Source organism: Vombatus ursinus, unplaced genomic scaffold, assembly GCF_900497805.2.
Source record: "Vombatus ursinus unplaced genomic scaffold, bare-nosed wombat genome assembly UNPS02006779.1, whole genome shotgun sequence".
NCBI lineage: Eukaryota > Metazoa > Chordata > Mammalia > Diprotodontia > Vombatidae > Vombatus > Vombatus ursinus.
The window spans coordinates 17917201-17989289 of NW_020946557.1; the positions used below are offsets into that span (position 1 = coordinate 17917201).

Sequence of the window (72089 nt, forward strand, 5' to 3'; positions counted from 1 at the left end):
CTCTATAACCTACCACCTCTTGCTCTGCAACCTTAGCAGAAGCCTTCCCTTGTTTTTTTTTTTTTTTTGGTGAGGCGATTGGGATTAAGTGACTTGCCCCAAGTCACACAGCTAGTAAGTGTTATGTTTCTGATTCCAGGGCCGGTGCTTTATCCACAGTGCCAACTACCTGCCCCATGAAGCGTTCCCTTGTAATAAATATATCCATATATATTTGTATGTATATATGTATATATACATATACATAATACATATACACACATATCTGTATCTATATAATCCAGAAAAACAAGCAACATGCTATGTCTGAGAATGCATAACTTGCTCTCTATCTCTAGTTCATCGTCTCTTTGTCAATAGGTTGGAGTTATGTTTCATTTGACAACAATAATATAGATGAAATATTTTGCCTTACATTTTTACACAGACCCATAGGTCCACTTGATAATTTGCAATATTATAAAATTATATAAAGTTAAGATATAGTAAATACTCTAGTTCAGCTACCTCATTTTATAAATGAGAAAATGAGAGTTAAATCCATCTGTATTATGGGTAAATGGCTGCCACTCAAGCAGCCTCTATTTTTATTCAGGGCCCACAGGCTAAAAAACTTCCGAAACACCAATGTAAAAATCATAGAGATAACTATCTACTTATAGATTCTGCTTATTCAGTAAGATACACTTACTGAATATTGCTTCTAAGGAGACATAAAACACACTAACTTTATATACATATATACATAAAATATCCATTTCATCAAAACCTTCTATGACTATAAGAAATATCTACTTGTTGAAGATCAATTATTCATATTTTCTAAATTAAAGATTCATGAAGCTCTAGCCTGATTGAAGAAAGTGAAAACAGGCAGTGTAGAGTAAATAAGAGTCATAAATGCTTTGATCTACTTCCTTTACCTCTCTCTTTAGGAATAAATAATGTCGAAGTAGTTCAGGAATTTTGGAAGACTTGGAGGATTTTAAAAAAGTGAGGAAAGGAAAATGATCCTCAGTGATTTTTTTTTGCTTTATAATATCACTGATTTGTATGAATTTTAGAGTATGTATTAACATTTTGATTTGTAAATTATTACACCAATGTATTTACTCATGTGAAAGTCTAAAATGAATAGATTTATGTCATGACCAAGAGTGTGAGTTTGGGGAACTCACAATCCAGTGTATATAAAATCAGTCAATAAATCAATCAACAAGTATTTATTAAGTGCCTACTTGCCAAGTATTTTACTTGGTGCCGGAGATACAAAGACAGAAAATGAAACAATACTTGCTCTCAAACAATGACTTATCTAGGGTCACGTGCTTTGTGTATGTTAGGCCGAAGATTGAAGCCACATCTTCCTAGCTGCAAGGCCAGTGAGGGAGACAGCATATACAAATATAAAATAATGTATGGAGTAAATACAAAGTGGTTAGCGAGTTGGGGGAATTAGCAATTGGGGAGATCAGCAAAGTCTTTGTGTTGAAGGTTGTTGTTGTCACTGTTGTTCTGCCTTAGTTTTCCAAAAGAACAAATGAGACGAGGGTCGACGTCTTGACTTGGTGTGAATTGGATGTGAGGCAGAGTTGCGCAAACTTGTCAGCCTCACTCTCTCTTCCAGAGTCATTGAAGTCAAGTGGCAATGTCCTAGGATTCAGTGGATGACCTTGCATTTTCAATGTCTGACCAAACTCTCAAGTGCTACACAGTACCTGCTTCAGCCTTCTTCCTGACCATTGGAACAAATTGTTCTCATCTGCCCATTCTGGTGGGGGAAGTCTTCGCAGGCTTGGAGTAGACATCCCCCTAACTCACCGATGGGTTTGAAGCCTGTCAGTTACTCTCAACCTGGTTTAGCCCATCTGCCTCTGATGGTTTTAATGGGATGCTCATGCTACAACTTCTTGGAGCCACAGGTGAGAGTTGGGTGACAAATGGACACAAAAGTGGATAAGCAGCCTTGAAAAATGTTCTGCAAGCTTTCACACCAGAGGTCCTAGGCCTCGATGAACACTCCATACACTTCTGTGTATAAGGCAGTGCTTTAGGAAAATCTTGAAGTGAAGAATTCTATGAAATTGAGGTGGGGAGTTTCTTCCTTCATCAGAAGTAGACCGAGCAGCTCCTAGAGTCAGCAATCAAGAATTGATGACCACTGAAGGTTGGCGTAATCCATGTCACCAAAAGGCAGCTTTCAGGGCAGTTACTAATCCAACTTGGAAGAGGTCATTCTGGGAACCTCATCATACTGGAAGCCTGTCCAGAAAGGAAACCAGGGGGGGCATCTAGGTGGTGCAGTGGTTAGAGCACCAACCCTGGAGTCAGGAGGACCTGAGTTCAAATCTGGCCTCAGACACATGTACACCAATGTATTTAGACATGTGAAAGTCTAAAATGAATAAATTTATGTCATGGCCAAGGGTATGAGTTTGGGGAATTCATAGCTCAGGCTATAACACAATCCAGTGTACATAAAATCAGTCAACAAATCAATCAACAAGTATTTCTTAAGTGCCTACTATGTGCTCAGTATTTTACTTGGTGCTGGAGATAAAAAGACAGAAAATGAAACAATACTTGCTCTCAAGTGTGTGACTCTGGGCAAGTCACTTCACCCCAATTGCCTCACCACTAATGAAAAAACAAAAAAACAAAAAAACAAAAAAACAAAAAACCCAGAAAGGAAACTAGTGGAAGAATAGGTATCCATTAAAGGAGATCTAAAAGTGTGATGAGAAATCAGAACCAAAAATCTAGACAAAGGAAGAGGCAAAGGATAGATGGTTGGGGATGGGTAAGCAGATCAGTGTGTCTAACAAGGAGAATCAAATAAGTGAGAGATGGGAATTCTTTTTTTACCCTTGATTCAGATCTGTGATTTCATTGGTGTAAAGAACTGGTGAGGAAAATCCTTCTACCAACACAGGTGAGAAATGTTTTTGCTATCAGTTGCCAGGGGTGTTAAAAGGTTATGTGACCTGCTTCAGGTCATATGGTAAACATATGTCAGAGAGGAAACTTGAGCCCATGTCTTCTTAAACCCAAGGTCAATTCTCTACCCACTAAGCCTCTCTTCCTCTTTGGAAAGAAAGCAAAAGAGGAACAGAAGCTAAGAAATAAAAATGCGGTTGAATCACTGAACAGCATTTGCTGCCAGTTACCTAATTTACATATCTAGTGATTTCTCAGCTGCTGAGTCTTGTGTGCAAATGCTACCTCCTCTCAGCTGAAGAAGATTCTTCCTTCATGCTAGCAGTGGACCCCAGACAAGAACAATTTATTAAGTAGCTATGTTGTATTATAAAACATATAAAAAGTATAAACCACAAAGCAGTCTTTGACTTGAAGGAAATTAGAGTCTAGTTGGAGTCATAAAAAAGAAGATAAACAACAATGAGATCATAGGAGAACAGATTTAAAATATGAAGGGAATTTAGAAATCATTTAGTACAGTCCCCTAATTTTATAGATGAGAAAATTGGAGCTCAGAGACATTAATCCAAGACTAAGTTCCAAAGGAGTACAGACAGTAACTGATATAGGAATTCACTACGCTTAGCACAATGCCTATCACTTAATAAATGCTTCTTGACTTGACTTGATTTGATTTGACTTAATTACTTTTGAGCAGGTTTTCCAACAGAGTTGGGGTTTGTTCTGGACCTGGAAATATGAACACTTTTTAAAAAATTTCCCTCTGTTACATGTGAAAACAATTTTAAACATTCATTAAATTGTTTTTTGGATTCCAAACTCTCTCCCTCCCTTCCACCCCTCCCTACATGTGCAGTCATGCAAAACATATTTCCATACTAGTCACATTGTAAAAAGAAAACACAGACAAGCCCCCCCCCCCAAAAAAGTAAAAAAAAAGTATGCTTCAATCTGCATTCAGATTCCATCAGTTCTTTCTCTGGAGGTGGATAGTGTTTTTCATCGTAAGTCTTTTGGAATTGTCTTGGATCATTGAATTGCTGAGAATAGCTAAGTCATTCATAATTGATTATCTTGCTGTTAATGTGTACAATGTTCTTCTGGTTCTGCTTATTTTGCTTTGCATCAATTCATGTAAGTCTTTCCTTGTTTTTCTGAAATCATCCTGCTCATCCTTTCTTATAGTACAATAATATGCCATCACAATCATGTACCATAATTTATCCAGCCATTCCCCAATTGATGAGCACCCTCTCAAGGTCCAATTCTTTGCCACCATCAAAAGACTGCTATAAATATTTTTTGTTATATAGGTTCTTTTCCTTTAAAAAATCTCTTTGGGATGCAGACCTGGTAGTGATATTGCTGGGACAAAAGGTATGCGTAGTTTTATAGCTATTGGAGCATAGTTCCAAATTGTTCTCTAGAATGGTTGAATCAGCTCACAACTCCACCAACTGTGTATTATTGTCTTAATTTTCCCACATCCTATCCAACATTTATCATTTCCCTTAAGTGTTGGGTGGTACCACAGAGTTTTAAAATTTGTTTTTCTCTTATCAGTAGTGATTTAAAGCATTTTTTTCATATGACTATTGATAGTTTTGATTTCTTCATCTGAAAACTGCCTGTTCATATTTTTGACCATTTTATCAATTAGGGAATGGTTTGTATTCTTATAAATTACTCAATTTTCTATCTTTGAGAAATGAGACTTTTATCAGAGAAACTTGCTGTAAATTTTTTCACAGTTATGATTACTAACTGTATCCCTCCATCTGATTTCCCCCATTTATTCCTCTCTCCTTTTACTCTGTCCATACTCAAAAGTGTTTTGCTTCTGATTACTACTTTGTTCTATCTGCTCTCTCTTCTATCAAACTTCACCCACCTCTTATTCCTTTCCCCTCCTATTTTTCTGTAGGTTAAGATAGATTTCTATACCCAACTAAGTGTGTATGCCACTCCCTTTTTGAGCCAATTCTGATGAGAGTAAAGTTCTTGTGTGCTTCCCTCCCTCCTTTCCCTCCCATGTAAAAGCTCTTATGTGCCTCTTTTATGTGAGACAATTTACCTTCATTCTATCTCTCCTTTTCCCCTTCTCCCAGTGAATTTGTCTTTTTCACTCCTTAATTTTATTTTTTTATTAATTTATTATTATTAACACATATTATTTATTATCCCATCATATTCAACTCACACCCATGCCCTCTGTCTATGTATACTTCTTCTAAATGACTTAATAATGAGAAAGTTCTTAGGAGTGACAAGTATCTTCCCATGTAGGCTTTAAACAGTTTAACTTTATCAAATCACTTATGATTTTTCTTTCCTGTTTACTTTTTTATGCTTTTCTTGAATCTTGTATTTGAAAGTCAGATTTCTATTCAGTTTTGGTCTTTTCATCAGAAATACTTGAAAGTCCTCTATTTCATTGAATATCCATTTTTCCTCTGGAGGATTATATTCAGTTTTGCTGGGTAGATGATCCTAGATCCTTTGCCCTCAGGAATATCGTATTTTAGGCCCTCTGATCCTTTAATAGAGAAGCTGCTAAATCTTGTGTTATCCTTACTGTGGCTCCATGATATTTCAATTGTTTCTTTCTGACTGCTTGCAATGTTTTCTCCTTGACCTGGGAGCTCTGAATTTAGCTACAATATTCCTGTGAGTTTTCATTTTGGGATTTCTTTCAGGAGGTGATTGGTGGATTCTTTCAATTTCTATTTTACCTTCTGGTTCTAGAATATCAGGACAATTTTCCTTGATGATTTCTTGAAAGATGATGTCTAGGCTCTTTTTTTGGTCATGGATTTCAGTTAGTCCAATAATTCTTAAATTATCTCTCTACAATCTACTTTCCAGGTCCACTGTTTTTCCAATGGGATATTTCACATTTTCTTTTAGTTTTTCATTCTTTTGATTTTATTTGATTGCTTCTTGACGTCTCATTAACTTCCACTTGCCAAATTCTAATTTTTAAGGAATTATTTTCTTCATTGAGCTTTTGTACTTCCTTTCCCATTTGGACAATTCTACTTTTTAAGGAATTGTTTTTGAGTGAATTTTTATACTTCTTTTTCCATATGGCCAATGGGCAATTCTGCTTTTTAAGGAATTCTTTTTTTCATTGGATTTTCGTACCTCATTTACTGTTTGACCTATTTGGTTTTTTAAGGTGTTATTTTCTTCAGGGTTTTTTTTGTTTTTTTTTTTTTTTGGTGTGCTTCATTTACCAAGCTATTGCCTCTTTTTTTTTTTTCATAATTTTTTTGCATCACTGTCATTTCTTTTCCTAATTTTTCCTCTACTTGTCTTACTTGACTTTCAAAATCCTTTTCGAACTCTTACAGGAATTCTTTTTTTGGGCCTGAGACCAATTCACATTTTTCTTTGAGGCTTTCAATATAGCAGTTTTGACTTTGTTGTCTTCTTCTAAGTCTGTGTTTTGATCTCCCCTGTCACCATAGTCACCATGGTCTAGATCTTTTTTTTTGTTGTTGTTAACTCATTTTCCTAGCCTGTTTCTTGACTTTTAACTTCTTACTAAAGTTTAACTCTACTTCTAGGGTAAAGAGGGCATTCTTCTAAGATTCATGTTTTTTGTGCAGCTAGTTCGGGGGGGGGGTGTCTTTAAACTTTCAGTTATTCCAAAGTAGTATGATCCAAGGACAGGTGTGTTTACTACTCTCCTGTTCTGTGCTCTGTTCTGTGACTGATCACAAGCATTCCTTTCTACCCTGGTACTGTAACCAGGGTCCCTACCCCTCTGGAGCCGCAAGCTCTGGTGTGCTAGTACTTCTCTTTGCTCTGGGACTGCCACCCTGGATTGCAACCTGGCTCTGAGTATGGGCTATGCAATATTCAGTGCCAGCAAAGGGATCCGTGTAATTTCCTTCTGTCTAGTTGTCTGACTCCCTCATCACCTGTGGGCTGAGACCTCCAGAAAAAGCTGCTGCTGCGATTGATTCAGTTGCTCCCACGCCCTGCTGCTAGTTTGCTGGGGTGTGGCCTGTTTGGGTGCAGCCTGCACTCCATTCTTATCCTGGTGCAATAGATCTTTCCTGTCAACCTTCTAAGTTATCTTGGGCTAGAAAATTGTTTTGCTCTGTCCTTTTGTGGGTTCTGTCACTCCAGAATTTGTCTTGAGGCATTATTTAAAATTGTTTGGAGGGGAATTTGGCATAGCTCAGATGTGCCCTCCTCTATTCTCCACCATCTTGGCTCTGTCCTAAGATGAACACTTTTGATGAGAAGAAATATGCAGGGAGGACTAGTGTTTTGATCACAAACTAAGGCATAAATGGACTTTTTTTTTTTTACTATGACAATAAAATGAAACCTTTAAATACCTACAAACTATATTATCAAGCCCTTTCAAATTGGGGACACTATCATGGTTCCAAAGTAACTTAAAGAGATGTTTAGCAGGGTGGACAGAGTGCTGAACTTGAAGTCAGGAAAACCTCGGTTCAAATCCTGGCTCTGACACATTAATTGTGAAACATTAAGTTCAGATGATGATCTGCATTGGCAGAAGTTATTTATATACTAACAAAATCATAGCTCTTTGATGAATTAATGTACTAGAGTGACTTGGAACTCTCAGAGACCTGTCATCAGTACTTTTAAAACTATCTTTGTACAGGAGTATACTTTGTTATGATTCAAAATACAGTTTTTCAGACTCACTTGCTCCCATCCCAATTCTCTAGGATTTCTGAAACCACTCTGACATTATAACAATAGGCAACAACATGTGATTGACTAGTTGTGTTTAAAGCCTTTTACAATCTACCTCTAACCTTTCTCTTCAGGCTGATTATACGTTCCACATTCTCCATTATTCATCCACATTGGCCTGCTTTTTATTCTCTATACACAAGATTGTATCTCTGGTTGGCACATAGAAGACAGTAATAAATGCTTGTTGAAAGAATGAATATTGAAGAGCTTCCAGTGGCTATCATAAATCCTTGTCTCCTAGGCAAGGATCCTTAGGCTTTGAATTAATTCCCTGTTGGAATTTATGATATTGTGCTTTTCATGAAATCTCTCTGAAAAAGGTTCAGCACCAAGAACTCTTGAACATAGATGAATATTTAGCTATGATATTCCCTGTTCTTTTTGTGTTCTCTACTTTTGTTGTGTGCCCTCTTCCATTGGAGTCTCCCTGCTAGGTATAAAGAGGTATAAAACGTCTCCTCCCTTTTCTAGTCAAATTCTTTGAAAAAGCTAATTATGTTTGCTTCCTCTATTGCATCTCCTCTCACTCCTGAACCCTTTGCAATCTGGTTTCTAACTTCATCATTCAACTCTAACTGCTCTCTCTAAAGTTACCAACGATATCTTAATTACCAATTCTAATTATCTTCTGGGTACAAAACTGTCCATCTATTGCTCAGGAAACCATTGCCAAGTCAACACTATAATTGATTCTGGGAAGGGTATGCCAATAAATTCACCAATGGCTCTATTCACTATCCCTGTGACTTTCTGGATGGAAATGCTTTTCTTTTTCTTTGCCTTCCCTCCACTATGTGTGTTGTCTGTGCTTATTAGAATGTAAGCTCCTTAAGGACAGGGATTGTTTTGTTTTTGAGTTTGTATTCCTAGTGGTTAGCATAATACTTAACACATGGTAAATGGTTAATAAAGGCTTTCATTCAATCATTCAGAATGTTATAGTCCATTTCCCGCTTTGGTTTCTTATAACTTCTCTCTCTCTCTCTCTCTCTCTCTCTGTATGTGTATATGTATCCTATTCTATTCTTATTGGTACTCCTTGGAATTTGAAGGCTCTTTTTTCTCTTTGCTACCTGAAAAATGTGTTCTTTATTGTTATAGTTCTAAAATTTGACTAAAATATATCTTGGTGAATTAAAATTGGGTTTTCTTTCTGGTAGTGTCCTGTGGATTTTTCTGATTTCCCTATTTAAGGCTCCCTGTATCCAATTATTTCTGGACCATATTTATTATGACTTTATGAAATGTGGTTCATATTTTCTTTTTTATAATGTTTTTCTGAAAGGTCTGTAATGATTAGATTATCTCTTTACATCTTGTCTTTAATTTAGTATTATTTGATAGTGCTATCATGTATTTTATATTCTTATAGAATTAAAATTAATCATTCCAGTACTTTTCCATTTGTTTCTGCATTTTTGCATTCTAATTCTGTTTCTTTTTATAGACTTTACTGTCATGGAAATTATGTCTGTACTTTATTTTAAAATGTATTTCTCTCTTTCTTTTTTTGCTAAACCCTCTTTCCAAATTTTTCTTCCATAGCTCTCATTTCTGTTCAGATTCTTTTCTCTATCGCTTTCATTTTATTTATGAAATAATTTTAATTATTTTCAAAATTCTTATTTTATTTCTTTTAGGAAATCTAACTGAACATGTCAAAAGCTGTGATTTTCTTTGAGGTATTGTTCATAGATATTTTGGAGTAATTTACCTCTTCCAGTTTTTTGCCTTGGGCATCTCTGTCACCATAATAGATTTTTATGGTGAGATTCTTTTTTATTTACTCATTTTTCCAGTCTTACTTTCCAACTTTTGAATTTGCATTAGAGACTGGATCTACACACTTCTGGAGGGAATGTCTAGCCCACATTTGGTCCTCAGGATATAACTTATTAAAATGAAATCAATAATAAAAACATATAATAATTTACAATATTTTGATGGTACAAAAGACTCAATATAATGGCAGATGATTTTTCATCATTTGTGAACACCCAGTAGAACATAATTCTGCTTCTCAGGGTACCAAATGAAGGCTCTCAAAAATCCTTTTCATATGATAAAGGTGATGATAGAATCCTCAGAAAAGTTCTCTCCATCTCCTTTCACTGAGTCTTACACAGTTCTCTCTAGGCATGGTGGCTTCTTTATCAAACTCAATTCTTATAAATTCTCATATATCAAAATGAAAAAGAACCCCATACACTTTGTCCTTTATGCCATAGGTTTAAATACTTCATAACAATTCCTTTTTTTTTCAACAGAAACTTCCAACTGTCTTTCCCACAACATTCCATTATAGAATTCCATTTGGCTTTTAAAGATACAGTAATAGTAATCCATAATCTCTATGAGAGAGCTTAGTGTAACAGGTTTTATATTGCTTTATAATGTAATCTAACATCTGGAAATGCTATTTATTGCTCCTTCATTCCTTGTTTTCTTTGGCTGTTAACCAATGTAAATCAAAAAACAAACAATAACTATGTGATGCCTGAGAATCATGAACTAGTTTTGGTTTCATTATTTAGTTTTTTGTCTTGTTAACTTGCCTTTCCTTGAAGAATTTTTTTTATTGAATTACCCATTCACTTCTTATTTCTCTTTAAAGGGATAACAATAATATCTCCCTTTCATTGAATGTCTGTTTTTTTTCTATTGAATTAAAAAAAAAGATCAGCTGTGTAAAACATATTTTCCCTAAGTCACATTCCAATCTCCTTTTCTTTCTTTCTTTTTTAAGGAATATGATATCCAAACCCTCTTTTATTTCTCACAGATGGGGTGCCATTCTAGGTTATTTGAATTGGTTTTCTTTCATAGATAAATATATTGCTCTTGACTGTCTTTAATATTTTGTTTGAATTGAAAATTACGTAATTTAATCACTATACTCATGGTGATTTAAGTTTAAGTTTCTTTCTGTTGTTGATTTCTGTGTTCTATCTATCAATACTTTACCTGGTGCTTCTCATATTTATGGGAAATTTCCTTGCATTACTTACTAAGTATGGTGTATAGCATTTCATTTCATCATGTCCTTCTGAAACACCTAAGAATCTGAAATTAGCTCTATAATCCTCTCCTCAAGGCCAGACTCTCTCTCTCTCTCTCTCTCTCTCTCTCTCTCTCTCTCTCTCTCTCTTTGGCTAGGCAATGGGGTTAAGTAACTTGCCCAGGGTCACACAGCTAGTAAGTGTCAGGTGTCTGAGGCTAGATTTGAACTCAAGTTCTCCTAACTCCAGGGCTGGTGCTCTCTCCACTGTACCACTTAGCTGCCCCCAAGGCCAGTTTCTTTAACTTATAAGAGCTCATGTATTCTTTGAATTCTGCTGTCTTTTAATTTTCTTTCACCAAATTTTCTTTGGAATATGTGCTTTTGAGTTCCACGTCTATTACTTTTTTTTGTCAGATTCTATTGTCCTGGAGAGATACTTCATTGTGTTTTCCAAATTGTGTATCCTCTCATTTGTCTTACTGATTTCCTCTTTGAGAATTCTGATTTCCTTAATAATGTTAGGCCTAACTTCAATCCTCATTCTTTCTTTTAATTTTCTCATTTTTTTTGAAACATTCATGAATATCTTGCTATTTTCCAATTATTTGTTAGAGAATTACTTGTCTTCATTTCTTTTTCATTGGGGTCTTAAACATGATTTTCTATCAGAATATAATATTTTTTCATTGTGTTATAACCTTTTCTGATTTCCTTATTCATTTTACTCTATTCAGGTTTTCCTTCTTGGGAACATGGCTTTCCCCAAATCAATCTCTGTCTGTCTTTATTCTATATACCATTTCCTGTCTGATTATTTCATTAGATGACATAATATTTGGCTCCTCCCCTAGCTACTGCCTCAGTGCTTTTTTTTTCTTCACACATACACACATATGTTAGAAGACTATAGAACTGTATTGGCATTGAGAAGTGAGGCTATATGGCTCTCTTTCCTGTTGTGCAGAAACTCCATGGTAAGGGATGGCCACAGATGGGTTTATACTACTTTTTCCTTTGGAATAACTCTGTATTTCTGGGGCTCCTTATCTTATACTGCTTTTTATCTTCTCTGGGTAATGACTAAGGTGGTAAATTTTTTTCATTTAATTTTATAAACAAACATCAGCTAAGGTAACAAATAATATTTACTTCTAAGGAATGCAAAATATACCATGTAGAAATGGTTTGTGTTGAAAACTTGACTGTCAATTGCGAAAGTCCAACTTTCTTAAAGTGGGCAATTATACCAGCAATAAGACCATATCTTTAGTTGAAACATTGGAAAAACTAGGTGAGCCAATCAATGCTTGTTCTTCTAGGCAAATGTTATAGTTTATGGCCTTTGACTGCAATATTTTGTGATTTGGAACTAGAGTTGATGGTTTTAGCTGGGTTATTATAGGAAATGAATCACTGTAGTTCACTATTTGCAATGATCTTCCTTTATATGGTCCCTCTAGGGTTACTTTAAGCATGACCCTGATGTGACCATTAGTGATTCCAACCACAAAGCTAGCCATTGTTCCAAGTGCCTGGAAACTCAAACATTTTCTTCCTCACCTCAAAATTATTTAAAAAGAAGATGGAGATATTATTACTAACTATACTTAGTTTAAATAAATAGATGTCCAGCCCTCCAGCAAATACCAATCTTCCCTTCCTTAATGCCTTTAATACCTTTCTTGTTCCCAACAAACCTAGAAACTGGTCTTCAGCAAGATGAAGAATTTAGTTTTTAGAGATGGCATGGTTTCTGAGGGAAAAGAATATTCATATGGACTATATTATGCTAAAAATTACCAAAGACATGAATGTGATAGAAAGTAATGAAGGACTTTTAAGGCTTCATAAAAATGTGCAATTACATACAATACCCACTTCTGCTATGTTCTGTGTAAGTAACCTTTACATTATAGTAGGTCTAGTATTACTTTTATTTTAGACTAATAAGGAGAAAGAATTCTGCTGTCAGAATCTGCTGTCACAACATTCTGGAACTTTTGCTTGAGTTGATTTAGCATCACATCATTGGGGCAGTGTACTATTTGGGTGGTATTTAAAATGTTTGATCTTAATACTCACTTGAATAAAGAATCACACAGGGAATATGGTGACTTGATTGACACAAGATTAGAAACAATCATAATTCATTCAAACACTGTTGAAATGATAAGGTTTAAACTCAAAACTAAAATGCTGCCTTGGGGTTATCTGTGCTTTGGGATCATCGATCCTTTTATGATTATGAACATGCAAATACTCAAAGCACCCATGATTTCCTCAGCATAGGGACTCTTAGATGTGGAAACTTGATTTTTGTCTTCATATCCTCAGCTCCTGGCACATAGTATTCAAGGCTTAGCAGATAAGACCCAGGAAGCTGCTTAGGGCATCTAGCGATTGTCTTTGGTTAGGGAAACACACCTAGTAAGTATCAGAGACAATTTTAATCCAGCACTCTATTCTATATGTCATATCATTTCTGATCATGTATACTAAGATTATTTTGCATCTGTCATGTAACTTTACTTTTGTTTTTACATTTACTTCTATTGTAGGCTCTTTCTCTGCTTTTGCCATTTGGATTGTTGTCTCTTTTCTGAATTCAATTCAGAAGCTTTCTTTATGTGATATGTTCTTGAACTTCACATGAAAGTAAAAGAGGGCAAAGAAAATGATGTAGCACTGTTTGTAGTACCCTGTTTATAAGAACATATAGCAATCAGTGTTTGTGCCCCTCGGAAGTATGGTTTCAATTTTGTTCTTGAAATATGAGATGAGTGATGTTGCCAGAACATATTTATCCCTGCCAAACATCTTAATTGTAAAGTCTGTGGACATCTTACGAAGCTTTGCTTTCAATTTATTTTCAAGTTTAGATTTATTTGAAAGTGATGAACACCTGAAAAATGACAGCACTTGTTACAATGACAGGAACATATTAGTGACAGTAATGGCAGCATAGTGGCTAGAAGTCAAGTATCAAAATTCCAGTAAGAATAGTAACTGTTTTATTGTTTATTGCAACTTATACTTGAATAATGTATATCTTTCTGTTCCTAAGGAGCATGTTAGGATAAATTCCAGATATGAATTTTGCTTTGATTACATACAATAACAGGAGGCCTGGATTTAGGGTGTGTAGAACACTTGATCTATCTTTGAACTTTTTGTGTCACCATATTGAATTACCCAGCTACAGAAGCAACTCCGTAATCAGAGCCCATAAACTCCTTCAAGACCTTGCCAATATCCACTGACCAACAATCTGAAGTCTTGGCATTTAGAGATAACCAATCCATTGAATGTTACAAAATTTTGAATTTTGAATAAGATCTCTTGATTCCTTAAATCAGCCATCCTTTGTGTGCTTCTTTTATTTTCATAACAACACGTAGCTTTTCTTTAGCACCTGTAATACACAACAAGTGGTAGAGACAATGAATATAGGAGTTCTCAATTTAGTGCATCCATATTGGGATCCAAAGACCCTACCATGACAAATGGAAACAAGGAGTCTTCTTATCAGTATTGATAGGAACTTATTTGAAGATTTCCCCCCTTGCTATTGGCTTCAATCATTTTTCTCTGGTTAGATCAGCAACACATTCCATCATTGTTTTACTTTTTTATTTATTTGCTGTTGTCCTGACCTCTTTTGAAGTCTCAGAAGCAAAGTTCTTTTTCTCTATCTCCTTCTCAAATTTCCCCAAATAAAAATCTCTGTAATAGGTCCTGGAGATTTCAGGATCTGGACTGATATCAAGGCTTTTGTTAAATTTATGTATGACACATTATCTAAAATTCTTATATTTATCTTAGGATTTCTCTAAATGTTTTTTTTTTTTTTACTCTCTACAAAGAATGTAATGTAAGAAAGGAATAGATGTCACTGTCTTCTTTGTCTGATATAATTCAATCCAACAAATATTTAAAAACACCTACTATGTGCCAGGAGCTGAAGATATGGAGACAAAAATCAAAGTCTCTGTCTCTTGAGAAACTTATATTCTAATGGTGGTGGTGGTCTGGAAGACAGGAGATATGCAATTAAGTAAATATACATTATTTACATATTAATTTCAGAGGTAAGAGCACTAACAACTGGGAGGACCAAGAATGGCTTTGTGTAGGAAGTGGCACTTGAGCTGAGCCTTGAAGGAAACTCGGGATTCCCAGAGGTAGAGGTGAGGAGCAAGGGCATTCCAGGTATGAGGGTAGTCAGTGCAAGGGCACTTGGGCTAGAAACAGTAAGTAGGCCAGTTTGGCTGGAATGTAGAGCATGTGAGAGAGAATAATGTGAAATCAGTCTGGAAGAATAGGTCAGAGGCTTATTGTAAATAAATGCCAGACAGAAGTATTTTTTTCCTAGAGGTGATAGGGAAATATTGAAGCTTCTTGAATAGGAGAGTGACATGATTACACCTATGACTTAGAAATATCAATTTTATAGCCATGGAGAGGATCAATTAGAGAGGGAAAGGAATTTTGACAAGGAAACCAGTTACTTCAGGGTTAAAATGTTTGCTGCAAAAACAATAAACAGCAAAAAGCCCAACTTCATTATTGGAGCAAGGGAGTCAGGGAGGGAGAGAATCATGAATATGACAATGATGCTTTTTGTTTGTACAATTCTTTTTAGTAATTGTTATAACCCGAGAGGCATTATGATAAAGCAGGTCAAATGTTGTAAAGAAGTAAAGAAGATCCAGGTTCAAATTCAGTCTTTGACACCGATTGGATGTGTGATCCTGGGTAAGTAACTTAACCTCTCAGTACTCTAGGCAACTCTTCAAATCTACATGAGAAAAGGTACAGACCTACATTGGCAAAGAGAGCTTTCAAATCTGAGAGTTATCTATACTAAAGAAACTACAGGTCCAGTCCCTATCCTTGTTCTGTTATAACATTAAGTCTTCAGGATCCACTGTCAGGGGGAGAGGCCTAAGAAGAGCCAATGATTTGCCACATAGAGGTAGAGAAGTGATTGTATATAGAGGAAGTGCCTGTGATCTATTACTCCTAGTAGTGTCTTTGCTTGCTTAGCAGTCAGTAGTGGTGATCTAAAGAAGGGCCCACTAGGGAATTCAAGTTTAGAACTAGAGATCCAGTTGTTTTAGTAAAGACATAGTTAAACCGGCTTGGAAGGGCGTTGCATAGACACACTTAAACCATTACAGAAAGAATTGGATGCCAGGTACAGGTCTGGGAACTTGATTCATAGGATGGGCATTTTGAGATGGGAGTAGGGGAAGAGGGAGAAACAGAGATAGAGAGACAAAGAGAGACACAGACACATACACAGAGACAGAGAGAGACAGACACAGAGAGAGAGAGACAGAGACAGAAAGAGATGGAACAAGAGATGAGGCGAACAACTTCTGAAGACAGTTAACCATGCAGATCCCCAGAGTGTGGATGAAGAGGAATGGGGTGAAGAGTAGGCTCTCTGAGTCAGGAAATCTGGAAGCATGGAAAAGTCAGACTTAGAAGAAGAACTGTAGGTGAAAGATATTTATTCAGTGAAAATAAAAGAGATCAAATTTTTAAAAAGAAAACTATTTAGCCCCTACTTCACTTTATTCCAGACTTACTCAGACCTTATACTCACCTTGTACATTTCCTGTACCCTAAGGACCTTAAAAATGGAAGGTCACTATCTCGCACTGAATACTCTAGTGGTCAGACATTGTGTGGATGATGGAATGTTGCAGCAATCAGATCTTGGTAATCAGTTCATGGGATTAGGCAGGCTGCCATGCTTGTAGCAGCTGCAATGTCCATATACTCTACTGGGAAAGTTCTTAAATAATGAGCCAAAGTGATCTCGTCACTTAATGTGCACTTCAACTGAAAAATGCTGATAAAGGTTGTGAAGAATAGCTAATAAAATTTCTTGAGTAGTCTAACTGAGCTAGAGCAAAGATTCTGAGCTCCCAGTTCCCGTCATACTACTCCTAAGCAGATTTAGAATTGAAGGCAAGCCTTCAGAGCATATTTGCTTTGAGACCTGGTTGGAAATGTAATGAGAGGTGATGACCATTATTTATGATTGAAAAATACTAGGTAGTTAGGCTCCTTCCAAGAAAAGTAGGTAGTTAGGTAACATAGATGATTACAGCATTGGACTTGGTCAGAAAGATTAAGTTTGAAACTTACCTCAGACAATTTTTGGTGTGTGATCCTGGGAAATTCACTTAATATCTCAGACTCAGGCTCCTCATCTGTAAAATGGATGTAACAGTAACCTTCACATCACAAGATTGCTATAAAGATAAAATGAGATTACATATATATGTATTACTGTAAACTTTAAATTGCTATATAAAATTTAGCTATTATTAGACTGGAAGACAACTGGGGTTCTTTGACATTCCTGCATAAACAGGCAGTAGTTCATTGGTGAGGGAATGCTCAACCTTCTTGTCAAGAAGTATGGATATCAAAGCACTGTTTTGACCTTTTAGACCTTTTAGAAGATGCATTCCAGAGGAGAGGGTTTTTGTGTCTCTCTATGTACAAAGGAAATTATACTGTAAATAAAGGGAAATTACCCCAAAGGGAAGTGAATTCCTAATCCATTGTTACCTAATTTCTAAATCTTGGGCCTAATAGAAGAGCTGCTTCTCAGCTTCCATTTGCATGACATTGAATACTAACGAAGTCACACAACTGTGCTCACTATATTCACTGCACATTGATAATGTATAATTTCAAATGGGCCCTCACTGCTATGTGGAAGTCCTTTTCTTTTTAACTTCCTTGACTGGCTATTATATTATGGTCTAAGTAAGCTCTGAGGCATTCTCATCCCTCTTCATATTTCCACTAATGATTTGGGTCTCCAGAGCTTGGCCGCATCTCTCCCCCTCATCTTCAGGTAATCCTGGCTCAGGCCTATTTTTTGCCTAGTGTTTTTCAAAAGATTAGAATAATGCATGTTTCATGGTATTTCTTTGAATGGATTCATATATGCTTCCATTGGTGTAGTGCAGATTATAATGTATTATATGATATCTCATCATGATGTATGATTCTTGTCAAATTTCTCTCCACACACAAGGGTTCTTAATTTTTGTTTTGTGACATAGACTCCTTTTGTAGTCTCATGAAGTCTTTGGACCTCACATCAGAGTAATATTTTTAAATGCATAAAATAAAATACATAGGGTTATAAACCAACTATATTGAAATATAGTTAACAAAATACATATTTAAAAATTTCATAGACCTCAGGTTAAGAGCTCTTGCCCCAGAGGTTCTATTAAACACATGGGAGATCTTTTAGGTCCTTTAACCTAGCATGTATACCAATGCAACACTACACTTAGTCTATCGAGGTATTATTCCTTGTTCACATTACAAGAATCAGCCCACCTCCTTTTCTGATCACATATTTCTTTAATTATATTGTTTACACAACTCCTTGCATGTAAGTCACCATTGGAAACTACTCATAGCCATGGTCAAAGGATATGAACAATTTCAAAAGAAGAATTTCAAACGATCAACAACCATGTGAAATAAGAGAAATGCAAATCAAAACAACTTTGAGGTTTCACCTCACTTAGTAAATTGGAAAAGATGACAAAAGATGGGAATAGTTAATGTTGGAAGGATTTTGTCAGTACAGCTATGAATTAGTATAAACATTTTGGAAAGTGATTTAGAATTATGCAAATAAAATGACTAAAATGTCTCTACCCTTTGACCTAGAGGTTCCACTACTAGATACATATCCCAAGGCAGTCATTGAGAAGAAGAAAGTCTCTATACTTACCAAAACATTTATAGCAACATTTATTGTGGTAGCAATGAACTGGAAATAAAATTGATGCCCATTGATTGGAAATGGGTAAATAAATTGTGGAATATCAATGTAATGGAATATGTCTGCACCATAAGAAATGATGAATGTCATGAATATGGAGTAGCATGGAAAGACTCACATGATCTGATGCTGAGTGCAATTAATAAAGCCAGAGCCAAAGAAAAAAACCCCAATATACACAATGGTTACAGTGGTGTAAGTGGAAAGAACAATTACCACAAAATAAGAGTGAATATTTCAAAATTTCAAATAATAAGCATGACCCCGAAGAAAAGATATGATATTCCTACCCCACTGCTTTGCAGACATAAGATGTACATGGGTGTAAAACATTGCATATATCTTCAGACTTTTTCAATGTATTGATCAGTTTTGATTAGTTCTACATCTTCCTCTTTTTATTTTTTTCCCTTCACAGTATTTGTTATATGGGATGGCTCTCTAGGAGCAGCGAGGGATACTGAGAGAAAAAAAAAACCAAGATATCCACAAAATCATTTAAAAAAGAAAGTCACCATCTACTTATACCCACCATGCATCCAGTATGCTGCAGTCAGCTCAGATCAGCTTGGTTTGAACCCTTTAACAAGAACTGATTGTTAAATTTTCATTGTGAGTATGAGCAACTCAGAAATCTGCAAAACTACAAAACAGGACTTGATTTATAATTCTGTTGGTTCTATAGACTTAAGTTCATGGAGAAAGTGTTAATAATGCAGGTTAAATTTAAAAGTGTGCCCTGTGTATATTATTTTTCCCAAAGAGCTGGTTGATGAGCATTTACTGGCCCACCCCACATGTATCTTTCTATTGCTCTTTAGGTTACCCACAATTCTGGTTCTTGGGGGAGAGTAGTGTTTCATGATTTGCATCTATATTACCTTCCCTAGAGAATATTCATGTTACAAGATGGATTTTTGTGTCTAATACCAATTTTGTTATAAAAAGTTCAAAGACTTTCTGAGGGTGTTAATTGCCACTTTAATATCATCTTTTCATCCAAAGTTGGCCCTAGTCAGAATATAAAGACATTTCCTCTTTTTCAATACCATCCCCACTTCAGTACGTATATCTATCTTGCCCCACCTGCCCATATGACTAATCATGAGTTATATTCTCACCACACACAGGCCAAAGTTGTTCTCCTCTCCTCTCCCTTCCTCATCACTTCAACACTAGGCCTATGAAACATTAAAATAATTCAGATAATCATTGAATTATTGATTAAATCAATAGCTGATCAAAGCAGTGAATAATTCTAAATACAAAAGGACAACATCCTTCCAAAAGCTTCTCTCAGTCATCTTTGAGGTTAGGTTTATCATTTTTCTGAGGGGATGTTTTATCCTTTATCTCTACTTCTCTTTTCTCCCAAGTAACACTCAGTGGACTTCTAGAAATGTAGATAGACCTCATTCTTTACTAATTCACACTAATTTTGCTCATTTAATTCTGCTACTTAAGATCTCAACTTTGTTTCTCTCCACATCTGTCCACTCATTTAATGGGTTCTGCCAATGATTGAGCAGATAAAGGTAGTACTAGGTGTCTATCAGAGCACCTTATAATGATCCTCTTTTGCTTCCTTAGAATACTATTTATATAGTTCTTTAAAGTTTATAAAGCACTTTATTCACAATATGTGAGGTAGATGGTAAAACAGATATTATTCTCCCCATATTTTGCAAGTGAGAAAACTGAGTTAGTTGCCTTGTATAAGGTTATAAAATTAGCAAGTGTCAGAACTAGAGTAAAAACCAGGAGTCCACGTTCGGTGTTCATATCACAACATTACATGGCTTCAATGCACTATGTTTAAAAACAAGGACTGAATATAATAGTCATTGTGTTTGTCTAAACCCAAAAGAGTGACTCTAATGGTGGGCATTTCAGGCAGGTCAGTTGGGATGATGTTTGTCATAGCTGGGGTCCCTTAAATCTTAGCTGTACTTAGGCTAACTCTTCTATGTGGAGACCTTCTTTAATTAATTGACTGATTTTATTGATTTTATTAATAATTTTTATTAGTTTGGCTTTATTAATCAACTGTCATACACAGATAAAATTGTTAACTTCATCTTTTTCCTTATCTACTGTTGGGGAAAACCTAGAAAACCTCCTGAGCTATTACTGCCCTTCCCCCCTTTACCCTGAATTTAGTTAGTATATATTTTGTATGTATTATGTATATAGGTACATATATCATGATATCCACATGCATGCATACATATATACATATATGTGTATATATATCTATATGTTTATATCTATCCATACACACACACACACACACACACACACACACATACACACACACACACACACAGACTGACTTGCCATCTTCTGGAAGCATGCATAAGAGGGTGAGCCCACTTCTAGAAGTGTGTGAGGAACAGCAATAGACAGGCCACTTCAGGGTGTAGACATGCATTTTCTGTTTCCTAAACCAAGTCTTAATGGTAAAGAAAAGCGTTTTGGTGGACTGCTGAGCCGGAACTATGGGTACAAACAAAATAGCTCTAACCAGTCAACTCCATCTCTCTCTTCTGTTGGTGACTGAGGCAAGGACTGTTATAAATTTGGACCTTCCCTGGATGGGGAGAGAGAGATAGAGTTAGTGGCCTATTCTCCCTACCCAAGTCAACCTGAAACCATGAGTGCATGGCATGATTGTTTTTCTGTATCAGCTATGCTTCATTTTTTCCTACTCTTATATAAAAGAGTATTCAAGATGGAACAGATACAGCTTCAACCTCGTGAACTTTGAAAAATCAGAAGAGACACTAGAGGTAAAGGAACTGTGTTCATACCAAAATTTGCCAGTAGTTGAGCCTGGTGGGAGACTTGCTTCCTCAGCAGTAGATCAAAACATCAGCCAAGATTCTACGTCTTGAGGGAACTGGAATGACTGGGCTGAATTCAGAAATGAATTTGGTGGGGACAAATGAATTGGAGCAACCACTTTAAATCTGAGCCCATTCTTTCTGGAGAAAGAGATAGTAGATAGAAGTGTGTATCCATACTTCAGAGGAGGGAGGAAGTAAATGGGTTTGTAATTCTGTTCTTACTATATCTTCTCAGTAAACATCCCTTTGTAAAAGTTAGTTAGATGATATTGAAGAGATAACTGGTTGAATTATTTGGGGACAGGGAATATGCTGGATTGGTGTTTGAGCACATTTGAGTACATCCTACAAAACCTCAAGATTACTCCCTAAAATGATGAGGGAAGATGAAGATATAACTGACCTTTGGAGACCCAACTTGTTGGTTAGAATGGAAGTTGGAGGAAAGACCCTGCAGAGTCTCTAAAGGCTATACGTATGACATGAGTTTCCTCTCTTGACAGAATCTAAGTTCCTTGATGACAGGGATGTATGCTCAGTAGCTAGCATAATGCATGGTACACAGTTGATACTTAATAAGTGTCTGTTTATTGATTAATTTATAGTTACATAGGAAATAGCAGGATTTCCTTGTAATGGAATATCAACTCAGGTAGCAAGTGAAACCACAGAGAACTAAAAATTAGGAAGACATGTCCTTCATCACCTTGCTTTTTCTGCTACTTATGATAATAGGCTCTTTTCACCTCTTCTTTATGTTCTCTGTCTCAGCATCTGAGAAGAGCACAGCATGCACAAGGGAAAGGGGGAAGATGGACCTTCTTGTGTATAAACCAGGTCTAACACATGGTCTTCTGGAAGAAACAGTGCACAAAGCATTCTTGGGTGACTCTCACCTGGGCAAATGCCAGTTCTGCTGAAATTTGAAGATTCAGAAGCAGCAGGGGTTTCAGAATCAAAGTGTTCCAGGTCTTATGATAGACTTATGTTCCTCCCAAATATTATTGAATCTTGCTGGGGGCAGTTCAGAAAGCCATTTAACTTTGGAAACCCAGAAGTCTCAAAAATTCCCACAGAAAGCTTCAGTTGAATCAGTGAGGTTTAGTCACAAAGTATGACCCCCTTGAAGAAAATATGCTGAATTGGAATTATTCTTATCACCATACTCAGCTGTTAGGATGTTGGCTGGCCAACCCAAAGAAGTAGAACAGCTCAGTTGAGTTTGCTGGAATTATAAAACTCCTATTGAAAAGGAATTTATTTTTATGCCATTCCAACACAGGTGCATTAATCAAATAAGAGTAAATATGCATACCTGTAATTATTTCAACTGCAACAATCAACTATATGGATCTGCATACATGTGTATACACATATAGTAGTGAGAATAAATTACTATTTCATTACATATTTCCTAATATACATATGCTTAACTCATTTATGCAATGCTTTCATAACCCAATATTCTGCTATTTCAATGCATACCTTCCACATTCCAGTAGAATATATAATATTTATTGTGCTATACATTCAAAAAAACACATCTGCATGTACTTTAAGAATACTTTTGGGGTACTCTCCTCCCTGTGGTATAATGCTTTAAATATAACTTATGTTGGAAATCATTCAGGGATAGCATCATAACATATCCCATGATTTCATGCATTGCATGGTTGGCGTGGATCCCAGAGGAGCAGGGTGGACACTTTAGTATGGCTGTCGAAACAGGTTAAGATGAGTCTTGTGAAAATATTTTAACTTAGGAATTATGTGGACAGTATACTGTTCTTCATATGAATGGTTCATCTATCATCTTGTGCTACAGTTTTTTTTTTGAGGGAGGGTTCATATTTATGATTTTATTGGTGTGGGGAGTCCTGGTATATAAACTTCCCCCAGACCTATTGGACATTCAGCGATCACTTAAACTGTTAGAGAAATATCTAAAGTTCTGAGAAGTTAAGTGACTTATCCCCAACTACTATGAATTAGAGGAAGGGTTTGAACCCATATTTTTCCAACTTTGCCTGGACCTCTGTCTACTATGCCATGCTGCCTCTTGCACTAGTTCAGAAAAATAGCATTTGGCATATCCTATTTATTTATTCAATTACCAAGAGTTTAGCTTTGGTGTAAATGACCCTGAACCAAAATAGGAGCAGGAGAATAAAAGAAACCTTTTAAGAATAACTGTTAAACAAGTTGCCTTAAATTACGTAGAGAATAATTTGATTGGGGTAAGTATATTTTCACCCTTTTCTTCTGAATTCACATAAACTTAATAAAGGGAAGAACAAAAAGTGTGTGCTGGTCTGAATTTTACTATGTAATAACATTTGCATGGTACCGCTTTTCTGTTTCTCACTTCATCAGAACTGTTTTTCATTTGGTTGGATCTCCTTAGCCATGATGGTGTCGGGAAAAGGCATCTGCAGTTGTGCAGCCATCTACTGAATACCATTCTGTTTCCATGTAACTATAACATATATCTCCTTGAGACAAAATGAGAAATGCTTACTGTTAATAAATAAGCAGTTTCTGCTGTTAGTACTGATGAAATGTCGATGGATAAATAAAGACCAGACCCTAAAAAGCTACATTTGATTAATTGCTTTCTCTGTGCCAAACCAAATGGACTCATAAAACAAGTGATAAAGCTGTGAATTGTGCACTTAGTTATAAATGCATTCAGTATGACTGTGGTTTCTAGCTGTAAACACAGATAGTATAGTGCCATGGGATTCAACCTTAATCCACTACAATGGAGAAAAATACAAATACGTAGACCCATGTACATAAAATGCATATGTACCCAAGCTGTAGCATCTTGTAATCTGTTTGTCTTTGTTTCAGATGCTAAAAATCTGGTTGTGGTTCCACAAAATGTGGTTAACCTCTTCCCTTCTCCACCCTCTGCCTTGTAACCTGAATATCCAAATTAAAGCCATCTGATCAAATGACTCCAATACAAGGTGAACATCATAAGGGGTGTATGTATTTAAGGGTACCATGTGGTGGTGCACATCTTCTCTCTTGTAAATGACCCTTGTAGACAATCACACATTTAGATATGGAGGACATTTGCATAAAAAGAAGTATATTCAAGAAAGCAATTATTCATAAGCTAATATTTAGTTAGGGCCTTAAGGTTTGCAAAATGTTTGACATGTTATCTCATTTGATCCTCACAACAACCCTATAAGGTAGGTTCTCTTTTTCAGATGAGAAAACTGAGACTAAGAGAGATCAAATTACTTGTCTTGGGTTACACAGCTAGGAAGTATCTTGAGGCAGGATTTGAACTCAGGTCTTCCTGATACGAAGTCCAGCATTCAGTCCTCTATGTCACCTATCTGACTACTATGTGATATGAGCATATATGTGATAGTCACTATGCTTGCCATTGGAATACAAAGATAAAAATGAAAAAAAGGTTCAACCCTCAAGGAGCTTACAATCTTTTGACCACATATATGTGTCACACTTGCATATCACCATTATTTTTGCTTCTCTCTAATGATAAAAAGATAAGTTTTTAACCATTTTTGAATAATTTATGCGAACTTTTACCTTAGTTTATTTCTGCAATGAGGTTATGAGGCCAGGGTTGACTGTAATAAGATGAAGCAGATTGTTGCTCTCAACTATTTCTCAACCAAATTTTGATCAAATTTAGCATTTCAACCTCACTGCAGGAGCAAATAGATGAAGAAGTCAAACTAGAAAAGAGCAGAGGCCAGCTTAAATACAAACAGCTTGGGTAAGATGGTAAGAAGGATGATGGAAAACATATGAAAGGTAAATGGATACATGTTTATTTGATAATGAAGTTCAAAGTCTTCTCCAGTGTGACTATTCCTCTTTATAAGAGGAAAACGTAAAATAAGTAACATGAAAAAACTTTCTATTTGATTTATTTTTGTTCCCCCCCACTTTGGCAAAGAAAGGGATACTTAAGTTTTATTTGTTTAACTACTATGTATTTATAAGGTTTTTATAAGCTTATTCTTGTAAAGCAACTAATTAAAAATGAATACCTAAGTGAAGGAAATTAAAACTCAGAAATGAGATGATAGAAGTAATACAAATAGCATGTTCATTGAGACACTTGAGTGGGTCAGAAAGATACTATGCATGTGCTGCAAAGATCTGGATTCTCCCAGTCTCCCTCCCCTCCTGCATCTACCTACATGTAACATTCTCACTTTCCTAATAGCTGCTACAATCATTTACTAATCTACAAACAGAAGCCTCAAACTCTTAAGTGCCTTTAAAGTTGACAGGACCATTAAGATCAGAACATAAACACAGAAAAAAAAGAACATAACAAGAGACTTCATGTCCATCATGAAAATAATACAGAAAAATGTTCTCAGACACACAGACTAAATGTCAAGTGAAATCAACAAGCATTTATTAAATGCCTACTATGTACCAGATATTTGCTCTGGGGATGAAAAGAAGTAAAAAAATAGACCCTGCTCTCAAGAAGCTGTCAATCTAATGGGGGAGACAAAATGAAAATAACTATACATAAACAAGCTATATCCCAGACAAAGTGGAAATAATCACAGAGGAAACGAATTAAGGGGGATCCTAGAATAATGCTTGCACACATTTAGGCATTTAATAAAAGCTTACTGGATGGAGAATCAGGAAAGGTTTCTTATAGAAGGTGGGACTTTAGTTGAGATTAAAGGAAATGATGAAAGTCAGGGGATGGAGCTGAGGATGGAAAGAATTCCAGGCATGGAAATAGCCAGTGAAAATACCTGGAATCTAGAGATATGGAGTGTCTTGGGTAAAGAACAGAAAGAAGTCCAGTGTTGTTGGATCTTAGGGTAAGTGAAAATAAGTAAGGTATAAAATGATTGGAAAGGTCAGGAGGTGTCAGTTATGAAGGACTTTAAAAGACAGAAGATTTTATATTTGATCCTAGAGGTAATAGAGAGTCATTGAAGTTTGTTGAGAGAGGTGGGTAGTGACATGGTCTTTAGGATGGTGCTTCCGGAAGATTTCTTTAGCAATTGAATAGAGAATGACCTGGAGTTGGGAGAGACTTGGGGCAAGTATACCAACCAGAAGGTTGTTGTAATAGTCCGGGCATGACGTGATGAGGGTTTGCACCAGGGTGATGGCAATGTCAGAGGAGAAAGGGGGGCTGTACAAGAGATGTTGTCAATGGTAGGATTAACAGGTTTTTACAACAGACTGGATATGGGGGAAGAGTGAGATTGAGTCTAGGAGATGAGAGTAACACGTTATGAGCCTGGGATTCTGGGAAGATGATGGTGCCTCAACAATAACAAGAAAGTTAGGAAGAGAGATATTAAGTGGAAAGGAAAATGAACAATAAAACTTTAATTCATAAGCACATTCTGAGTTCTGGAAAATAAACATGTAATATTTATTACAGTGGTGGTGAAGTTTCATAGTTAAAGGTAGAGTGAATTGTTTGTCAGTACATAGCACTAGATGACTTCATACATCCCTTCCACTCTAAAGCAATGAGGATTTATTTGTTAGGGGTTTTATGTTCTTAGGGAGAGAAAATCACACCATCAGAAACTTTGTTGGATGTTGGGCTACTTCTTCAATTGAAATTAATACCAACTCCACCAGGCCTCTTCCTACCTGTCCTGCCTCTTCCCAGAGTATCTCAGAGGTAAATTCTAGTAATTTGACAGGTGAAGCAATGGATGAAAAAAATTAGGAACACTTTAAAAAATGAACTATAAAAGATGATTCATGATGGTGTTTGAGTCTAGGTCAGGTTATATCATGAAGTTATATAGCCTAAAATCTAAGCTCCTATATTTAGAATTATAAAGGTTAAGAAAAATGCTTTTTTTCTTATGCATAATAATTTTTAGTAGCTTAAGTGAGTAGAAATATTCATAGGCCATAGATCTAAAGTTGGAAAAGACCTTAGAGGACATCAAGTCTGTCCCCTCCTTTTAGAGATAAAGAAACTGAGGTCGAAGTTCCTTGGACAAGGGACTTGCCTAAGGTCACATAGGAAATAAGTCTCATAGCATATGATTTAAACCCAGGCCCTCTGACTTTAGTATAAGTGTTTTACTCTCATGGGTGGTTAAGTAATAAGGATAGGCAAGAAATGGCTGGATAGGAATGATGTTGTTGTTCGGTAGTTTCAGTCATGTATGATTCTTTGTGACTCCATTTGGAGTTTTCTTGGCAACAATACTGGAGTGGTTTGCCATTTTTTTCTATAGCTCATTTTTACAAATGAGGAAACTGAAGCAAACAGGATTAAGTGACTTGCCCAGGACTGCATAGTTAGTAAGCATCTGAGACCAGATTTGAACTCAAGTCTTCCTGAATCCAGGTCTGACACTCTTATCGATTCTGCCACTTAGATGTCCTGAATAGGAATCAGGATAAGCCAAGTTCTTTGGGTCTCAGTTTCCTCATTTGTAAAATGAAGGTATTGTACTAGATGATCTCTATAATTTCTTTCAGTACTGCCATTCTCAGTGATGCTGCAATGTGGGATATTTTAAATTCTCAAATGAAACAGTGATGTATAATGTCTGTCAAACACTTCATGAACTACTAGCTCAAAGTAATTCATAATTTCAACTTTTGATCAAGCTATATTCCTCTTAATGATGTTCTCAAATATTTGAGATATGTTTTTGTTTACTTGTATTTTGACCTTTTTTGCTTATGCAGGCATGTCTTTGAAAGGCTGGATTTTTGACAACGGCTGTGATTAAAAAAAGTAAGTACTGCATGAAAATTAATGTGGAACGGGAAATAAGGGAGGTGGTATCCAAAATGATTTCCATATTCAAGAAGTTGTATAGTGCCCAAAAGTCAGTCAGTCAATAAGCACTTATTAGGTGCCTACTATGTGTCAGTGGGCACACACATACCTCATTAGGAATAATGGTGGTTATTGAAGAATGAAACAAAATGTGTGCCAGTGATAAAGTTTGGGAACTTCTGAATTAGATGTAGCCTTCAATCCAAGAAAGTGAGATAATGTTCAATTGTTTGATGCAGTGATCAGGAAAACATCAGTCAAAGGATTAATACATCAGAGCTCTGTATTCCTTATCAGCGGAGACTAGGGGAAGCCTGTTCAGTAGTTACGCTGAGAACAACCTGAGAATTGATGCCACCTTTTGAATCAGATGCTTTCTAAGTCTCACCTTACCTAAAGAATACCTCTGGATTTAAATGTCTTTTAGTGGTTTCTGACCTGATACTCTCATTTTGTTTCCTCCATTGGGGGAATTTATCTTAATCTTCTTTTCACCTCTGTCATCCTTGAAAGCTGACCAGAGGCAATGGTAAGATCATAGTTTTAGTTTATTATCTTGGTAGGAAAGCAGGCTACAGAAATATTGTTAGGTTTTCTAAATGCTGTGGAAATGAAAGGTATCATCTTGGCAATTATCTTAAGAGAGACAGTCAGATCTGAGGCCAGATGATGAAGTTATATTCAGTGAGTACCTTACAAGTATGTTGTGAGATTCTTTCCCTAGCTTGTCTCTGTTGAATAAAATATTCATAATATTCTCTTCTGTGCATCATAATTTTGGGAAAGTTAAGGCATAGATGACATAATAATGTATTGTGTCAATTCCATTCTTTGATTTTACATGGGTTGGTGTTATTTAATAAATAGTGTGGTGCGGTGGAAAGAGTGATGGATTTAGAGTCAAAGTTACAGAGTCTGTAACTGATTATTAGAGCCAAAACTCTACCCACTGTAGAAAGCATTGTGTACAGTTAAAACTATTAAAGTCAACAAGAGGCAGGGAACTCTGCTGGCTATCGTGACCCTAGTTATCTTTATCTTCTTCCAAATACAGTGGAAAGTTTGTTAGAGAACACTGAATATATGATCACAAGCCTACCAGAACCTGGTTACCTAGGAATCCTCACTTCGCCTTGTTTAAAGTAGATGGCTCCTCCCTGTTTCTGCCTCATTCTCCACCCCCCCCCCCCAGTATTTCTAACTGTGGCAGTTAATAGCTTTTCTGAACTGAGGAAGAATGGGTTTTCTCAATGGGAATCCATTTCTTTGTATTTCACTGTGTGGGGCTGGAGGGAACAGAAGCAGCTTCAGGGTAAGTCATGATCCTAAAGGGAGGAGCCTATGATGCTAACCATGTGCACATGAACATCTGTCTTGGTTCTTGCATGCACTTCACAGGGTTTTGGCCTCACATGTGTCTTCAATTAAAGGACACAACTCGGGGAAGGCACAAAGCTGTCACAGTCAATGCAGTCAGGACAAGAGATACTGCTATTTATTTCCTTTGTGTTTACTGCGTACTGATAATATGATTATTCTGTCTAACTTCATCAATATTATAGCAGCCACTGAATTAGATTTTATTGATTGAGGTTTTCAAACATTTTAGTATCATAAGCTTCTATATTACAAGTTGAAAATTCAATAATCTGCAAGTTCAGATAAATAAAATGGCCCTACAACGCAAAGGAAGAATTTTATTTTATTGGTCTCTCTTGAACTAGATTCCTCTAAGTGAGAACATTAGCAAGATTATTTTAAATCAATTGTAAGAAAATTTTCTTGAGTGGGTCTACAATTAATTTGCCTAAAATGTGAAGTATTTGATGTGTAGGCTAATACTACTAGTACTAATAGATTTATGTAGTACCACTATGTGCCAGGTATCTTCCTAAGTGCTTTACAAATGTTATCTTATTTGATCCTCAAATAGTCCTGGGAGGTAAGTGTTACTATTATCCCCTTGTAAAAGTTGAAGAAACTGAGGCAAAAAGAGGTCAAATAGCCACTAAGTTCTGAGGCCAGATTTGAACTCAAGTTTTTCTAACTCCAGGACAATCATTCTAACCAATGTGCCACCTGGCTACGTGCATTTTGCTTGAAGATCTGTAATATTAAGTATATTCTGTTAGATAGTTAGATGAAGCATTATTATGCATTGATTATGTACCATGCACTGTGCTATTTGTGGAAGGTACAAATAGAAACCAGCAAGGTAGTCCTTGCCCTCAAGGAACTTATAATCTAATGAAAAATGTCAACATATATAGGGAAGCTGGAAAGAAGAGGGGAGTTATACTCCAAATGGTAGGGTAGAGCGTATAGGGAAGTAGGGTAGAGGCATAAGTCCTGGAAAGATAAGACAAAAGGTGACCAAACAGAGTTAAGGGATCAAGGAGGTGGAGTCCAGGTTACCAGTGAGTAGGAGGTGATAATAGGTAATCAGATGATAGGCTATTCATTACAAATCAATTCTGTCTAAGTCTGTTAGTCAATAAGCATTTATTAAGTACCTACTATGTTCAAGGCATTGTGATAAGCTAAGGTTAGAGATTGATTAAAGGTTAAGAAAACAATTAAACATAGAATTCTGTCTTCTGTCTTAATGTGTTGAATTCCTATTTTGTACACTTAATGATTCTCTGTGTGTATATAGAATACTTTTTGTCTCTTAGTCGAACTAATATCACAATATAATTTCAATATCATGTGTACCTTTCTTTGATTCACAAACTACCCAGGAGTTCTGCATATGGTATAGACTAATAGAGAAAAATGAAACCACTAATTGGAACTTGCTAAATTTATTTTTATAGATTAAAAATGAAAAACAAAATGTAATTTAAATGTTTTAATTGGTTTTGGTCCCACAACTGTGCACCAGATGGTTTCTTTTCAAGTAGTTTACAATGTCTCTGCTGAGTAACTGAATTACCAATGCAGCTGTGATGATTAACATTCACCTAAAACAGAACAACATGTCTGTTCTTTGTTTGCTAAGAGAGAACCTGCTTTGCAGGAGTCTGACAAATGAGTGGTAACTCTCATTACTATTGATAGGCTTATGGTTGGATAGCTTAGAGAGTCACCTATTAGATTATGTTCTATAATGGACAGTTGCTTTAAAAAAATAACAACGTGACTGTTTACATCAAGTGCTTGGGCTAGACGACCTCTTGAAATCCTTTCCAGCTTAAGGAAGAAGGGGCACAAGATTAGAAATCAATGCTAGGTAGGTAAATAGACCTAACATCTAGTTCTAAGCTTCCTAACCATTTAATTTTGGGAAGGTTACTGATCCTCCCGAACCTTAGTTTACTTTTCTGTAAAATGCAAACAATAATGCCACCTTGACTACACTGTAGAGTTGTTGTTATAATTAGATAAGTTATGTAAAAGGCTTCTCTTCATTGACAAATATCACATATGAAGTTGATATTATCCTTATGATTGTTCTAGTAAATGCAAATTAAAAGTATCTGTTTTAAAACCATATTGATTTTTCTGTTTCCATTTTGTTTTTAAATAGTTCGATATATTTTAGAATTAGTCGGGATGGACCTTCGAAGTCATCTAGTCTAATCTTGTTTGAAACATGTTATCCCTCTGTTAATATCGCTGTGATGTCATCCGACTTCCACTTGAGAAATTCCAGGGATGGAGAACTCATATGGCAACCCATTTCATTTCTGGACAGCTGTAATGGTTGGGTAATTCTTTTATATAGTGGATCAAAACTACTTAACTGTAGCTTCCAACTCCTGGGGCTAATGTAGAATAAATCCAACCCCTTCTCTACATGACAGCCCTTCAAATATTCAAATAGTTCATTCTGAAAGATGTACCAACCATTTTTAGAAAATAGCTACTAATTTAAGCAAAAGTTTTGTAATTGTAAAGTCTGTCTCTGCAGCACGTTTCTGCTTGTTATGAGGAATATTAGATACAAATTTCAGTTCACCTAAGGTGCATCTTAGGAAGTTAAAAAAAGTTAAAAGTGATGGTGTTTGAGGGTGCTTTTTCAGGCAATCTTATGATTGGGGGGGAAACATATCATAGGTATTCATGCTATTGGTATTCAAATAAACTACATAATTGTAGTGACTTTTCTGTTTCCGTTATTGTGGAGAAAGGCCAGAAGGGTAGAGATTCTAGGCTGGGATGGAGATCAAGCTCACAGTTTCCCATAATTCTCTGGCTTGAATAACAGCTGCTATTTTATATTGAATAGAGGAGATAGCATGGTTAAGTTAAATATTTCTTTACCACAGTGTCTTTATCCCTTTTCTGTAGTCAAAAGACAAAATCCTGGGTAGATTTACATCAATCAGGATGTATGATAAGAACTAAGAAACTAAAATTTATTTCTGACCCAGGGGGAGATAATAGAAAGCAGTTAAATTCAGTTAAAAAGAAGTACAGTTGAGAGAGGAATTCAGGAGAGAAGTAGTTAACAGAAAATTCTTAGAAAAGTCCAAAAAGCAGGCATGACCTCAAACCTAAATTAGTGCAGTCTGATTTCAAAGGCTGGAGAGAGCTTGATAGCTATTGACTGAAATGCTAACTGAAGAGAACTGCAGCTTTCCCTGCAAAGAAAATACTAAGCACACCCCCTCCAGTAGATGGAGGGCTGAGTTTCAGAAAGCCCTGAAGATGGTACTTCAGCTGAGAACTAGACCTGAGGCTGAAGGATTGTCTGACACAGTGGACTGAAAGATGTATAACTAGCACCTACTCTATAAGAAGGAAGACTTGTTTTAACCATGACAGTCCATGGTGCATGGTGCAGGTTAAGAGATGAGTTAGTGAGGGTTAGCATTCCCAAGTGTTTCTTGGTTTTAGTGAATACCTGGTGTTGATGAACAGCTGGATTGAAGAACGGCATTTTATAGCAAGCGGAAGAGAGCAATCCCTTTTGGTGAATAGTATAGAACAGCACTTAGTGGAGAATCAGAGAAAAGCAGTACCTCAGGGGGAGCAGGGGAAAGCAGCTTCTGGTAGGGAGCAGGTCTAACTAATATCAGCACAATGACAATAGTAGAAAGTATCTGAAACTTCTGGCTTGGGAGAACTGTGTTGTCCCTCTAGAGTGAGATGGAGGAGGAGGAAGAAGCTGCTTACTTTTCTCTTTTATTAGCAATGGCTCCTTATGGTGGTAGAAAGCAGGCACTGAACATTCAGTAGTTGAGTTGAATTGTGGAGAAGAGAAAGCCCAGGGAGTCCAGAGAAGTGACATGCCCAGTAGATCAGCTGTACTCAAGGTGGAGCAACACATAAGGACCGTGGGGTCCTGCGGTGTTTAAGGAGTTAATTGTCTTAATTGCATATGTTCTTTATATGTGTACCTCTCTATTACTATACTCTAAGTATGTGCATACATTTCCCACTGACGTGTGTAATTGTTGAAAAGGGAGTTTTATGGGAGGAAAGTTTTGTTGATACTGTTCATGCTATACCGTTTTGATAAATGCCTTTGCTTTGAGTTAATTTCAACACACTGACTTTTAGAGGTGAATTCAACAGTGGTTGCTTGTGAGCAAGAGTTTTAGAAGTAGAGGCCCAGAATTCTTTGAAGTTGGGGCAGTCATCCCCTGTAGAATGCAACCAGCTAATGAAGGTTAGAAGAGAATATAGTTCAGGGTTGGGAGAGGGCAGAGAACTGCAATATATTTTGTATATTCTTATATGTGTACATATTTTCTCAATCTATGGAATGTAAGGTCCTTGAAGGCAGGGACTATTTAATTTTGTCTTTGAATCACTAGCACTTAGCAGAGCACCTGGCATATAGCAGGTACTTAAAAATGATTCTTGATTGATTTATTGATTGATTTGGTTGTCTTTCGAGGACTTGTGGATGAAGTGAATGGATATTTAAGGATTAAGAGAAAATAAAGCACAAAGGATACATACATATTTTATAAACAGAACAATCCCTGCAATCAAGTAGCTCACATTCCAGTAGGGGAAGCAACACATACACAGGATGGGTGGCTCAGGAGTGTTTTGGGTTTCAAAGTCATAGAGTTAGTAGAATCACAGGGAAGTTGATCAATGTTCCTTTTCAGTAGCAGTGGTTACTTTATTTGATTATGGCTCCAGGGTTAGAAAAGGGGGGAAAGAGGTAGTAGAGAGAGTGGGAGTGACAGGAAAGTGGAGGACAAGAAGATTTCAAGTGTGATATATGAAGCATATCTGCAGTTGACTATATACTGAGCCATGTGATGTGTTTACCAATGAAGACATTGTGAACCCCACAGTAGCACATATAGAACTAAGTAGAGGGGCAGCTAGATGGTACAGTGGATAGAGCACTGGCCCTGGAGTCAGGAGGACCTGAATTCAAATCTGGCCTCAGACACTTGACACTTACTAGCTGTGTGATCCTGGGCAAGTCATAATCCCAATTGCCTCACCCAAAACAAAAGGAAACAAAACAAAAAACCTAAATAGAAGTTCCCCAGGTGGGTTCAGCAGATAACAAGGTCCAAACGTCTGATGGATCCAGAAGGAAGCAGGATGAGAACAGACATTAAGAGAATTTAAAAAAAACCCTAAACTAAAACTAAGTCAGAAGATTAATGAACTGAAAATGAAGTTCTCAATTAATTGCAATTAATGAATCAAGAATATAATTTTAAAAACCTAGAAAATTAACAAATTTCAAAAAGCACAAAGCAAGAAATCTTGAAAATTAGAGAAGAAATGGATAAAATAGAAAACTAAATGACTCTAGAAATTATAAACAAAATGACTTATTTTTTAAAAAAATGAATTAAAAACAACAAACTTTTAGCTTATCTGATCAAATAGAAGAGAGGATAATCACAATACCAAATAAAAATAAACAAAGTGAATTCATAACAAGGAATTAGGAAACAAAAAGAATTCTAAGAAGTATTATATTTTGACAAAACCTGAGAATTTAGAGGAAATTAGTAATTACTTTGAAAACATGAAATATTTAAATTTAAAAATCACAAGTAAAAGTCTTAATCATCATCTTAGAAATTAGATTTTAAATGAAGTAACAAAGGGAAGAAAAAATTTCAGACCGGATAGATTTATAAGTAAATTCTGCCCAATTTTTTTTTTATTTTGCCCAATGTTATAAAAGCAATGAATAGCTATGCTACACAATTATTTTCAATGATTAAAAAAGGAAGCATTCTAAAAATTCTTATTTATGAGAAATAAGAGTTTTGTAAAACCAGAAAGGAATAAAACAAAGAGAAGTATATATCAATATTAATAATGGATATTGATATAAAATTAAATAAAATTCTATCCATAAAAGACTATACTAATGTATGCACAATTTTGGTTTTCATGATGAAATTAGTTTTGTACCAGAGATGCAAGAATAGTTCAATGTTAGGGAAACAATTATCATATTAAAACAAAAATAACAAAATCATGATTGTGTCAATTCAAAAAAAGTATTTGACAAAATATTGCATTTAGTTATTTTAAAATCCCTAAAAAATATAGGCAGATGGGTCATTTAAATATGATAAAAGTATCTATCTAAAATGAAAAGTTAGCATTATTTTCATTGGATTAACAGAAATTTTCCCAGTAAATATAGGGCAAAAGCAAGGATGCCTGTTCTCTTCACTTTTATTGGACATATTTCTGGACAAAAAAAAAAAAGCTAAATTAAATACATAAAAACAATCAAATAAGAGATAAAATCATCACTATTTGCAGATGATATGGTTTACTTAACCTCATAAAACAGCAAAGAAACTAATTGTAATAATTGATAGCTATAGTGAAGTAGAAATATATAAAAGAAATGCACAGAAAACATAAGAATCTATATGGCAATAACAAAGACTAGGAGTAAATTATAGGAAAAATTCCATTCAAAATAACTACTAAATACATAAAATATCAGTCTACCAAGACACTCTAAAAAACTGTATAAACATTGCTCATGGTTGGATCATGCCAGTATACTAAAAATAATGATGCTATTTAAATTAATTTATGCGTTTATTTTGATATCAAAATACCAAGGGGCTATTTTATGAAACTAGACAAAATAATATTAAATTCATTTGGAGGAACAAAATGTCTAGAATCTCAAGGGAAATAATGAAGAAAAGTAGGAATAAAGTAAGAATGAGACTTTTAGACTCCAAAATATGTTATAAATCAGTAATAATAAAAACTATTTAGTATATATTTACAAAAAAAAGAGACCAATGAAATAGATTAGAAACACAAAGATCAGAAACAACTGAATTAAGTAGGCTTGATAAATCCCCAAACTCAAACTAACTGGGGAAAGTTCCCTATATGAACGAAATTAATAAAAATGGGCAAAAAATTGGTTATTCCAACATTTTACTAGCCAATCAACAAGCAATTATTAAACACTTACTATGTGTCAGGCACTATGCTAACGGCTGGCAATATAAAGAAAAAGTAAAAATAGATCATACCCTTGTGGGACTTAGATTCTAATGGGGGTAATAACATGTATGTAAATAGTTCTATACAAGATACATATAGAATAGGTGCAAGGCAAGGCCAAAACAGGTGGTCCTAGCAACTTGAACTGTATACAATAAATTTCAAATGTAATTTAAATATAAAATCTCACATCACAAAAAACACTAGAGAAAAATTAAAATAGGTATCTTTCACAGATATAGAAGGGAAGAATCCTTAACCAAAGGATACCTATGATCATAAAAAATAAAATATATAATTTTTATTACATAAAATTAAACATTTTTGCATGAACAAAATTGAAGTAGCTCAAATAAAAGGAAAAACTCAACTGGAAAAAAATATTTGCCTCAAATATTCCTGCTAAAAGTCTTTTAACTAACATATTTGAAAAATTAACACAAATATATAAAACAAAGAGCCATTTTATGTCTCACAATGTACATTTTACATTCATAGTCCTGCACTCAACTGCCACCTCTGACAGAAGTAAGGTAGCTTTGCTGAAGCAACAAGGCTCCCTCAGAAAGAGGCAGAGTTCATTTTGTGCTAGGCAAGTGAAACCTACCACCACTGCATGCTCTGGGACCCAGATGGAGATTTCTCAGGACTCTCTGGAGAAGCAGGAAGCAGTATTGCACAGACTACTACTTATACTTCTAGGCCTGCCCCAGTAGACACCATGTGGGGAAGCATAGCTTGTGGAGGCAGGGCCAGCCATCTCCACAACCAACTGCCACTGTGGAACAGGCTAGCCAGCAGCTTCCTGAAGAAATGGGTACTCTGAAGGAGAAACTGGAAGTCACATGTGCCAGGCAGGAAGAGCTGCCACCATCAACTTGACCTCTCCTCAGAATCCAAAAGATGCTGAACCAACGGATAGCAGCCCATGAGATACCAAGGATGTTGAACCAGCCTTGGGAATAATAGTCCCCTCCTGATCACTGACCCTGTTCCTAGGCCAGGTTCCCCGCCCGTGACTGCTGACACAAATCACTGTGGAAAAGGAGCTCAACTTACTCACTACCAGCACCATCAACTGTGGATCAACTGACACTGATGAGCACGTAAGCTCAAGAGTGGTGGCACTCCCAGATCACTAGTCCTGCTTCCAGCCCAGCCCCTACAGCCATCATCTTGTAAAGCAACTCTGTGGAGATGTAGTCTGGCAACTGCCTCTGCAAGGTTTGAAGATAGAGAAAAGAAAGTTCTTGCCACCATAGTTTTTGGCATGTCATATGGTTAAATATCAGAAAATGAAGTGATTTTATCAGTGGAAAAACATTAAATATTATTTATTAATCTACTTTGTTGCTACACACTGAGGACCATGGGATTTTTTCATTTGATTTGCAGGTGAAAGCTCCTATATGTACTGTCTCTCCATGAAAGTATTAGCTCTTTGAAAGCAGACTGTTTTTTTTTTAATTTGAATTCCCAGCACTTAGCATAGTCCTTATTTTTCTTTCAAAAATGCATTTTTACATTCATTTTTTAACAACTTGAGTTTCAAATTCTTTCCCTTCAGCCCCTCCCCTACCTATTGAGAAGTCTGATATCAATTATACATGTGAAGACATGCAAAGCATATTTCCATTTTGGCCATGTTGCAAAAAACACAAGAAAAATAAAGTGAAAAGGGGATTCTTCGATCAGCACTCTGAATTCATCAGTTCTTTCTCCGAGGTGGATAGCATTTTTCATTATGGGTCCTGTGGAATTGTCTCGGGTCATATTGATTAGAGTAGCTAAGTCTTTCACAGTTGATCATTATAATATTGCTTTTACTGCATATAATGTTATTCTGGTTCTGTTCACTTTAGCACAGTCCTTATTAAGAGTATAGTATGCTCTTAATAAATGCTTTTTTCATGCATGCATGCATTCATTCATTCCTTGGTAGATATGTCATCAAAGAACATGAACAAATAGTTCTGAAAAAAAGATAACAATTACCAACCATATGAAAGTTTGCTCCAAATAACTAATGATAAATCAAAAATAAAATAACTCTGAAATAAAGTATAAATTTTATTGTATAGATGGCAAATTTACAAAGTTGTCAAAAGATAGAAATAGTTGGTATTGGAGGAGATACAGGAAGACAGGCATGCTAATATGGTACTAGGGGAACTATGGAATGGTCCAACCATTCTGGAAAAAAATTGGAATTATGTGAGAAAAGTGACTAACTATTCATACCCTCTGACCCAGAGATCCCTCTCCTGAGAATATACAAAAGGAGGCTAAAGAAAGAAAGTTCCTATATATACCTAAGTATTTATAGTAGTGTTTTTTATAATAACAATGAATGAACTAGAAACAAAATGGATGTTAATTGATTGGAAAATGTTGGGACATATAGCATATAAATGTAATGGGACATTATTTTCACTGTAAGAAATGGATGACTATAAAGAAGAGAAACAAAGGAAGGCTTTTATGAACTTATGCAAAGTTAAGAACACAGAATCAAGAAAATTATACACACAATGACTACAATAATGTAAATAAAAAAACCAATAAAAATTACATGTTTTATATTTATAATGATCAATCTTGAACCTAGAGAGGAGCTGAGGAAATACATCAAATTTCTTTATTTAGAGAGAAGCGAAATAGGGGCAGCTAAGTGGCACAGTGGTTAGAGCTCCAGCCTTGGAGTCAGAAGGACCTAAGTAAAAATCCAGCCTCAGACACTTGACACTTAATAGCTATGTGACCCTGGGAAAATCATTTAATCCCGATTGCCTCACCAAAATGCAAAAATAAAAAATAGAGAGATGGAGATTATAGGCATAGAATATTGCATACATTGTCAGCTAATGACTACTGCACCAGTTGGTTTTGTTTGAATATTTTTCTTTATTACAAGTGAAGATTTTCTGGGGATAAATGGGAAAGGGTTATATCCAGATAGTTCTATAAAATAGCATCCCACACAGAGGGTGGCTTAAAGTGTTGGGTTCTCATTCAGGCTTTTCTGATTGGTTTCCCCTTCTAGTGTAAGAGATAAGTAGGTGTCAATTATTTACTTTCTTGCTAGGAATCTGGAAGTTTCCAGAAAGGAAGTTTCCAGATATATGAGGTTCCAGAGAAGAAGACATGAGTCAGGAGGGGGCAGGCATTTAGAATAGAGAGAGGCTGTCACCAGAAAACAAAGGGACCCCACCCCCCACCAAAAAGTTTTTTTGACTAGTACAACAGGACAAAGCAGGACATTCATACATTATCATAGAGTTTACTTCATACCTTGTTAACAATAGTGTCAGGAAAAAAGTCCTCATCACTGTGGCGCAAAGGGCACTTTATACCTTAGAATCGTAGGATTATACAGTCATAGATTTAAGAGCTGGAAGAGACCATAGAGATCATTGAATCCAACCATCCAACCGAGAGGGGGAAACTGAGGCACAAAAACGTTAAATGAACTTGCCTAGGGTCACAAAGCTAGTAAGTATCTCCTTTCAAATTTCACTTGTATACATCGTATCATATAGTCAGGAAACTTTAAAGCTTAACTTTACATTTGGTAACTGTCTATAGCTGTCCATTTTAATCAGTCAGCTTCACCTGGAAGCAGAGGAGTTCAATTCAGTTCAACAAATAATTACTAATAATAATTACTAAGCAACTACTATGTGTATAGACACTGCAACTATATGTAGGTTCCAGAGATACAAAGACAAAAATGAAACAGCCGCTGGAAACAAGATGCTTATATTACACTGGCGAGATAGAAGTATCTTTTGATGTAATCTGAAGAAATATTGTAAATGATCCATGAGTTGACCTTTGAAAAAAAGACAAGGATTCTGAGAGGTGGGTAAGGAGGGACTTATGAGAACATGTAGAGGACATGATATGGAGCCACTAGAGGTTTTTGACATTGTCAGATATTTGCATATAAAAACTTACATTGTCTGCTATAGAAAGGAGAGATAGGTAGATAGGTAGAGAAGAAAGAGACTGGAAGTAAAGAAAACAATTTGGAAGCTGTTTCAGCGGTTCAGGACGGAGGTGCCAAAGGTCTTAACTAGCATGGTGGCTAAGTGAACAGAGAGAAGGGGATAGGTACAAGAGATTTTGTAGAGGTTGAATTGGCAAGACTTGGAACCTACTTGGAATGAAGTGTTTGAGAGAAGGAAGGGTCAAGCATGCTTGAGATTATATAACTAAGTGATGGCATCACTTGCTACAGAAATAGGAAAGTTTAGATAAGGGTCAGATTTAGGAATGATAAGATAACTAGGTCGCTTTTGGACATACTAAGTTTGAGAGGACTATAGGACATCCAATAAGAGGTGTCCAGTAAGATGTCTGGGAAGCATTGGTGATATAGGATTAGAGTTCAGGAAAGAGATTTGGGCTGACTTACAGGTTGGAGTAGTTTTTAGAGGCACTGGAAAGTTATCTTGCCTTCTTCTTACCCAGTCTTGGCCAATATCTCATCAATCATCTTGTGCTGATTACTTAAATTCCACTGTAAGTTGGGGGACACTGACTTTTTTGTTTTGCTATAGAAGAAGGAATATAAGACAAAGTTGTCACCTCTGTTCCTCCTCCAGTGTTTCTAAGTGTCTCCTTCGAATCTATAGAAGTTGCAAGACAGTTTGCTTGGGGTGGTGTTGCTGATGGTGGCAGCAATATGAGAGTAGCTGAAAGACCAAAAAAGTTGTCCAGTATTCATTCCAAGCCTTAGAAAAACTCAGTGGAGAGTAGGAACTACTGAGAAGAGTATATAGTCCAAACCCTGAAGCAAGGAAAAAATAAAATAGAATAAATATAACTAGGAGTGAGAATTGGGGACCTTTCTATGAATGAGAAAAGTGAGTAAACAAGGTCTTAACAGCACCTTAGGTAGGATGACAATATGAAAACCACCCCCCACCCCAACAAAAATCACAAGATGTAATGACTTGTTCTGAGGTCCAGGGAGCCATCACAAAAGAGCAATAATAGTTTAGAAGAAGAATCAGCTGTAGCAGCAGATAACAGGTTCAGGTTGAACAGACTGTTAAGACTTTATAAACTGTGTGTCCTTCCATATGGTCCTGAAGGAGGCATTTAGTAATATTAGAGAGGATGAGAACTGGTGACCTTTGTCTTGCATTGCTGTTACTCACCAACGCAAAAAGTCCCTTTCTCTTTTCACTAGCATTGGTCCCTAATTAAAATTTCTCTGAAAACAGTAATGTGTTATACTAGTGTAGCAACAGATAATTCTGGCTAGACACAGAGTGAGTGGGTACAAACTTCTCCCTCTACATAGGTCTCTAGCTTTGTACCCATATATAGAGACTGGGTTCAGTCCTGAGAGAATCTGATTCCTAAAGAAAAGAAGCTTGCTTTTTTTTTCTTTTCTTTTTTTTTTTGTTGTTGTTGTTGTTGCAAACTCTGGTTGTTTATACCTCACTCAGAGTTTCTGGGGAGAATCACAAAGCTTAGTTTTGGCTCATCTCTAGCATCTCCTCAAAACGGACAGCTGAAAGGTACTCAATGTAAAATGTAGACCAGATATAGGACAGCTATTTTTCTCCCACCCAGAAGAAATGCTTAAAACATGAAAAACTCATAAGTGCACATTGACAGACTTAAACATGACACAATAATTCAGTAATTGCCAAGTACTGGTCCATGATCCTTTAGTAGGGGCCTCAGTATATAAATGTATAACCTGGCACTATGAAATAACAGGACTGATGTTCATAAGGCACATGATAATGACAGCTAGCATTTATATAGTGTTTTAAAGTTTGCAAAATATTTTACATACATGATCTCATTTGATCCTCATAACCATCCTGTGAGGTAGACACTATTATTATCCCTATTTTTACAGATGAGGAACCAGAAGCTGATAGAGGCTTAGTGACTTATTCACCCAGGGTTACTCAGAATATTAAAACATGAAGCACTTAGTGGGATTGTTGGGTAGGCATTTACCTTCACCTTGGCTTCGCACTGTCCCAGCAGCTCCGTTGGAGTCCATTTTTTTTTTCTGGCATACCCCACCAGGAGTTGTGCTTATCCTCCTGGCAGTTGTCTTCTACAAGAAGCCCTTTAGTGAAGACAGATGAATACGGTAAGTGGCGGTGACTAAGAGATCCAGGAGCTTCCAACTTCTCAGACTCACAAGTTTGCCTCTAGAAATGTTCGCCTTAGAATCATGGTGCTCAAATATTTACCTGTGTTCAGACAAAGAAACACAAAACAGAAGAGGTAGCCAGGGTCTTGAGATCCTGATTCAGGCTTATTTGGAGGAACACCTACTTAAGGGACCATATGCAAAGAATTGCCATTTCTTCTGTCTCTTCCATCTCTCATATGACAGCCCAGAGAATATCCATAGTATACTTTACAAGGGAAGGAAGAAGAGAGATCCGAAGAGGGTGGAGTGACTCACTCTTAAGGTCTGCATAGTTGGCAGATTTTCCTGGATCAGTGGCTAATCCTTTCTGACACAACTTTAATGCGATTGTTTCACCCAAATCTTTTAAAAGGGATCTATAAGAAAGTGACAGGGCAAATGTGTCCTTGGACAAGACGGAGGCATACTCCATGGGGCCAGAACAGATCTATAGTGTTCCCCTTATTGTACCCATTACACTGTAATAAGCCATTTAAACTGAATGTTTATTAGATATTTTTCAAAGTAACAATTAGTTAAGAGCATATTTTGATAGAAAAATAGTGAGCATAAAAGAGCAGATTTTGATAGAAAAATAGAGTGAGCATAAAAGAGCAGATTTTGATAGAAAAATAGAGTGAGCATAAAAGAGCAGATTTTGATAGAAAAATAGAGTGAGCATAGTTATCTATAAAGAGGTAATTGTATTAGAGGAAGAGAAGGTTTTGCAAACATTTTCTTCTCCATAGTTTTGCCTACTGCCTGTCCTGATTCCAATGAAAGAAAGTAATGGAAAAAAATACATGGGAACATAATACAGAAACTATATAGAGGTACAGAATATTGTTGTGTATAGAGGGCCCAATTTTGGAGTCAAGAAAACCTGTAAGAAAGACCTTGTAAATTCTCTTACAAGTACTAGGTATGTGATGATGGATGGGTATTTTGATATCTCATTGTCCAAGGTAACTCTCTAGAACTTCAGTTTTCTCATCTGTAAATAGAAGGGTTTGAATTAGATTTTTTTTTTCTAAGCTCCTTTCTAGATCTAAATGGGTGATTCTGTATGCATCAGTAGGGAGAATTTCCACATGGAGAGTTCTCTATTCAGACAAGATCACAGGTACTAGCCAAATACATAGAATCAAAGGAATTTGAAATTGGAAGAAACTTTTGAGAAGTTCAGGTTGAATTTTTTTTTTTTTTAGGACTGTGAAGGATTGCAGTAATATGTTATGGAGACATCTTTACTTGATAAAGGAAGATAATTACTTGTGAACTGGTTTTGGTTATCACTAAATTCCTTCCAAAATCTGTGAACCTATGAGAAGATTTAAGAGTATTTTATATTTTCTTCAGAATCTATTTCTGCTGAATTAATCTCATCTAAATTAGTTGGTCAAATTGATTTTATGTATGTATGTATGTATGTATATATATATATATATATATATTTTTTTAACAGGATACTGGTTAAAGCAAGATGAACAAAGGTCTTTTCAAAGTTGTCAACATTGTCTTCTGCATAATCTTCAGGCATGGACCACCCTGGATTCATGTGCTTAAATTTCTAGGGCAGAGCTACAGGAGTAAGGCTGTAGACCAGAGGACGCAGACAAGGTGTAGCTTTCCTAGCCATCTGCCAGAGTATGGAATTCTACCACTAGATTTTCATTTTTCTCTTCAACTCTTTCTCTTTCTTTCTCTCTCTCTCTCTCTCTCCCTCTTTCTCTCTCTCTTTCTAGCCATGGATCCTCATTAACCACTTGCTAAAATAAAATAAAATACTTCTGGGAGGAGTAACAAAATAAGCTATCAAGAATTTACACCTATATAGAGGGGACTCCAGCTAATGAGAGCCCCGTCCTCATAGCATCCTTTGAAGATGGGGCTCTCACTGTCTACTCTTCCCCCCCTCCAAATCAAATGACCTAAGTCAAAGATTAAAGGGAATTCAACAAAGGGTAGATAAATTTTAATGTGGGGAGGGAACAAGAGTCCTGAATATTGAAATGCTTTTATTTGTTCATGAATATTAAATCTACAATAAAAGAAAATTTAAAAATAAAAGAGGTGGGGTGGGGAAGTGAGCGAAAAAAAAAAAAAACCTTAGGAAGAAATAAACAGCGAGAGCGAACCTTTTGCCCTTTCAACTAGCTGTCCAAAGGCGAGGCGAAAACACAGGAGCGCATGCGCCTGCTACCAGGCCCCGGCCCCCGCCCCCACCCAATCGCCTTAGTTATCACCGAGCCTCCCGCGTGGGGGAGCTCTTACGTCACTCCGGAGCGCCGCGGTGCGTGCCAAGGGCGGGGGATTTGAACGGTTGGAAGAGAGCTCAGCGCTCCCGACAGGCTCGCTGAGACTTGACTTTCTGGTCCCCCTCGTTTGACTGACCCCAGTCGGCCGCCGAGTGCGGGGCTTTGGTGCCGGGCAGGAGGAGGACGAGGAGAGAATGGCGGCGGCAGTGGTGGCGGCGGCCCGGGTGTTGAAGCGCAAGGCTCCCCGAGGCTTCCTGAGGAACCTCATCAAGCGACGGAAGCCTCAGCTGCACCTCAAGTCTGGCGTCGACCTGTGGGTGAGGGCTCTTCCGGCTCGGGCCGAGGCGGAGGCGGTGGGTGGGAAAAGGCAACGGAGGAGGAGGAGGAGGAGATGGAATGAACCCCTTCCTACCCCCGCCCCCGCTTTGTTTCTTACTGACCTGGGCTGCCGCAGGCCTACCCATCCCCTGACCCGGAATTTAGGTCTTTCCCGCCCGCCGTGGGGGGTCGGGGGTGGGGTGGGGGTGAGGGTAGGGGGAGGAAGAGTCAGCTGTTTTTCCGCCAGACGTGGGAGGTTGTTCAGACCGACGTAGAAGTCTTTGGGAAACTAACGAGAACTTTTCCACTTGTTTATTTCCACAATCTTTTAAGTATAGTGACTCATATCTGTTTAACACTTTAAGGGTTACAAAGCATTGAACTGACAGCAACCTTGTGAGGTAGGGGGTGCTGGTGATATTACCTCATTTTGCAGGTGAAGGAACTTCTGGGCCAGATAGGTCATAGAATCACAGGTTCAGAGCTGGATGAGTCCTTAAAGGTCATCTCAAACCGCCCCGCCCAAAAGATGAGGAAACTGAACCCCAGGGGACCTAAATGACTTGGCCTGTGGTTGCACAGCCAGTGAGAGGTAGAGCAGGATTTGAGCTTGGTCGCAGGTTTTTTGCATCTGAAATCAGTGCTCTTTCTGCTGTACTGAGGCAGAACAGATTATCACTTAATATACTACCTGTTGTGACAAGCTCATTTTAGTATCTTTCTTCTTAAGACTACTTCTCTCCCCCCCTTTCATCCATTTTTATTTCCCGTTATCCCAAAGTAGACACCTTGTGTTCTTCATTTGTGAATAACTTCATGATTTTCCTCCAGAAATCTTTGCTTAAGTCTTAAATATTTTGCTCATTTAAATATTTTTCACTTGTTCTCAATTTCATTAAGAAGAAAAATCTTGTAAAGATTCGTATTCTTTTATTAGTTTTTCTGCTTTACTTGGTTCCCCAGCCAACCTCACCTGGAATTCTTCACCTGTATGTACACCCTTCCAGGGGACTACTTCAAATCTGATTTCCTCAGTGAAACTTTCCATGTCATGAACACCAGCTTTAGTTCATATAGGTGTCTCTCCAGCTTCTTTGAACTTTGTATCATTAACAATTTGTCTCATCTCTGTTAGTTAATAATGCACTTGTTTGCTTTCACTTTTTGTCTTAAATATAATCTTATTTCCTAACTAGATTGTAAGTTCCTTGAGGGCAGAGATAATGTGCTGAACACCAAGTGGACACAAATACTTGTGTGTAGCTTGACTTCTTGATTTCTGTTGCCTTGTATTCTTACTAAAATAGGCAGTACTGACTCTTACTTTTTTTAGTTCTTGCCTTTTTTTTTGCCTAGGGGCAGTCCTAGTAAATACATCTATTTAATCTAACTAAATCTTGTAGCTCTCATGTGCCTCCTTTGGGTTTTTGATTTATTACAGATGAATGCTCTATGATGATTTCTGTGTGTATGTTTAATGTAAAATTTAAAAATACTGTAACAGTGGGTAGAAAAAGAAAGCTTGACCCAGTAGAACCTTTTGTGTCAAATGAGAATAGTAAACTAAACTGATGTGGTAGTAGGTATCTTACAAAGCCCTTTGTTATTTAATGGATTGTCCTTTTAAGTAAGGTAAAGCATTGTTTGAAAAAAAAAGAATCATAGAGAAAATTTTACTAATTTTTCAGTTTTAAATACCTAGTTTCAGGTCTGCAACTCTGCCTGCTGGGCTTCACCAGGATGTCATAACAGCACCTCACATCAGAGTTGAACCTTTTTATCTCTTCTATAATTTATTTTCCTCTTTTGACTTCATTTAGCTTCTCACATTTGAAATATTGGTGCTATCTTTGGCTCTTCCTTCTCCCTCCACTCCCACATCTGTCCACTTAGCAGATCTTATTGATTCTACTTCTGAACCAATTTTCGATTCTCTCACCTATTCTCCTTTGTAATCTTGTTCCAACCTAACTTCCAGATTTATTTCATGTTATTTCTTTTCACATATTTCACATATTCACAAACTGGCCTACTTGCTATTTTCTGAGCCAAGCTTCTCAACTTTTGCCTCCGTAGGCTATTCCCCATAACTTGAATGCATACCTTCCTCACTTCTACCTTATAGAATTCTTAGGTTACCTCAAGTCTTAATTGAGGTACATCCTCATAAAAGAAATCTTTTCTGATACTCCTTTGTTGAGAACTCTCTCTTTTTAAATTATCCTTAATCTATCTATGTGAAAGTTGTATCTCCCCAGCAGGATGTAAGCTATTTGAGGATGGGATCTATGTATCTCTTGTGCTTGGCACACAATAAACAATAAATGCTTGTTGAATTGAACTAAATAACAAAAACCTTGAGAGGTAGGTAATGCAAGTATTATTTTTCCAGTTTTACAGATGAGGAAACTGAGACTAGAAGATTTAATGACTTAGCTTTAGTCACTTGGCCAATAAATATCAATTGGGACATGAACCCTGCTCTATTGACTCTTAAGTACTATGTCGATATTGGATCTAATTTTCAAGCATTTTATTGAAATTATATTTAGAATATTTTACTATTTTCATGTGAATAACTGTTGAAGGGGAGATAGAAAGGACTTTGTGACAGTTTCGATCTGAAAGTGTGAGCCTAATTGAATAAGACATTCATACATGAAATAGCTGGATACCAATCCAAGGAAGCCTAGTTTATTAGTAGTATTAACTAGGTCCCTAGTTAATCAACAAGAATTTTTTAAGTGAATACTATCCTCTAGGCACTGTGCTAGACACTTGGGGTCACAAATAAAAGAGTGAAATAGTTCTACCTCCCTGAGAGTTTGGAGACAAGGTGTGCATATATGTACATATATGGCAAAATGTATAGAAAGCTGATAACAGGGAAATTTTAAAGGGGAGGGCTTTAGTATCTGGCTTCATGCTTAAAGTGGCACTTGAGGCAGATCTTGAAGGAAACCAGGAATTGCAAGTGGCAGAAGTAAGGAATGAGATAATTCTAAGAATCGGGGACAGTGAAGGCAAAAGAGATAACTGCTATGTTGTAGGAGAACTGGGAAAGAACAAGATAAATAACAGGTTAGACTTAGGGATCGAAAAATTTAATAGGGGTAAATAAACAAGGCCTGAAATTTAAAAACATAAACTGTGGAAATATAGACTAGGAGATGTCTGACCGAATAGCAGTTCAGATGGAAAAGACTGATTTCAATTGACTGCTGCTTAACAGTAGTGTGAAGTAGCTGACAGGAACTAGAAATGTTTATATTATGAAGAGAAAAGAAATTCAGGTGGTGAGGATCATGATAGTTTTCAAATAATTTGAAGAGACATCTTTTTAAAGAAAGCTTTCATATATATATATATATATATGTATTTGGTATAGCTTGAGAAGGCAGAATTAGGACTTGGGTCATTGGGTCATCATTTGCATGTTATATGGAAGTTTTATGCATTGAGTAGCTGGTTGGACAAAACTTAAGTTAATTTTCAACTTTAAAAATTTTGTTGTTGGTTCATAAGAAAAGTGAATCATCAGAAATTCACAAAACCCATGTCTTTCCTTGATTCTTTTGTTTTCAAAATTCAAGGGGGCCAAGAAGAAAAAATAAAAATAAATAAAAACCCTTCAATTATTTTAGAAACCAATGATTTTATATCTATATGTATTAGCCTAAATATTGCAAGTCATTAGATATATGTAAAGGCAATTTTTGTTTACCCTTATCTGAAAAATGAGGGAGTTAGGTAGATTAGGTAGGATTTCTGAAATCCTTTCCATCCCTACAGTTCTGTGATTTTTAATATTTTCATGAAGGTTATTGTATTTTCCTGTAGAAACAGTGGTATTTTTGGGGTTTATATTCCTGTTAAAGGACTATGCATCAAAAAATCAGATGTAACTATCTCATAAAAGATATAACTATAGACTTTTGCACCTTAAAATAATATTCAAAATAGGCATAAATGTTCTGTGACAGTGATTATACAAGAGATCCCAATGTACATAAATAGAATTCTACCAATTTAATAAAAATCTAATAAATTAGTTATAATTATTGACTATTCTTAAAATTTAGAAAGGCTTTGGGGAAATGATCTAAGTGATACACAAATTTTTTAAATGTTGTCTGAAGAAATTTGAATTAATGCCTATTTCTCAGATTTCATGGCAGTAAGCAGAATCGTTCAAAATACTATTGAATTTGAATTTTCTCTCAAAGTGATAGATTTGCTAATTTTTCCTTTTGTTGATGATAGTAGAGATGTTTTTCCTACTCTGTGAATTTGGATATGTCACTTGGTCTCTTTATAATTGGGATAGTAATTCATGATCTACCTGCCTGACAAGGGTGGTTCTGAACCATGCTAGACTAAGAATTGGTGGGCTACAGGAACACCATCACAGGGAACTGTCACAAGAGGCTCCATACAGTATATTAAATGGAGTGAGGTGTAGGAGAATATACAGTATGATAGGCAGGCAAAATCTGGTATTGTCCATCCCCAGGTTAGGGAAGCAGGTTAATGTGATGAAGGTGAAGGTGAAGGGAATCTTGGGGAAGAGAGATCAAGTTCAGAACCTTTTACTCTTTTGTACTGTGGGGCTTTTAGGACCCTGAATCAATTGTCCATTTTGCCATAATATTTGTTAGGACATATTTATAAATGTGAACTGCTAATAAGGCTGGTCACCAATTTCCCCATCTCTTCTTCTCAGTATATTCAGGCAAATGGTTGTCCATCTGACTAAAGCAGTGCCACCAGTAGTGTTAAATTTCTATTTCTGATTCTTTATTATGGAGAAATTGTATTTTGTTGACATACTCTCAGTTCCTTAGGAAAGTATAAAAGAAAGAAATTTAGAAAGTTGCTTTAAAAAGTATCTTTTATATGTAGAATTGTTCTAATAGGATTCTGACTAGCCTACCATGTTACCTAGACAGCCAGAACTAAATTTAGGTGTGAATTGTACTGACTTGTCATTTTGAAATTGTTAAAGGTGAGAACCACATTTTCTAATGTAAGTAAGTGGCATATGCACACACATATTTAGGCAGATTATTTAGCATTAACAAAATCTTGGTTTTTGAGGTAAATTTCTTTTTCATTGACTATTTAGGATTTTTAAAATTTTCCTTAGTATAAGTTGCATGTTAGCAATTTTTTGATAAAGTTCTAGGTATTAATGACAGAGATTGGGAAGATCTTAAGAGAAGGTTCCCAAGATGTTAAAGTAAGAATGAACAAGTTATTAAATGTTGAAAACTATTAGGTATCTTTTGGGTACAATATGGGTAAAATGGTTTGCCCTATATATAAAGACAAATTACATTCAGGAAATATGGCTACTATATTCATGGGCCTCTTTAAAAGACTTGGAGAAGTAAGGAAATGACTTAGACTCCTTTCTGTATTTTCAGTTGCTGTTATTTCCCCACTATAGAAACTACTAGAAGGAACAGAATTGGTCTCTTTGTCCCTCAGGTTCTTATCTCTTTCTCCATTTATCTGAGGTAAATGAGGTGTTCCTGTATATTGAAGCTGACTTTGAAAAAAAGAATTTGCATATTTTCCATTATTCTTTCCCACCTCAATTGCTTATTACATAGTCACAGGATATGTGTTTATTAACCAATGACAGTGTTAGTTAGTAGGTAAATTTTTAATGATTTTAGCAGAGTGGAATATTTTTTTTTTCTTTTTGGTGAGGCAGTCGGGGTTAAGTGACTTGCCCAGAGTCACACAGCTAGTAAGTGTCAAGTGTCTGAGTCTGGATTTGAACTCAGGTCCTCCTGACTTCAAGGCCAAAGCTCTATCCATTGGGCCACCTAGCTGTCCCTGGAATATTTTTCTGTTTTCAGATTGCTTTCCTTACATATAAAATTTAAGTGTTTTGTAGACAGCTGGATGTGACCCTAGGGATTGTCTAGTACTACTTGCTCATTTTACAAATGATAAAGTTGAAGCCCAGAGAAGTTAAGGGACTTGCTTATGGCCACATGTGATAGTGTGATAGGGCCTACTAGTAGGCCAGCCTAGGTTCTCTGATTACAAATCTGGTGTTCTCTCTAATAGAACATGGATGTACTACCATCTATGTTCTAAAACAATACTAGTACAACGGAAAGAACCCTAGACTTGGATTTGACTCCTGGCCTTTACCATGGGCACATCACTCAGTGCTTTCTAGCTTTAGACTTTGTGGCTTTATGTGGCATTTGCTGTCTTAAGAAGTTGTTATAGATTTAAAGAAAAAAAGAGTTCAAAAAAGGGTTAGATGAATTCATGGATGAGAGTTTCCATATGAGTTAAGAGAAGTTATAGAAATTCAGGTATATCCTTAATGTTTGAGGAATGTTTGAGGATTTGTTACCTTCAAATGAATAGGAGAAGTTGAAGAGCATTGTGGATAGTAGTGTTGCCCCATTCCTGAGACCCTCTACTGCTCAGCCCTTTCCGCCCCTCTTATCCATCATCCAGGGGAGCAACTGTTGTGGAGATACAGCCTGGTAATGGCCTTGGCACCTGCTGTAGCCCCTACCTTCTTAGTACTGTCAAATGGTTCAACATCAGAAATGAAAATTGTTTTATTAATGAGAATTATAGTAAAGATCACATGACTTGCAGCTGAAAACGTCACATATATGTTTTCTTTCCCTATTTGAATGTGAGCTTTTTGAGAGCCCAGATTGTTCTGTTTATATCATTAATGCTTAAAATAGTGCTTTGCATCTAGTAGGCATTTAATGTATGCTTTTTAATTCATTTTAACTACACTCGCTCATAATTGCCTTGGTGCTTAAAGTTCACCTAGGTCATGGTTCACTGACTGTTTAGGCTTTGAGTCTGACCCAGTGTCCTGCTTTATCAACTTTCATGGTCATCCTGAAAAATTGACATATTTTTCTATCAGGGCAGTAGCTGATTCAAGAGTTGATCAGAGATTTCAGCCTCCTCTGCTGCATTGCTTCTAGAAAATGGAATGAGTACTGCTCACTGGGTTTCAGCCCATCTTCAAAGTCACTACGTTGAAGATCTTTGCTTACGTTGATGAAATTTTTTTTTAATTGCTAGATTTTCCTATTAAAAAAATGGCTAATGTAGACTCTGCATATTTTTCGCTTGTTCTCAGTTTCATCAGGAAGGAAATTCTTGTAAAGCTGTGTATGCTTTCATTACTTGTTTCTTTGCAGTAGTTTGTCTCCCTAGCTATCTCACCACACAATTGCATCATTTTTTTTTAAACGAATCTCTTTTATCATCTTACTAAACTTTGCAGAACTCCTTTTATTTCTTTTAAACTCATGTTTTCCTTTTTCCTGGCATTCTTCCATAGCTAGTGTTCTTTCAGATTCTTTTCATCTTAATCCACTGAAATAATTTACCACCTCCTGTTCTTTTGTATCATTTAGTTGCTCTTCTTTTCTATTCCTGTTTTGTGAAAAACATTGGACTTTACTTTGGGACCCATTTCACGTGCCATTTTTGCAATCTTGCTGTCCTGTGAGCATTTCTCCTGTGAAAACTATTTAACTTCCCATTAGTACCAGAAGAAATCATTCTTAGTAAACAAGTTTGGGTGGACTTTTTGTGAAACTATTTTAAATATCAGGAAAATGCCTCTGAATGTGGAGACTAGGCAATTGTTTATCAAATGACTCTGAATATTTTGTAAAGATAACACTTCAAATCAGTACCTAGTAAATCATATCATTTGAAGGAAATTTTTGGCCTTTCAGAAGTGTTGTTTTTGAAATTTGAATTGATCAAATTTATCCTTACTGTTGATATATAGTAATCTGGTCTCATTGAATATCATTGTATTGCCACTTTTGTTTGAAATGTTCTCGTGGTCATAGTTTAAAAATTAAGCAGATATAAAATAACTTGGATAGTTTGCAAAGCAAATTGTAAGACTGGACAATTAACTAGGATCTATATTTATAGAAAATATACATCATTAGGCAGCAATTATTTAATATACATATAGTTGCATTAATTCAATTCAACAAACATTTAAGTACTTACTATGTGCAACGCAGTAAACTTAGTGCTGGCAATACAAAGATAAACTGCCTGCTTTCAAGAAGCTTATGTTGTGAGTGCAGGTATATAGCATATACACAAATAAACAAATATGAAATAATTTGAAGAGTAAAAGGCAATATGGTACAGTTGAAAGAGTACTGTGTTTAGTGTCTGAAGGCTTACTACCTGGGCAAGTCACTTGGCTTCTATGGGTTGCTGCTTGCTCATCTCTAAAATGATGGAGCTGTATTGCATGATCTCTTAGATCCCTTCCATTGCTACGTTTTTGTGAACTCTTGTAGTTGAATAACTGAATCCCTTTGAATTAGGTTCAAAGTGGATCTGCCTTACTGAATTGAAGTGAGTAGCTTTAAAAAGATTTAAAAGTGGTTAAAATGATTTCATGATAATGCCAAAGGTGTCTCTTTAGGTTGTAGGTCTAGATCTGGAAGGGACTTCAGAGGATATCTGATCTAGTCCTTTCATTTTTAAGATGAAAAAAAAATTGAGGCTCATAAAAGTTTTGAGGAATTATTATTCCTTAAAAAAATTGTTATAGTAAGTAGTATGAATCAGTGTCAGATCTGGAGTTTAGGACCTGGGTTAAAATCCTGACACTGCCACTTATTTTCCTGTATGACCTGAGCAAATCATTTAATTTCTCTGGGTCTTGATTATTGTTAATAGGATTTGGGGTTTGTAATAAAAAGGAAAAGGCAAAGTGATTCAATTTAAACTGCTGGATTTGACGTTAGAATTTAAATCTGGTCTTTGCTACTTACTATATAACCTTGGGCAAGTCACTTGATTTCTCTGAGTTTCAGTTTTTCATCTCTAAGAGGAAGGGTTTGATTTAGTAACCTTTAAGTTACTTTTAAGTTCTAAACTTTTATTATTTAGGGTCATTCATCAATTGCTTATTAAGAATTACTGTATTAGGACAGAAGCAAACATTGTATAAGATCTTTATCCTCTAGTACTTAGAATTTTCTGTGTCAAATGGAAAGAGTACTGGACTGAATCATTAAGACATGAATTTTTATTCCTGGCTCTGCCTCTTAATTGCCTTATGATTTGGATTCTGAGTAACTTGGAAAGTGATGTTACCAATAACAGGAATATTTGTTGGGTGGATCATATAAAATAATGCACACAAAAACACTTTGAAAACCAGAGCACTGTCCATATGTAATATGGTATTTATTTCAGTATATCAACTAATTTTTTAAGTACTTATGGAAATTTTTAAAATTTTTTCTTTATAAGGTACACTTGAACTGTTTACTATTTCTTCATCGATTAGCAGAAGAAACCAGGATGCAGGCTTTTCAGAACAAGAGTAGGATAATTAAGGACAAGCATATTATTGCTGCAGCAAAGGTAACAATAAAAGCTGACTTTCTTTTCTTGGGCACTAAGAGCATGGAATAGGTCAACTGTTCCTGCTTCCTCCTTTATCCCTCAACCTCTGGCTAATTATCCCTCAATTAATAGTAGGTGATGGAGTCAAAGCTTGTGTTCAGCATATTACTGAATTTAAATTGAAGTTGAAATAAATTAGATTTTCCATATACACATAGTTTTGTCTTAGGTGGGGAAGTTAAGTACCTACAGGATTCAAAAATGAACTGACTTGATACTAATTTAGGAGAAAAAATTTGATTTTTTTTGGTCATTTTAGTTCTAACAGCACTTTGACATTACAAGATTATACACTTATATGGTTATAACCAAGATAACAAAACTCACATTCATAGATTACATCAAAACATACATATATTCTCCTTGATCATGAGAAATATTTTTTAATGTTTACTTAATTTTTAAACTGGGAGTCAAGATTATATCTGTATAAACTTGTGAAGGATATTTATATGACAAAGAAGCTACTTCTTCCTAAATTCATTTTTTTATAATGTTCCTACCCAAGCTTAATCTCTGGGCGTAGTTCCATTTGATGTTTGGGTAAAGGTGAAGTCAATGTGTATCCAGATATCTTAAAGCTCATTCTATTGTTGGGAAAAGTATGATCATAGAAGCCAGCTGCACATTTCTGGACATAAAAGTGGGATGGTTTTAATCTCTTCAAGGTGTTTTTTTTTCCTTTTTTAATTGAAAATGGGCTGTGATTTAAAATATCGGTATAATTCAGTTATGCAACAGGTTATTTTCTATTTCTTGAAAAGTTGTATAAAAGTTAAATATTATAAATTAAATACTTAATACATGGGAGAATCTTTAAGGAGAGCTGATTGAGTACTTTTATAAATTGAAGACTATTTTTGAAATGCAAATAATCACAAATCACAACAGTTTTGCAAAATCAAAATTTTGTTTGTTTTTAGTGTGCCCTATCTGTAGAATTCAAGAGACTTTTAGAGGAAAACTGTTCTTGTTGTACCCTTTGGCGTAAGGTTTATATATTAAAGAAATAATACTTTTCTTTTCTTTTTGACAGGTGATTTTAAAGAAGAGCAGGGGTTAGAGCCTAAAGATCATATCATGTGAAACTGTATAACATATTCTCTCATTAAATGTTAATAAAGAAGTGTGCTTTTTAACAACTTTTTAAAACGTGGAACGTTAGCTACATAAGTTGGGCAAGCTTTTGTACTGCTGGTGTTGAATTTGTATACTGGGTATATTCATTTATTCATTCTACAAATGTTTATTAAGTACTTCTACAGTGTTATTTCTTAGTGAAAGTACAAAGATAAATAGAACATAGCTGTTTTCATAATTGGCACATAAGCTTCTGAGTGTACTTGTGGTCTACTTGTGGTAATGACAGGAACACAAATATGCAAATAAAATATCAGATAGACTTTAACACTTTTATGAGGCTCATGTTTTTTTTAAAGGTGGCCAGTGTTAGTTTTTAAAGTTGAAACTTAAAATTTATTGCCATTGCTAAGTTTTATGTTTTTTTCTTTGAAGATAAAAATGATTGCTTACTATATTAAATAACTTGAAGAAATGGTTTAAGGATCAAATGTCTTTAATAATTTAAGTATAGTCTGAGTTTTTTTTTTTAAAACCCTTAAAGTTTGGAGAAAGATAATGTATCATATTCAAAATATATGTGAGAGTCTTATTATTTTGCTGAATTTTTTGAGGATAGGGACTAAAACTGTGATTTTATTGGTTTAAACAGGAAGAAACAAACTCCTTCTACTAATGCAGGTCAGTGCCTTCTTTGCAACTCAGAGTCTTACTAAATTGTACAGAGAACTGAATGCTTAAGTGACTTGCCCAGAGTTACAGAGCCAAAGCCACGTAATAACATTTCATAGGTTGAACCCTGGCCTTCTAGGCTCTGAGGCTAATTCTCTATCCATTATAGCATGCTGAGTATTTCAGAGGATTTTCATTTTGATGACTTGGGAAGTGAACAATATAATTTTCAGATGTACAAAACTTAACCTGTTACGAGAATGTGAATATTTGATATATGTCTACAAAAAAGTTTGTCCTTCTGTATTCAGATTTTTTAAAGATAAAATCAACAAAATGACCCTTTCCTACCACCTAAAGCTTCTATATAAGACCCTGGGCAAGTATGTAACTTCTGTTTGTTTCAGTTTCCTCAACAGGTAAGATGGGGATAATAATAGCACCTACTTCTCAGTGTTGTTTGTGACGATCAAATGAAATAATATTTGCAAAGTGCTTAGGACTGTGCCAGACACATAGTAGGTGCAGTATAAATGCTTATGCCCCTCCTTCCATGTAACTTGTGTCTGGCCTTCTACAAATGCGAGTAATAGGGTTTCTGACTCTAGTAAAAGTATTTGAGGGAACAAGTGCACATTGGGTACAGAACACTTTCACCCCACAAAATATTCATATGACCCAAAGGACTTGTAGGAGTGCCAATTTAAAAAGCATATAAAATGGTTCGTAATACCCCACAATCAATATAGTTCTTCCGTTTTTGTGAGTACTATTCTTTACCATGGTCTCAAAGCCCTCATTGCCCTTCTGATTCAATGTTACTTTAGTTGAAAATCACCTTGAAAAGGAAGTCAGTTTGGAGTTCACAGTGGGGCAACACATGCATCCGTGACTCCAAAAGGGCCCTCAGCACTTTAGAGTGACTTGTTGGTTTGGTTTCCTGGAAGATTTTGAGCTGCTGGGCAGGCAAATCCCTTCTATCAGATCTGCACTGTCCAAATAGCCCACTTTCCTAGTGAGGGGTGGCAAGATCCAGATTCCTTTATACCTTACATTATGGTTCTAGTCTTTTACTGTCCCTCCAATTGAAGGAGCCGCATGAGTGTTGCTCTTCTTTATCTAAGAATTATGGTGTTTTAGAAACTCTTCTAAATAGATCTTTGAATTCTTGGTTATTCCTCAAGGCAATGAGTAAGGATGGTACTGCCCAGATCTTGTGATTTATAGAATCATAGATTTAGAACTAGAATGGACCTTGGAGGTCATCAGGTACCCCTGACTTCCCATCCTACTGCCCACATTTTATAGAAACAGAAGCAGACTGTGCGAGAGTGAAGTGACAGGTGTTTTATTTTTGACTCTTAATTCCAGTGATCTGTCCAATGTGGCACCTAGTTGCCACAGTAACATTAGTATGAAAATTCATTCCACTGCGGTAGTCAGGCAGTTCTTGTTTTACTTGTCTGGGATATTGAAAAGTTAAGTGACTTGCCTCTGGTCACATTGTTGAATGTATCAGAAGTACAACATGAACTCATGACTTCCTGATGCTGGTGCTGATCTTCTTACCTGTGTACCATGTTTCCTCTTACAATCTATGATGAAGAAAGTAAATGAAGTTGTTTTTCAAGATCTCTGAAAGTTACATCACAGAAAGAAGACAAAGAATGCTGGTGTACCCGTTTTCAATTATACAATGGAAAATTTCCATTTACTTGCCTAGAAAACATGAAAATATTTCAGTATGTGTTATGAGATTAATTTTAACGGAATTCTTTCCACAACTTGTTCCCTGGCTATTTAGCAGCTGGACATCTCCTAATGTTCTTTCTTAGAACGGTACAAGTAAACAGATAATGGCAAATACCAACCCAACCCTTTGCCTCCCACTATCACTGACTATTCTTCTTTTGTGTTTTCGTTGGCAGAACACCAAAAAGATGTGGGGTCACATCCTAAATTATAATATAAATGAATTGAAAAATCTGAATTTTATTTTACAGCCAATTTTTCAGGAATATATCCATTATAAATCCATGTAAATTTATGTAAATATGTAATGTATATAATATATTCCTGGTGCAAGCAGGAAAACCAAAGTACTTATACAGATTATAGATTGTATGCTAAAACTACAGTATAGTTCTTTTTACATTTTTCTTGGAATTGAAGCAACATATTGGGATTAGTGGAGTAGTAGTCTAAATTGAAAGAAATAAATTTACCAGGCTATTACTTTTCATACCTTAAGGATTCATATCTGGCGTTGTTAAAAGAGCTTTGCTTGTTTAATGAATGTGTTCAACAGATTTTCTGAGAATTTGCTTTTAAGACCCAGAATGGAATACTTAACCAAATTTCTAATAAATATAACCAAAGGAAATAGCTATGTTAGCAGCATTGGACATAGATTCTAGGAAGAAGTGTGGATTTTTGGGAATTATAAATTCCAGTTATGTAAATATGAGGATTTATCATACTTAAGTTAAAATTATCTTCTTGTAAAATACTGGAAAGCAAATATGTCATATAGTAGTTGAAGGGAGCTAGACTGTTATTGGAGGATGAAGGCAAGGATAAAATCGGAGGTGGAAGATACTTATAAAGTCATTGAGTTTAACCCATACCTGAACAAAAAGCCCTCTAAAACACTACTTAGCTCTAATAGTGAGGAAGAAAATTCCTCTCCTTAATTCAAGCTTACATCTGTCTCTTAATTTAGCAATTATTTATTAAAAGCTATGAACTCAATTATTTGCAAGGCACTTTGCATTCTCACCCATGGCTTCAAGTTCTGCCTTATGGAGCCAGTCACAAGAAGTCTTAACTTTTCTTTCATGTGGTAGCCTGTACCTCATTCCCTGATAGTAATTTTTTTTTTTGTTCTAGTCTTTCAGGAGCAAAGATTTTTGTTTGCAGAGAAACAAACAAAACCACAATTGAGTGTTTTTATTATCTGCTATTGACTTACCCTTGTCCCTTCACCCATGACAGAAACCCTTCTACTTTATTTGAACCTATTTTCTTTGATTTACCTTAAAAACAATCATTTTTATTGTCCTTAGCATTTCGTACCTTGCTTTCCTCAGCTCATTCTGAACTTTTAACATTCCTAAAACTTCTTTGCCTAGACCATGCTGCACTTTAGATTTTCATCCTCCATTAACTCCCCTTGTTTTCATCTTCTGTAAATGACTTAAAAAAAAAATCTATAGTGGTAGATGACTTAATTGCATCCCCCTTGGTCTTTTTTAGACTGCTCCTCCTTTTGTTACCTTCTTCAAGAAGGTTTTGCTGATTCCTTGGTTGTTAGCCCTATGCTCATGATTATGCATTTTGTATATATATCCTTATTTTGTGTGAACATGTATCTTCCAATAGATTGTAAGTTTCTTAAGAGTCATGAAGAGTCTAAAATGACTGAACAACAAATCATCTTAGCATTGAGCTTTACTGCCACTGGATGCCCATATTTAAATAGCATGGGATTAATCACAATTCCTTAGTTGGACTTCCTGTTTTAAACCTTGCGTGTTACTCTACCTCCTAATACTCCTAATACTCTAATGCTCCTCTTTTCTGGTTACATTTCATATCCATGTCCAGTGGCAAGATACAGATCAGAGTGAGTTGAGATGGCCCTGGATGCAGTGGGAGACCTTGGCTTTTTTAAGGTAAGGTCTTAATAGGTCTCAGTTTGACTGGGGCAATGCCCGTTTAGTGATTAAAGCTAGATAAGAAACGAGGCAGAGAATGGACTCTTTTACCTAGATAAAAAAAATCAGTCTGGGAGGTGAGAACCTTCAGGGTTTCTGGCTAAAACAGAAACCATTGCTGAGGAGAAAGTGAGGCTGGTGACTTTGCACAACCTTCCATCACTTAAATCCACTTCACTTGCATATCATGGTATCATCTCCCTCATGTCATTGTCCTCTTTGAGAAGGAAGGACAAACAACAGAAATATCTGTGTATGTAAACCTTGGCTCAGTTTTATTTAGCTTATAGAAATAGTATAATTTCAAGATAGAATCAGGCTTGAAATTAAGTTTAAAAGTGATAAAGATCTATATTATTATGATAAAGATCTATCTATATTATTTCAACGAAATTGAAATAATAGTGTCCTCACAGCAAGAGGTTCGTACATGTATTAAACTTGAAGTGAATTCAAGATTTTGTACTAATACTTCACAAATCGTTGTATTCCACAAACAGTGATCAAGATAAATTGGTATTCTTTACTATTTATCTCTCATTTTTCAGTATTATTTATGTAACAATACCAACTGTACTCTGGATCCAATGGACTGGTGTACTGCATTCTCTCCCTCTCCATTAAAGAAACTTTCTACTCAGAACCCAGGTGGGTATGAGTTGGGTTCAGTCCTTGGGGAGCCTAGCCTCTAATGTAAGGGGCTGTATTTTGTTGTTCTTTTGCTTTTCTATTCAACTTTTTATGTTCCTGCCTTGGAGTCTAGGGAAAAAATAAAGTTTAACTAATTTAATTCATCTATTTAATTCATATCTCCAAAAGGGGGGGGGTAGAAAGTACTCGGTGTATGATGTTAATCCTGTGTGGGACATGACACATAAGAGAAATGTTAAACACTAAGATAAGTAAACATTGACAAAAGACTTAAAAACAATACAGTAACATAAAAAACTGTGATGCTTTCCTGAGAGGTCTATACTTAAACCTATCAAGACAAAGTAATTTATGGGGCTGCTAAATCAGGATTTTATGTCTCCTTATTTTTGCACTGTCTCAACAGCTTTTTTCCAGGTCTAGGTCTTGTGGCAAGCCGAACTTGGGCTTGGACTTCTTCCTTTGGTTGTCATCCTTGCTAATTCAGAAACTTCTCTTTATGCTAGTCAGCTCTGACTAAGGGACTCAGAATCTCTGACCTCTTGAACTCATAAGGCTGCCCCCAAGACTGGATGCATTTTTCATGGGATCATTGTTTGATCAGGTTTGTTCTGGGAAGAAAACAAAGTGAAAACAGCAGCTAGGAATCTGAGCTCCAGTATCAGACTACCCCAAATCAACTCATGTGCTTTATGGACCATGTATTTATATCTCTCCTTTTCTGCTGTGTTGAGGTTAAAGGGTAAGCCTTGCTCTTTATAGGAAGTCCAGGGAGAGAGAACTATTTGTCATAAATTCCAGAGATAGAGAGGAAGAAAACAAGTCAGAATCCGTCTCTCCTTTAAAATGTTTTAGACCGTCCCCCACTGCTGTAATGAGGTAAGGGACTAATAAAGGGATTGCTTCATCATTCTAAGGGGCCTGAATCTTTCAATGCTGAGTCAGCATGTGTAGTCAGCCAGAAGGCTCTGCATATGTTCTATGAGGCACAACCCTTTTTACACTTACTAATCCTTAAAAACTTTTGTTATTGCAATATTAATTTATTGTAGATATTATTACTGAGATTTCAGTTTAGAGATTTTTCTAATTAGATTTTTTTAAGGCAGCACCTTCTTATTGCTTCTTCAATTCTTAATTACTTCAGTGGATCTGTAATCTTAATCCATTCATGCCTTCTCATGCTTTTATTTTTGTAGACTAAAAGGCTTTAGAGTTAGAAGGGACCTTAGAGATCATCTGCTCCGACTCCCTTATTTTAATGTAGCTCTCTCTATGGACCACCTCCCTTACTTGTACTCAAACGTCAAGTCTTCCAAAAGATGACTGCCTGAGGCTCAAAGTACTTCATGGGCCCGTACCCCTGAAACTATGACTCATGAGCCTACATCTATGGATTTCCTTTCAGTAGTCAGTTGATATAATTAGCTCTACATATGACATAGCATGAATAGTAGTAACAAAACAGTGGCTCCTTCTTACACTCCATAAACTTGTGCTACGCTTTCCCACAAATACATACTGTCAGTAGAAAGAGTAGAAACACATAATGAAATTCACAAATGGAAATGCACACACATGAGGAATATATGACAAGGTAAGTCATACCTTTTGTATACCAGGGCCTTGATGACTCTTTTAATGTCCTTTTATTGCTTCTTTAGGGGTCTGTCCTTTTTACTGGGTGGATCTCTGCTGAACTCCCTGAGTTTGCCCCTTGCCAGCCATGGCATCTTTGATAGGCAAGCCACAGGCTCCACCATCTCCACTCTGGGTTCACTTGAAATCCTGACCTACGATACTGCTTGTTCTTTTGAAAAGATCTGGAGCTCATACCCTAGGACCAGCAGGACTCTTTCTAGAGGCCTGCCATTTCCAGAGCATGATACCACTTCTAGGTGCCAGGTACTTTTTCCTTTTGTCAGTTCAACTCCAGAGCTAGAATTTCTGGGTCTGCTCTGTGCCAGGCATCATGATGTCACTTCTGGCCATTGTTTCTGCTGCAAGATCTCATTATTGATTAAATGGAGAAGATGAGGAAAAAAAAATTCCTCTTCTTTCCCCTCCCCCCACTCACTGTGAAAGAGGGACAAGGGTGAAGGTAAAGGTCAAAGTTTTTCCTCAGAGCTGACTAACTTAGAATGTGTGGCTAGCTTGCTTTTTATTTAGGCCACAAGGGCCGTGGATGATCTCAGCCAATTGTGAGAAGTTTCCTGTGTACCTAATTTTCTTTCAGTGCCTTATAATAATTTCATCAGGTTGACTGAGGAACTTCTTCACACTTTTGTTGTTGGGCTGTTTAAGTAAACTCAGAAACATCTCTATCATACCAGTAAGGCTGGACCCCATTTAAGCTGTTCCCCAATGTAGTTTAGTTTTGGTATTAGAATGAAATGAGACATGTACAACTCATTTAACAGTTAATAGTTACTTTGCCATAACAAGGGAAAGTTATATAACAAGATTATGCATTGAGGATGCCATCCATGTACTCCCCTAATTCCTCCAAATAAGACCTACTCAATGTGCTAGAGACCTCCCTTTTGCTCTTTTTAACATTCCGTAGGCACTGTAGCACTTAGACTGTCCATCTTATTCATTTACTCTTGCCACACAGAAAAGTTTTCTTTTCTGACCATACTTTGGACATTTCAACCCTCCTTTGTTATAACTTTGCAAATAATTCCAGAGGGGGTTGTTTCCAGGGAATTTTACAATGAATGAATGGTTCCATCCCTTTTATTCTTTTTTCAAATAAAATTTTACTGCTTTCCTTTGTTTTTCCATCATCTATGTTTCCCAATATATTTCATTCCCCACCCCTTCCCAGAGGTTATCCTGAAAGAATGAAAAAGGGGATGGGGGGGGAGGGAAACGATTCAGCAAAATTAACCAAAACTGCAAAAAGTTTGATATTTTAGACTGTGGTCCACGCCAAAGTACCCAGCTACTGCAAAGGAATTGGGAAAGTGCCTTATTATTTCTCTTCTTTGGGGCCATGCTTAGTCATTATAATTCCACAGCATTCAGTTTGAATAGTTTTGTTTTCTTTCCATTTAGGTTGCTGTAGTTATCGCTTATGTTATATTACTGGTTCTACTTAGTACACTTTAAACCGTCAGTTCACATGTACTCTCACGTTCATCTTACAGTGAAATTTCTGTTATATTCATATACCACAATTTGTTTAGCCATTCTGTAGTCAATTGGGGGTCTATCTTATTTTCAGTTCTTTGCTACTACAAAGAGTGCTGCTATAAATATTTTTGATCTGTATCAGATCCTTATATCATTAAATCTCCTTGGGATATATGATTAACAGTGGGATCTCTAGGTCAAAGGATATAGACATGTTATACATTTTTAGCATAATTACAATTGTTTTCCAGAATTATTCCTTTTATTATTGTTACTGTTTCAGAGGGTAATATCATGAGACATCTGATCCTGTTCACAAATCCTTGGGGTTCACTATTTTGGGAACTCTGACTTCCCAGTGCAGTGATTACAACATATAATAAATCTCTTCTTTGGCTCAGACATTCTTTACCTCTGAAATATTGCATATTTGTTCTGGCAAAACTACAGAGAAATATTAGCATCAAATAGCCATAAACATACTTGTGAAAAATATGAATGTATTTGTGGAAACATCATTCTGACACAAATCATTCAATTAGATTTTTTTTTTTTCCTCTTGAGTACCTAAAAATGGGATCTTGGGTGAAAGTGACCATTTTATCCAAAAATGTGTGTTGTGTTGTGGTGGGCATTTTAGACATATTTCAGTCTGGTTTTATGATTATAGGAAATTTGTATTTCTTCTGATACTCTGAGGGTACAAGAACATCCTCTAGCTATTCTTTGGAATTAAGTGACTGAAATGTGGTCATTTTAGTGTCTAGGATCACAATATTTAAAGCTAGGAAGAATCTGAGAGCATATTTATTCTGACTTCTTCATTTTATGGATGAAGAAATTGAAACCCAGTGAGGGGCTTATATATCCTATGGCTAATCTGTTATTCTTAAATCCTTTTTCTTTCTCACAAAATGGAAGATATGTCCATCTTACATACAATTTTTCAGAGCCTTGGTAATTGGTATAAATTATACACGATCTACTTAAAAATCTTTAAACACTTAAGATCTCATTAAATTCTAAATGTTCATGATTTTTGTTTTCTTTTTGCCATGCATAAAATTAAAATGTTTATGTCAATTTTATTTTCTTTTTGAAGAGTTTATGTGAAATATTTTCTAATTTCTTTTAAAAATAACTATATTTACTACATGATTTCTGCAACCAAACAATTTTGTTTGGGAATTAGTTTTTAACATGCAACTTTTATGCAGAAAGTTTTATTTTAATAAAACTCGTATGAGAAAAATAATAATTTTTACATTATAAGTAAATTGGTTGTGTATTGAAACTGTTTGATCTGTGCATGGAATTTGTTATGATCAGTATTGCCATGAAAATTAGAGCTATATTGTTAGTGTTATTGTGGGCATACTCCAAATAATTACATTGTGAAAACATTTATTGCAATATAGCTTTTACAGCTAAAAACAAATTTTTGCCATATGATCAGCAGATGATGATGGTGGATGCGGACCATTTGGGAGGAAATAGTTTTTGTGCTTTGCTTTGTGCATTTGCTTAATAGTTTTTTTTTAAAAATGTATTTCTTTATCTTTATATGATCTTTTTCTTTTGAGGATCATAATTTTAGAACTGGAGGGGACCCTAAAGATCATTTAATTCAATACTCTCATTTTATAAAATTAAAATTCAGAGACGATAAGTGATTTGTCCAAGATCATATAGGTTTTAAGAAACAGAATTAGGATTTGAACCCAAGTCTTTTGACTCCAAATTCATTCCTTTTTGTATTGTTCCATATAAAAAAAACAAGCATATAGTTTTTACTTGATGTTATGTTAAAGGACTTACTTTATTGCCATATTATTTCATCAGCTAATGTATACCAGAGAAAAGTTGAAATGGAGGGGCATTGTGCCCTGGGCCATGAAAACCATATTTCTTAACTGTCTTCTTTCTTCGTATGTTTTTTTCATTTTGTTCAAAGTTTTTGTTCATTTTGTTCAAGCTCACAGTTCACATAGTTCGCCTTGTTATAAAGCCAGATGGCATTTATTCTTTAAAATATTAATAGGATCAATATTCAGAATAAATGTTTGACCAGCCATTCTAGGTATCAACTTTTTGACGTGATAAAACAATACATACTTACATACAGCCCCCACATTAATAATGACTAAGAATCATACTAAAAGTAATAATTGTAATTCTTTGCTAGAGAGTCATGATAAAATAGAATACCTAAGTTTTGGTCTCAATAATACCTCTTATTTCTTCATGAACTTAATCTCTATTTCTCAGTTTCTATCTTTACAAAATGAGAGGTTTGTACCCCATATAAAATTATCTGTAGCTCTTTAAAAAATAAACATAGTTCTTGATTTTTGAGAAAGCCAATGTGGATAATGTGGTTTTTTTTTTTTTTTTTGGATAATGTTTTGATAAACATATCTTTTAAAATCTGTAAAGTTGGGGATAACCATGTCTGTCCTGCCTCCTTCATTACAGTTGTTTGGATCAAATGAAATAATATATGTAAAAATGCTGTGTAAGCCACAAACTCAACTATTTTTTATATTAATTTGTTTTTAGTTTTCAACAATCACTTCCATAAGGTTTTGAGTTTTAAATTTTTCTCTCCCTCCCTTCCTCCCCCCCCAAGATGGTGTGCAATCTAATATAGGCTCTACATATACAATTCCTATTAAACATATTTTCACATTAGTCTTGTTGTAAGGAAGAATTAGAACCAATAGGAGGAACCACAAGAAAGAGGAAACAAAACAAAACAGAAGAAAAAAAAGAGTAAATAGTGTGCTTCAATCTGCATTCAAACTCCATAGTTCTTTCTCTGGATGTGGATAGCATTTTCCATCATGAGACTTTTGGAGATGTCTTAGATCCTTGCATTGCTGAGAAGGGCTAAGTCTATCAAAATTAGTCATTACACAACGTGGCTGTTACTGTGTACGGCGTTCTCCTGGTTCTGCTCACTTCACTCAGCATCAGTCCATATTAGTCTTTCCAAGTTTTTCTGAAGTCTGCCTGCTTATCATTTCTTACAGAACAAAGGTATTCCATTACATTCATATGCCACAACTTGTTTAGCCATTCCCCAATTGATGGGCATCCTCTCAATTTCCAATTCTTGGCCACAACAGAAAGAGCTGCTGTAAATATTGTTGCATATGTGGGTCCTTTTCCCATTTTTATGATCTCTTTGGGATACAGCCCTAGAAGTGCTATTGCTGAGTGAAAGTGTATGCACATTTTTATAGCCCTTTGGCCATAGTTCCAAATTGCTCTCCAGAATGGTTGAATCAGTTCACAACTCCACCAACAATGTATTAGTGTTCCAATTTCCCACATCTTCTCCAGCATTTATCATTTTCCTGTTTTGTCATGTTGGCCAATCTGATAGATGTGATGTGGTACCTCAGAGTTGTTTTGATTTGCATTTCTCTAATCAATAGTGATTTAGAGCATTTTTTCACATAACTATGGATAGCTTTAATTTCTTCATCTGACAACTGCCTGTTCATATCTTTTGACCATTTATCAATTGAGGACAAACTCAACTCTTAATGACAATTAGTTACTCATAATATTCAGGTTACTGAAAAAGAAATAATAAATTCCAAGTGAACTTATTATATGAACTAGTGCTGCGATGTGCCAATGTATTTGTCTTTAACTGCTACTATTTTCAGTTACTTGTTTTTGTCTTTTCCTATGACTTCTCAAATTCTGTAAGTAGGATTCATGCAGGAATTGACTAGAAAGATTTCTTTTCCTTTTCTTCCATCTATCTCCCTTTTCTCTCTTCCTTTATTATATGTGTTGCAATTTCTGGGAGATATGATATATCTTTCCATTGATATTATCCTACAAAGCCCAGGTCATTTTGACTTGTGTTGTTTTAGGAGACAACTGTGTTTCTGATCAAAGCTGAAACAAATATTAAATAAAATAGATGCACACTTTGATTAGACTATTTCACAGTTTTGGAACAGTATATTTTAGTAGCTACATTCCAGAAAGTAATCTATAAATACTATATAAAACACTGGGAAGTGGCATAGTACAGTGGAAAGAGCATTGGATTTAGAATCAGATGACTTGGGTTTGAATATCCAGCTCTTTCACTTATTACTTTTGTGACCTCATGAAATTCATCTCTTTATGCCTCAGTTTCCTCATTTTAAAAAATGAGTGAATTGGAATATCTATTCCAATTCTAAAGTCCCTCTGGCTTAAATTATCATCCTGTGAAAACAAGAATTTCCTTCAGAATTTTGGATCAAGAAAACTGAATGTGTTCCCAAAGCCTTAGAGAAGAATTGCTCAATACATATTGTGAAAGTCATTAGGAGTTTTGCCTCATATTGTTAACCTGTAAAAGGGATAATATTTGCTTTCTGATCCATTACTTAAGAATCTGTAAGAGTGAGATGAACTAATTATAGCCATTAAGATGAAAGAGAGAAATTAAAGGTATAAACATGGGCAAAAGTGATGCACAAATATTCTTATTTTCTGAGGGCATGGTGATTTACTTAGAAAATCCAAGAGAATCAATGAAGAGGGTAATTGAGATTAGTACTACCAGTAAAGTAGCAAGATAAAAAATAAATCCACAAAACCATCATCATTTCTATTCAGTAGTAACAAAAACCAGAAAGAAGTTGAAAATAGCTGCAAGATGCATAAAATACAGGCAATTTCATTTACCAAGACATACTCAGGATTTAGATAAGTACATCTACAACTACTCTTTATAGAAATAAGGGGAAATTTAAATAATTGAAGAGATTAATTGTTCGTGGTTAGCCCATGCCAACATTATGAAAATGACATGCTAGCTGAACCAATTTAGAGATTTGGTGTTATACAAATAAGACTCCTAAGCCAGAGGGATTTTAGAAGTTATCTAGTCTAATTCACTCATTTTTTAAAATGAGGAAACTGAGGAGTAAAGAGATTAACTTCACGAGGTCACAAAAGTAATAAGTGAAAGAGTTGGATATTCAAACCCAAGTCAACTGATTGTAAATCCAGTGCTCTTTTCACAGTACTATGCCGCTTCCCAGGGTATTATATAGTATTCATAGATTAGTTTCTGGAATATAGCTACTAAAATATGCTGTTCTAACAAATTCTATGCATATTCCCAAATAAGACTGTCTTATTTGACATAGAGCTGGACAAAATAGCAACACAATTCATTTGGAGTAGCAAAAGGCCTAGAAATTTAAGAAAATAATGAAATAAAAAGAAGAAAGAATAAAGGAGACATAACTTTACCAGATCTCACACTGTGTTACAGAGCACTAATAGTCAAAACTACTTGATCCTGGGTACATCAGTGAAATGTCCTAGATAAGGAGAAGCTAGAAATATTTCAGTTTGGGTGACAAGAACTGTCTTTTCTGGTTTTTGGTAGCTGTGACTACCTGGAAGAACAGTTGCCATGCTGCATCTCCACAGGGATTGCTTCCCAGGGTGATGGTTACATGGGCAATGTCATGGGACCATTGCTATTTCGAAGGTTCTTGATTTCAGGGTTCTAGGCTGTCTTCATCAGGGTATGAGGGGATATGGTGGTCAAGGTGGTGGGGGTGGTTCGACTTGCTTGGCACATGCTGCCTCCTGTCTTTCCAACTGGATGCCTTGCTGCTTCTTCTAATTTGATTTGCCTCAAGAACTATTGGGGAAGAAGGACTCCTTATTCAACAAGAATTGCTAGGAAAACTGGAAAGCAGTTTGGCATAAATTAAACTTTTATCAGCATCTTACACCACACACCGCAATGGGCTTCATTTGAATTTTGCTACAGATGACCTAAATCTAAATGGCCACATTATTATTTTTTTTTTTAAAGAGGCAGTTAGGAAGCTATGTATTTTATGGGCATGGCTAGAGGAAAAATTCTTTTTTTAAAAAAATTGTATTTATTTATTTTTAGTTTTCAACATTCACTTCCACAAGATTTTGAGTTCCAAATTTTCTCCCCATCTCGTCATTCCCCCTACCCCAAGATGGAGTGCATTCTGAATACTCCTTCCCCTAATCTGTTCTCCTTTCTATCTCCCCACCCCCCTTTTCTTATCCCCTTTCCCTTCAATTTTCCTGTAGGGAAGGATTGATTTTTATACCTCATTGCCTGTATATATTATTTCTTGTTGCATGTGAAAACAATTGTTTTTTTAACTTTTGTTTTTAAAACTTTGGATTCCACATTTTCTCCCTTCCTCCTTTCCCACCCATTGTCACTGAGAAGGCAAGCAACTCGATACAGGCTATATATGTGTAGTCATGTAAAACACTTCCATAGTAGTCATGTTGTGAAAAACTAAGTATATTTCCCTTAATCCTATGCTTCCCCCCATTTATTCTATTCTCTCTTTTGACCCTGTCCCTCATTAGAAGTGTTTGCTTCTGATTACCCCCTCCGCCAATCTGCCCTACTATGGGAGATTCTTAATCCAAGTTAGTGTAGAAGTGATATAAGAAGAGGGAGTAGAGTGTGATTTCATTGATATGCAGGGCTCCCAGTGAGGAACTTGCTCTACCAAAGAAGACTGGTATATTTTCTACAATTAGTCTTAGAGAGTTTCTTAGAGCACTGAATACTAGAAAGGTTAAGTGATTTGCCCAGGGTCACTCAGCTGATATGTGTCACGGGCAGGACTTGAACCCAGGTTTTCTTGATTTTGAGGCCAGCTCTCTATCAACTAATTTATATTATAAAAATTGTAAAACATGTGTTTGAACAAATTCATTGAGCAGGAAGAGAAACTACCAGACATATCTTTTCATCAACTATCTCTGAGAAGGGTCTGATAGCTAATATATACATGTTATATATGTGTGTAAATATACATATACTTATATGTACACACACACATATATATATTTGACTCAAATATACTAGTAAGAACTATTCCTCAGTAGATAAGTAGTCTGAGAATAACAACAGTTTTCAAAAGGAGAATTACAAACTATCAATACCATATTAAAGAATGCTCCAAATCATGAATAACATAGGCAATACAAGTTAAAAACTCTAAAATTTTACTTCACAATCCTGAAATTGACAAAGATCACAAAAGATGGAAATGACCAATGTTGGAGAGACTGTGGGAAGACACACAACACTCTGTTGGTGGGATAGCGAATTTGTTCAATCTGTTTTTTTTTTTTAATTTGAAACTGAGAGAAAAGTCTCTAAACTGTTAATGTCCTTTGACCTAGTGGTTCCACTATTAGACATTATAAATCAAGGAGTTCAATGGCAAAAGGAAAAAAAAAAGCCATGTAACAATATATCCATTTAAAACTTTTTGGTGGCAAAAAGTTGAAAATAAAGTGAGTGCCCTTCAATTTGATAATAGCTGAAAATTATAGTATATGAATGTAGTATGAGAAATTTTAAAATGGAATTCAGAGAAATATGGAGCCTGTTTGAATTCACCCACAATACACTCAATGATTATAATAAACAGGAAAACAATAATGAAAGACAGTTTAACACTGATTAATTATAGTAACCAATAGAGCCATGATGACAAAATACTAGTCCTTCAGTATAGAGACAGGTGATTAGAGCTATAGAATATGTGGCATATGTTGTCAGAAACTATCTCTATGTCTATTGGCTTTTCATTCTCAGGGAGTGTGCACTTGGGACTAGGGGTAAGGGGAAATGATTATGATATATAAAAAATATCAATAAAGCTGAAAAAAAAGAATGAGTAAAAAGATGACTAGAAGAGAACTTGAGGAAAGAAATACAGCTGTGTTCCTCCTAGTCCCTTTTTCAAGAATATAGAGAAAGGGAAAACTAAAGAAATTTGTGGACCATGCAATATCTAATAATGGATTGTATATGCAAGATCTTACATTAGTTACTGTTTGGGAATAAGTTCCTGTGCAGGTTTTTGGAATTAGGATTTAAAAAGAAATTGAGTGATTTGATTGGATCTATTCAGAGGGAGTGGCCAAAATGTTTCTGCTTACTTATAGAATTATCACAAAATAGATTTAGGGCTGGAAGAGACCTTAACATAATCCAGTAGAATCCCCTTAA

The 72089-nt window shown here is 35.8% G+C and overlaps 1 protein-coding gene and 1 long non-coding RNA gene across 2 annotated transcripts; one reads left to right on the forward strand and one right to left on the reverse strand.

Annotated features, from left to right (window-relative positions):
* Positions 1–13605: 13605 nt before the first annotated feature.
* On the reverse strand, positions 13606–42947 carry LOC114033187. The gene is made up of 4 exons (XR_003567930.1): positions 42803–42947; positions 42561–42675; positions 16847–16953; positions 13606–14099 (listed from the first exon to the last, which is right to left on the reverse strand). It is a non-coding gene; the product is annotated as an uncharacterized LOC114033187 (long non-coding RNA).
* Positions 42948–45020: 2073 nt separating this feature from the next.
* Positions 45021–56190, forward strand: CENPW (centromere protein W). Its single transcript, XM_027848643.1, has 3 exons — positions 45021–45319; positions 54621–54734; positions 55813–56190. Exons 1-3 carry the CDS (start codon positions 45197–45199, stop codon positions 55837–55839), a joined length of 264 nt encoding a protein of 87 aa, XP_027704444.1. The 5' UTR covers positions 45021–45196; the 3' UTR covers positions 55840–56190.
* Positions 56191–72089: the final 15899 nt, after the last annotated feature.

Coding starts and splice junctions, on each gene's coding strand:
- CENPW (XM_027848643.1), top strand. CDS start 45,197: ATGGCGGCGGCAGTGGTGGCGGCGGCCCGGGTGTTGAAGCGCAAGGCT. Junction 45,320..54,620: donor AGTCTGGCGTCGACCTGTGG/GTGAGGGCTCTT, acceptor TTTCTTTATAAG/GTACACTTGAACTGTTTACT. Junction 54,735..55,812: donor ATATTATTGCTGCAGCAAAG/GTAACAATAAAA, acceptor TCTTTTTGACAG/GTGATTTTAAAGAAGAGCAG.